The sequence below is a fragment of the Cololabis saira genome, chromosome 13 (assembly GCF_033807715.1).
Source record: "Cololabis saira isolate AMF1-May2022 chromosome 13, fColSai1.1, whole genome shotgun sequence".
In the NCBI taxonomy this organism is placed as follows: domain Eukaryota; kingdom Metazoa; phylum Chordata; class Actinopteri; order Beloniformes; family Belonidae; genus Cololabis; species Cololabis saira.
Genome location: NC_084599.1, coordinates 6,061,338 through 6,131,758, shown reverse-complemented (window position 1 = coordinate 6,131,758; position 70,421 = coordinate 6,061,338). Strand labels below are relative to the sequence as shown.

The window sequence follows — 70,421 nt, the reverse complement described above, 5'->3', positions numbered from 1 at the left end:
AAAAAAAATTCTTGCCATTGTAAGAATGAGATGTACCTGCTGTACTCTACTGCCCTTACTTTAACAACTTGTGCTTTTTATTATTTTACCTCTTTTCTTATCATTTTATTTCATTCATTTGTTATTTACTGTTTAATTGTGTCTTGCTGCTTTTAATGTTGATGTAACGCACTTTGAATTGCCTTGTGTTGAATTGTGCTGTACACATAAACTTGCCTTGCCTAAAAGTGTAAAAGCCCGCCCTCCAAATGTAGATTTGGAGGGCGGGCGTTCTGCTATCAGGCACCACTACTATGGAACCAACTTCCAATCTGGGTTAAGGAGGCTGACACCACCTCCACCTTTAAAACTAAACTTAAAACCTTTCTGTTTAGTAAAGCCTATAGTTAGTGTTTAGTAAACCTCTAGCTGGTGTTGGTAAATCTCTAGGTAGTGTAAACTTTAGTGTGTCAGAGTCGCTCCTGTAGTTTCTTGTGCTGGCCCCCCCTTCTCCTCCCTTTTCTCTCTTTTGTCCATGTTGCAGCATCCTTTGCCGGACACCGGAACCTGCAGTGTGGGAGTGAGGGGGGCAGGGTAGCAGCCCGGGCAGGCGGGGGAGAAGGTTTGTCCGTCAAGACTCCTCTCCTTGGCCCTGCCCCTTTTCAACCCTTCCCCGACCCTGCACCCCAACCTGGGACTTGATGATTGGGCCGGAGCTTCGGGAGCTGCGTGCTGGCCTGCGGTCCCCACCCCTGGTCATCCCGTTGCTGCTTCCACCTGCCTGCTGTGCTGTTGCCGTCCCTGACCCACCAGTCTGGCCCTCGGCAGGAGGGTCCCCCCCTACGAGCCTGGTCCTGCTCAAGGTTTCTTCCTCCTAAAGGAGTTTTTCTTGCCACTGTTTGGCTTAAGGTTTTTCTCCCACTAGGGGAGTTTTTACCTGCCATTGTTTATGTAATAACTGCTCGGGGGTCATGTTCTGGGTATGGGTCTCTGGAAAGCGTCTAGAGACAACTCTGTTGTATTAGACGCTATATAAATAAAATTGAATTGAATTGAATTGAAAGGTCATGAGGCTTTGACAATCCCTGACTTCCTAATTGTTCAGGTAAACAAACTATCTGGTATCAGACTCAAGTTAGGAGTAACTTCCGAAAACCCAGATCATACGATCCCTCAAACGCTCCCGAAACTGTGGTTTTACAGAAACACCACAAACTCACCCCAAAAACTTGTTTAACCTGGCAGTCCTGGAGCCCTGCTGCATCATGGGTAATCAACCATCACCTGCTCGGGTTGTGAAGCCCGGCCTCAGTGGGCTGTACCCAGTACTCGAGTTGTAAAAATAAATCAGGGGGGTGGTGGATTTTATCATATGGGGACAGATAATTTGTGCCGATTACAAATAATATAATATATTACAAATAATAGCAGTGACCAAAACACCTGCAGAAATACTGCAGGAATGACATAGCAGCAGTTAAATGCAGCCTTCTGTAAGCTTTAAATATCCACTGGGCTTACATCAAATACATCAAAACACAACAATAAAAAACACTTTTCTGAACTTATCAATATGACTCTGTCCTTCACAGGATAAGTACAATGGATCACTGCAAAAACTCTAAATCTAAACAAGAATATTTGTCTTATTTCTAGTTCAAATTTCTTATTTTAGTAAAAAACCATGGGAATCGAGAATCGCTTCTTGTTCAGAACCGGTTCCCAGTGTTTCAATTCCTTGGAATCGTTTGGAAATTTTGTAAACGATTCCCTTTTCGATTCCCGTGGGAACGAACGACGTCATCGCGCACGTTGCATGAGTCAGCAGTCAATAGTAAACACGGCGCCCAAGTGATCAAACGCTCGACAGTCCGGTAACATTTCAGTAAAAAAGACGACAACAAGACAACTTGCAATACTTGCCAAGTGAATATTTTGTCAAAGGGAGGAAATACTATCAACATGCAAAAACATTTGCACACACAGCATGGAATAACAATCAATGAATGTCGTGTTTTCGATCCGCTCCGGACTAATGTCAGTAGTTCTCAACCCAGCAGCAGCAGCAGCAACTGCAGGTAACTAATTAACTAACGGACGCTGCCTATCATATTAGCACCATTTGCATCATTGTTGTCCTTTTTTCCCCAAATCAGAATCGATAAAGAACTGAATTGTTAAGTAGAATCGAAAATGGAATAGGAATCGTAAAAATCGTATCATTTCCATCTCTACTTATTTTAGTAAAAAATCTCTTTACACTTAAAACAAGACTCATCACTGGAAAAAACAACAATTTTCACCTGTTTCAAGTAGATTTTCACTTGAAATAAGTAGAAAAATCTGCCAGTGGAACAAGATTATTTTCCTTGTAATGAGAAGATAAATCTTGTCCCACTGGCAGATTTTCCTACTTATTTTAAGTGAAAATTTACTTGAAACAGGTGAAAATTGTCAAATAAGTTAGTGTTATTTTTCTGGTGATGACTCTAAATGTTGAAATAGCAGTAAAACCACATTCATTGATGAAATGACATAAGGGATGGAAAGGAGGGATGACAGTTTTACAGGGGGGATGATTTTGACCGTTTTTATTTCAGGAGGGATGCCATCCCCCCTCAACTCCAGTACTGCCTGTGACCCGTTCACCAGCCGGCCCGGGGGAGCCCTCACCTGTCTCCGGTTTCCAGGTGATGTCCAGCAGTCTTCTCTGTCGGTCGATCTCTTCTTCGTACTGGACGATGGTTTTTTCAAACTCTGTGAATATTTCTTCAGCAGCAGCAGTTAGTCGCTGACTGATGAACTCTCTCAGAGACCCAGACGAACTCATTTTAACCACAGACTTCAACAAACACATCAAAGTTTCCAAACAAACGAAGCTAACGCCGTCAGCTCCTCGTCTGTATTGTTCAGGTAAATCTGAAGGGACTTCTTCTTCGTTGGTTGTTAAAGCGGCTCACCAACCAAAGCCGGCGGCGGCTGCTGCCACCTACCGGTCAGGACTGGTCAGAGCACAGCAGCCCCAGAACCATGGAGGTTTAGTTTTTTATTGAAACATAGATACAAACAATTAAACAAGGCACATAATAGTCATATCACCATTACAAACTTTTCCCTTGGGTTGAGCAACCAAATATACACTGAGAATCTAATTATTGTACAATATAAAATTTTAAAAATTAAAAATTAAATAAAAGATAACTCACAAGGGCCATCTCATATTTACGGAACAGTATCAGGGCCATGCAGGAGAAAAAATATTTGAGAGGGGAATATTCTTTTTTTTTTATATTCTGCACTTCGAGAAAAAAGTCGAAATGTCGAGAAAAAAGTCGAAATTTTTGTGAATAAAGTCGACATTTCGAGAATAAAGTTGAAATACATTTCGACCTTTTTCTCGAAATTGTACTTCAACATTAATCTCGACTTTTCAACTTTTTTCTCGACATTTTGACTTTTTTCTTGAAATAGTACTTCAACAATAATCTCGACATTTCTACTTTTTTTCTCGACATTTCCACTTTTTTCTCAACATTTTGACTTTTTTCTCGAAGTGCATAATGAAAAAAAATGTTCCTCCTCTAAAATTTTCTTTTTATTTTTCTCCTGCCTGGCCCTAATACTCTTCTGTACATATTAAATCATATCTTTCAAGTAAAGAAAACAGTTTAAGGGCTTTCTTTTCTTTAACAAGACTCAAGGACTTACCCAAGAGCTTTAGCTCATTTCTCGCACTGAATCACAATCAAAGAAAATATGTTGCAAAGTTTCAATTTCCCTTTCACAAAAAACACAATTATTCAATTCAAAATTGAATTTTAATCTAAAAAATTCGTTTGTTGGGTAAATTTTATATAAAAGAGTTAAGAAAGGCCAAAAAGTGAAAGAAACAAAATAATGAACATTTGTTTGTTTGTTTATTTTGGTAATTTCCAAATTACGAAAAGAAAACCACAAATAAACAGGAAGTTAATGCTAACATTGCATTACACCAGAATATATACGGTAAACAAAACAAGACCAAAAAGGTATACGGTAGGCTGAAGCTTAGTTTATTATGCCTTATTACCCTTTTATAATCAATCTCTGTCAGCTCCTACATAAACCGATACAGAGCAGTAAATCAATTAAAAGAAAAACATTTCATGTACTTTTTGTATATTGAAAATATTCAATATACTGTATAAACCTATTATCTATTTAAGTTTTACGCTGCGACCAAAGACTGTACGAGTTTTGGAGATGGAGAGTTTAATGAAATGACTGGAGCTCAGATTGAGGGCAGAGTGTGACGGGTGTAGAAGAGAAGAGAGGTAGAGAGATGTTAAAAAAAATCCATTTTCCGATTCTAAATTGATTCTCATATTAATTCCTAAAAATCGATTCACACATCTAAAAATCCATTGTTTTTCATCATTACTTTTTTTTTTTTTTTTTTTTTTTTTATGCCCAAAAAAGGGATGTTTTGTTGTACATGAGAATAACTGGTGCCATGTTTTTGCCTTTAAATATGTTTAAAGGTATGAAAACATTAAAGTTTTCAGTTATAATTTGCATAAATTGTCTATATTTCATTACTTTATATACTGTCTTGGGGTTACATTTGCATAAAATGCCAAAAACCAAATTCTCAAAAATTTAAAACCGAAATAGACCGGAAATGGAAAAAATAAAAACGATTTCATCTGTCTCTGTTTCCTCCCTGGATATGTTTGGTAATTAATTCTGACCCACACGATGTTTCTGAAAGCAGTTCTATCAGCATTCTGGGAGCTGATTGGTCCTTACAGCATCATTAGCTGCAAAACTTGCTGTTGAATCTCAATATAATACTAGTATTAATATGTTGCAGAACTACACAGTCATATAATTCATGCAACAGCTGAAAAAACAGTTTTAATAACACTAACCCAAATCAATATCGGGATCGAATCAAACCAAATCTTGATAATCGATTCTGAATCTCAAGAATCGGAATCGAATCAATTCTTGACATTTGAATGGATCCCCAGCCCTTTTTTGTACATGTGACAAAGACAAACAACAAGTTTATCTCTGCCATAGATTCACTCTTTTGCTTTTGTTTAGTCCAAACACACAACATCACTGAACCCATGAAATGTTCAGACACGTGTATATAAAAAGCTGTTTATTGTTTTATATTAATAAGTGACTTACAACATGTAAACTTTTCAAGGCTGAAAAACATTAAGACAAAGTTTCCATGTGCAAACATTAAAGTCATTTTATGACAATAATCAATATCATGCTGCTTCATGATCAATAATTTAGCAAATGTTTTTTTCAGAACAACACATACATAGTAAAGGTTAAAACAAACAAACCCACTTAAACACCGATTTGAGCCTTCATTAATAAGGGCTAGTACAAATTACTTTTAATGACATTGTCACACGTTCACAGCAAAAATCCAAAGTGCTTCATTTAAAGTTCGACCCCGCAGACATGAATGGAAATTAGATTTCTGTAACTTAAACATATTCAACACCTGCAACGTGAAATTACTGTTTTACTTTACACAGTTGTACATGTTTGAGGCATATTTGTTAGACTCCTGCTCAAAAATGACGTTACTAATTGAAAACAGGTTCAACTCAGCAACTACAAAGCATATTTGAATAAATCTGGTATCAAACTAAAAGGTGACACACGTGGACCAAGACTGATGCTCCCGTTACGGACCAGAGTTACGATTAGATGGACTTGATAGCTTTAGTCGTACCTGTGTCATTGAGGTTTTTAAGGAGTCCAACTAGAAAACTGCTTTTATTTCATATGGATGTGATCAAATGTTTGAATTGGGTGTTTGTACAAGGACATGTCAGAAACGGCTGGGTGGATTTGGATGAGTGACGCCTCCGTGGAGTCGCCAACGCCAACACAATCAACAGTTCACAAGTCCCTGTCACTGATGTTGTCCAGTCACATTGCTCTAAAGATGAATGTTCAGTAGTTCAGCTTTTGTACGCTCCTGTCGCTAAAGACAACAATCAGAGAGAGCTAAAGTAATTAAAGGGGAACTATTATGGCATTTAATGTCTATTTTAAACAGGCCTTGAATGTCTTAAAAACAAGCTTTTGATTGTTTTTTCTAAATAAATTAGAAATTCGGCCTCTAAACCATGTCTTTATCTTCCCATTCTCTAACCTCATTATCTATGCAGGATTCTGAGTGGGCGGGGCTATGATAATGAGGCTCTGTGCTGATTGGCTGCCTGAATGCATGATACACCGCTACGAAAAAATGGTGGAAGCTCCGGCCGGCGGGGTTAAGCCTGAATTATGGTTCTGCGTTACACCAACGCAGAGCCTACGGCGTAGGGTACGCAGCGACGCGCACCGTAGGCTCTGTGTTGATTTAACGCGGAACCATAATTCAGGCTTAATGCGATGCGAGCGTCAGCGACAAAATCAATTCCATTGTTTTATTTTCTATTGGACTGTCCTAACTGGCCGTTTTGAGCTGAACATTTGTCGGACGCCCTGCTTCTATTTTCTTCCTGTCACTCGCGTTGAAAGCCGGTTGAAAGCGCTGTAGGAAACAGTCATGATGAGGAACGGCTGATCCAGTTAGTTGAAATGAGAAGTTATCTCTATGATTCCTCCTCATTTCACTACAAAAACCTCAATAAAGTGGCAGCTGCTGGAGGGAGATGGACAGAGAGCGTCCGATGTCACGCAGTGCTATGATAGTCGGACGCTCATGCAGTTACACGCTTTTATAGTTGTGGGTGTGGTTTGCTTTTTGGTTACGTAACAAAAATGCGCAGAATCTGAACGGCATGACACTCTCACGGCTCACCTACGACCTCAGGGTTTTCCACCTGTGTGAGTGCTCATGTGAAGATTCAAGGTGCTTCTGTGTCTGAAGCGTTTGCAGCACATCTCGCAGGAGTACGGCTTCTCGCCGGTGTGGGTTCTGATGTGCACGGTCAAGACGCTCCTCTGGGTGAAACACTTGCCGCACATTTCGCAGGAATACGGCTTTTCCCCCGTGTGAGTTCGTATGTGGGCGGTCAGGTTGCCTTTGTGCGTGAAGCGTTTCCCGCACGTGTCGCACGAGTACGACTTCTCGCCCGTGTGGGTTCGTTTGTGAGCGGTCAGAGTGCTGCTGTGCCTGAAACCTTTCCCGCACGTCTGACAGGAGTGCAGCTTCTCTCCGGCGTGGGTGGCCGTGTGCTGGGCCAGGCCGCTGATGTCGGGGAAGCCCGCTCCACACAGGTTGCAGGGATACGGCTTCCCGTCCGCGTGACTCCTCATGTGGATGCTCAGCTTTCTGAAGTGGGAGAAACTTACGCCGCATGTTTTGCAGGAATACGGTTTTTCGCCCGTGTGGATTCTCGAGTGAACGTTCAAGGCCGACGTGTGACTAAAGCTTCTCCCGCACGTGTTGCAGGTGTACGGCTTCTCACCCGTGTGCACTCTGGAGTGTCTCTTCATCTTGGATCGATACTGAAAGGTTTTCCCACAAAAGTCACACTTGACAGGCTTTTTAGCGGGATCAGCGTGGCGCTGACTCTCAGACGGGGGAAACCTTTCTACGTTGTTTCCGTGGTGCAGCTCTGCATGTCTGGCTGCTCCTGGGTCGTCACACTTGCTTCTCTTCTGATCCTGTGTCTCAGCTTCCAGAAAGTTCTGAGCGATTATCTGGTGGGTTTTGGGTTTGTGTTGGCTGTGCTCACTTTCCACACGAGTAGGAGTCACCATGAAGGTATCGGCCTCCTGCTTCAGGGTGAGAAGTTCGACTGAATTGGTGCAGAGTTCCTCGTGTTCCTCTTTAACCGGAGGAGGTTGTGGTTTCTCCTGGTCCAGACTGGAGTCCCCATCCTGGCTGCAGAGCTGCGCCGCAATATCCTCTTCCTTACAGAGATCTGGAAGGTTCAAGGAAAAATAAGGCATTAATGTAAACGAAACCTGGCACTGCGTCATTGGTCTCATCTAAGAGGGGTAGATAGCGCTGAGTACACTATTCCCTCGGGATAAAAATCATCTGGGGACCCGCAGTACTTTGTGGTAATTACAGAGTTTACAGTGTGATGTGCAGCAGGAATCTTTGAAAATGTCCTCTCGTCGTCTTTCAGTCGTGTAATTGTGGCAGTACGGCAGACAGTGTGATATTACATCACAACTCTAGCCTCCTTGATGTCAGATTTCCAGCTAATAAATATACAGAAATTAATCAACATTAAGTTTCACGTGGAGATGTGTAAAACAAGTTCAGATCAGCAGAAGTGAGATGACAAGTAGCTGCATAATGCAGAAAGAAACCTATTTTTCCTCAGGCTCAAAGTTTAAGACAACACAAAAACGTTAAACATCAACAAAAACTCTGGGTACATTTACTGTTACCATGGTAACCTAATACATAGGCCGATATGCCATTTATAGATTTGATGCTTGTCAAAATGTGACATTTATTCACTGAAATCTAACTTCTGATCGGATGTTTTCACCTCGATATTTAAAGTCAATTTTTAATAAAACGCAAGGATTCAATGAATATGGAGCACATTCATTCACAATTAAATACATAATTGATATTACTAAATAAATAACAATAATAATAATTCAATAAATACAATCAATGTTTCATGAAATAAATTAATAGGACAAAGAAATCAATAAAATAAATTCATACTATCTTTACTTTTAAGATAACCTATTCCACGAAAAAATATTTAATGAACCATATGTAGATTTATTTTATGACATTTATTTCATAATGGTATATTTTTTTATTAGTGAGACTTATTTTGTAATGCCATATTTACTTAATTCATGACACTTATTGTGCATTGTCACTTTTAAGGGTCTTTCTATATTAATTCCTTATACCTGGCCTTTTATCGTGAAATAACACTCCAAGTTGATTAAATTTAATAAATCATATCGGAGCTCATTCATCCCTAAGATCAGAGTTGAATTGATGATTTTCATCGCAAGGTTTCTTGGTCTATTCATTCAGACATTTCAGTTTGTTCAAATGTGAGACATGACATTTCAAATCCTCACTTTCCGTCTCTGTCCTGGTAAATCTGGACGTGAACGGAGTCTGGTCTGATAAAACCTGTACCAGTACCTGTTCTGTGTAGTTTAATGTGTGGTTTCCTACCTGTTCTGTGTAGTTTAATGTGTGGTTTCCTACCTGTTCTGTGTAGTTTAATGTGTGGTTTCCTACCTGTTCTGTGTAGTTTAATCTGTGGTTTCCTACCTGTTCTGTGTAGTTTAATCTGCGGTTTCCTACCTGTTCTGTGTAGTTTAATGTGTGGTTTCCTACCTGTTCTGTGTAGTTTAATCTGTGGTTTCCTACCTGTTCTGTGTAGTTTAATCTGTGGTTTCCTACCTGTTCTGTGTAGTTTAATCTGCGGTTTCCTACCTGTTCTGTGTAGTTTAATCTGTGGTTTCCTACCTGTTCTGTGTAGTTTAATCTGTGGTTTCCTACCTGTTCTGTGTAGTTTAATGTGTGGTTTCCTACCTGTTCTGTGTAGTTTAATCTCCGGTTTCCAGGTGATGTCCAGCAGTCTTCTCTGTCGGTCGATCTCTTCTTCGTACTGGACGATGGTTTTTTCAAACTCTGTGAATATTTCTTCAGCAGCAGCAGTTAGTCGCTGACTGATGAACTCTCTCAGAGACCCAGACGAACTCATTTTTACCTACAGACACTAAAACGGTCCATTCAGACTACAGAAAAAAAAAACACAACAAACGTTTTCAACTCACTTCCGCCGGGTGTTACACGATAGAAAAGTCCGACGGGAAACACTGGCTACTATCCCACCGGTATCATTCCACCTCCTTGTACTATGGTTGTAATCTGTATATCAGGAATATGTTTAAATCAGTTTAATTTACGTGAATAATATTTTGTCATTACCAGAGACACGGTTTCAGTGAAAACAGTGACTTGACAATATTGGAAAGTAGAACACGTAAAACAAACCCCCAGAGATGAGACTGAAGTCAAGATGATTCCGGTCCAGCCAGCTGTCATTCGTATTTACGTGGTAAAATCAGCCGCTCCTACATTTCATGTACGCTCCTATTTCAGTATTTACAGCAAATGAATGAAAGCGGCTCAGAAACAGAACGATATGAAGTTCTGAGTTTGAGATAATGCAGATGTGTTTTTTCATATATTTATTTCATTACCTTGCTTACACCCATATCTCCACCGTGATATTTACACGCTCTTACTGTAAAAGAAAAGGATGAAACACGTTTATTTTCTTTACTTCAGGTTCTGTTTTGCAGAGACTATAAAAATGAATTCTCCCATAATTACACCCAATACTTCATATAGCCCTCTTCACAACTACAATGACTACAAGCATGCTTAATTTCAAACAATTGCACGGTTCAAATATTGAAATATTAAGATATAAACTTCAAACACTTGACTTTTCTAAAAAAGTAAATTGCCTTTTTTGCTTCAGGTTCTGTTTTGCAGAGACTATAAAAATGAATGATCCCATAATTTCATCCAATACTTCATATAGCCCTCTTCACAACTATAAGTACTACATGCACAGTGAATTTCAAACAATTTTACTGTATAAATATGGAAATATTAACATCTAAACTTCAAACACTTGACTTTTCTAAAAAAGGCAATCGACTTTTTTGCTTCAGGTTCTATTTTGCAGAGACTATAAAAATGATATCTCCCATAATTTCACCCAATGCCTCATATAGCCCTCTTCAAAACTACAATTACTACAGGCACAGTGAATTTCAAACAATTTTACTGCACAAATATTGAAATATTAAGGTGTAAACTTCAAACACCTTACTTTTCTAAAAAAGTCAATCGCCTTTTTTGCTTCAGGTTCTGTTCTGCAGAGACTGAAATTAAGCATGTTTGTAGTGGTTGCAGTTTTCAAGAGGGCTATATAAAGTTTTGGGTGAAATTATGGGAGAATTCATTTTTATAGTCTCTGCAAAACAGAACCTGAAGCGAAAAAGGTGACTGACTTTGATAGAAAAGTAAAGTGTGTGAAGTTTACACCTTTAATATTACATTTTTTTTTTTTACAGTAAAATTGTTTGAAATTCACTGTGCCTGTAGTCATTGTACTTGTGAAGAGGGCTATGTGAGGTATTGGGTGAAATTATGGGAGAATTCATTTTTATAGTCTCTGCAAAACAGAACCTGAAGCAAAAAAGGCAACTGACCTTTTTAGAAAAGTAAAGTGTTTGAAGTTTAGATCTTAAACAAAATGTTTCATCCTTTTCTTTTACAATAAGAGCGTGTAAATATTACGGTGGAAGTATGGGTAAATGAAAAAAACATATCTGCATTATCTCAAACTCAGTACTTCATATCTTTCCGTTTCAAGAATGTAAACAATTCAGTGACTTTAAACTAACAAGGTTTATGATCAAGTCATTCATTATTTGTAATACCATGTTTGTTGTCTACAGATTGTCTTGTACCTGTGGTTGTTTTTATATCGGCCGCACTAAGTGTCGTTTGAAAGACAGAGTTCTATTTCGTCCCTACTGACCGCCAGGCGGTGCTGTAAGCACTGGATATCTCCCCTCGCGCATGCGCATGTCGAGTACAATACCAACAATGTCACGTCACCCGTGACCCCTGCATGACCCCCGGAAGGGGTATATCTTCCGGGGTCAAGCATGGGATCGGCTCCTCATTCTTCTCGCATCGCGCTGAAGTACAGGACGGAAATAGAAGGCTGGTTAAAAGCTTCTTCCTTTCCTCCCTACAACCGCCGGCCTCTGTGCAGCTTCGTGCCGTAAGGTAGGAGTAACGATCTCTGTCGTCCTCCAAGAGGCTGTGGCCACGCGGTATTTATTGGTGTTCGTTGCGGCGGCGGCGTCTCCCCGCCCCGCCCCCCTGGGCCAGCTGGCAGAAGGTAAGCTGTAGGCTGCGCCCGACACCTGAATATTGTTCTGTGCAGTTATTTTTTCTGCAAAAAAAAAAAAAAAAAAAGAAGACAGAAAAGGATTATTATTTATTTATTTTTTTTTTTTCTGAAAAAAGAAAAAAAAAAACAACACCTTTTTTTGTCCTTCTTACAGCCGTGGTGAAGGCCACGCCCCTCTCCCACCGGCACACTTGTGGTGACGGCAGCGTTTCGCTCCCTCTCCCACTTTATTAAAGTGACATTATTTTTTTCCTTGCAGATTATTTTTTCTTTAAAAAAAATAATAATATAAGAAAGGAAAAGAACAGCGCCTTTTTGCCTGTTTTGCGGCCGTGGTGACGGCAGCGTTCCGCTCCCTCTCCCACCGGCTCGTTCAGGGTGACGGCAGCATTTGCTCCCTCTCCCACTTACTGATGTGATATTGTTATTTTTCCTTGCAGTTATTTTTTATTTTTTTCTTGAAAAAAAAAAAAAAAAAAAGGGAAAAGAAACAAGAGAGGATTGTTCTCTTCTTTTTTGAGTAAAGACGCCTTTTTTGCCTTTTCTCATAGCCGTATTGACGGTAGCGTGGCTGCTCCCCTCTCCCACCTGCATATCGGTGGTGACGGCAGCGTGCTCGCTGTGGTGACGGCAGCGTTTCCGCTCCCCTCTCCCACTGACACACCCGTATTGACGGTAGCGTGGCTGCTCCCCTCTCCCACCTGCATATCGGTGGTGACGGCAGCGTGCTCGCTGTGGTGACGGCAGCGTTTCCGCTCCCCTCTCCCACTGACACATCCGTGCTGACGGTAGCGTGGCCCTCCCCTCTCCCGCCTTCATATTGGTGGTGACGGCAGCGTGCTCGCTGTGGTGACGGCAGCGTTTCCGCTCCCCTCTCCCACCGACACCTACGTGGTGACTGCAGCGCGTCCGCTCCCCTCTCCCACCGGCACATCCGTGGTGACGGCAGCGTGACCGCTCCCACCGACACATTCGTGTGGACGGCAGCGTGTCCGCTCCTCTCTCCTGCCAGCACATCCGTGGTGACGGCAGCGTGTCCGCTCCCTCTCCCACCGGTCCCTGTGATGGAGCGTTCATGCCCAGGGTGCATGGCCTCCCTGGATCCTGCGGTTGACCAGGACCTCTGCGTGTCATGCCTGGGCCCTGAGCAGCCGGGGCCGTCGGCCAGCCTCCCCTCATCCCAGCCGGGGTCTTCGCTGAAGCGATCGGCGAAGAGAGTGGTGGGGGCCCCCAAACGACGGCGGATGACGAGCCAGCTCTCCTCGAAGGTAGATCGCTTGGCTGCCGACATGGAGCAGATGAAGGCGCTCCTCCTCAATCTGCAACCTGGTACTGGCCAGGTGGAACCTGCCGTGCCAGAGTTTGCTCTGGGGTCGCCACCGCCGCTGCCAGAGGACGCAATCTCCATTGCAGCCTCGGCGAGCCAGTTCAACGTGTCATCAGGGGACCCGGCCTCACAGCGCTCGGGGTTCTCCTCGCACTCATCTGCCCAGAGCTCTCGGGAGGGGACGGTTTGTTCCTCCGTGCAGAGCATTATCCGCACTGCCCTGGCACACTTGCAGCTGGATGCACCGCGTGCGGAGGTGGCCTCTAGCGCCTTCCACAGGCGCAATCCTTCTCCGGTGGAATTCACCATTCCGCCTTCGTCGGATTTTTTGAGGGAGCTGCACTCATGCTGGAGAGATGTCACAGCCCTCTCCAGGCTAACAGCTGATGACCGTGCTCTGACGGCGATGGAGGACGCTGCAGTGGCTGGTCTCCACCACATGCCCCCCATCGAGCCCTCCATTGCAGCACTGATAGTGGCTCCTGATGAGGCTCTGAAGCCAGATCCCAAGTGCCCCTCTACCCAGTGTAGGGTTACTGATGGGCATATTTGTAGGGCTTATGAAACAGCGGCGCGCATCGGCCGGCTGGGGAACACCCTTTCTCATCTGCTACTGGCCCTCTCCACCTCCCTGCAGGATGCACAGGTGGATGATTCCACACGGGACTTGTGTGATGTGTCCCTACAGGCTTTTGCCTCCCAGACGAGGGAACTGGGGCGGCTGATGTCCACCCTGGTGCACACACGCCGTCATGTCTGGCTGGCGCAGTCACCCCTGACAGAGACTGCTCGTAGGGTTCTTCGTCAGGCACCGGCAGAACCGGGGGAGCTGTTTGGGGCAACTGCCCTGGAAGCTCTGAACCGCACCGCCCTGGCCGATGAGACCAGGCAGCGACTGGTGCACCTTCACAGGAGGGCGCCCGCTTCCAGTACACCGAGGGGCCCTTCGTCCGCCCCTGGACGTCGCCCCCAGCCTCCTGCCCGCAGGAGCCAGCGCAGCTCCCAACGGCCCGTTGGACAGCCTGCCGGGGGGTTTCGCCCCCCTGTGCGCGGACCGCCCCAGCAGCGTCGGGGTGTTGGCCTCGACCATCGCCCCCCCGGCACGTCCAGAGGCCGGGGGAGACGGCGCTAGGGCCACGGGGCCGGTCGTCGGCTGCTTTTCCCGGCAGCAGCTCAGTCACTGGGCTGCCTGCTCGTCGGACCCCTGGGTAATTTCCACCTTAACCCACGGGTACGTACTGCAGTTCCGACACCGGCCCCCTACCTCCGGCCGGGTCATGATGACCGTCATCAGAGACCCGGCGAACATTCTGGCTCTGACTCAGGAGTTGTCCGTCCTGCTGGCCAAGGGCGCCATTGTGCCGGTAGACCCCCTGCTGCAGCCCCGGGGGTTCTACTCAACCTACTTTCTCGTCAGCAAGAAAGACGGCGGCCTTCGTCCCATCTTGGACCTGAGAGGCCTCAACGGGTACATGAAGGCCCTGCCCTTCCGGATGCTGACCACAGCAGATGTTCTGCGTGCGGTCGGTCAGGGGGAGTGGTTTACGACGGTAGATCTACAGGACGCTTACTTTCACGTGCCGATTGCGGCACGGCACCAGCGGTTCCTGAGGTTCGCCTATCAGGACCGCCATTACCAGTTCAGGGTGCTCCCGTTCGGGCTCTCCCTGTCCCCAAGAGTTTTCACCAGGTGCGTGGCGGCAGCCCTCGCTCCCCTGCAGGCACAGGGTATGAAGGTTCTGCCGTACCTGGACGACTGGCTGATATGCGCGCCGTCCCGAGAACACGTGGTGGCAGACACGGCCCTCCTTTTGTCGCATGTGGCCAAACTAGGGCTCACAGTGAACAGAGGGAAGAGCTGTCTGGCTCCCTCCCAGCGAGTCGCCTACTTAGGATTGGTACTCGACTCGGTGACCATGAGGGCCTGTCTCTCACCGCGGCGTGTGAGCGACATCCTGCGGCTCCTCCCCCGATTCAGGAGGGGCAGACGGCTGCCTTACCTCCAGTTCCTGCAGCTTTTGGGCAGATTAACAGCCGCCTCGGCTGTTGTGCCTTTGGGCCTGCTGAGGCTACGCCCCCTGCAGATGTGGCTGAACAGCCTTCGCCTGGATGCCGAAAGGCACAGGCACAGGCTAGTCAGGGTGTCGCGGGTGTGTGTCCATGCCCTGGCACCCTGGAAAGACGGGGCATTCCTGCTGGGGGGTGTGCCCTTGGGCACTATCACCTCCTTCCGGGAGACTGTCACCGCAGATGCCTCCCTCTCGGGGTGGGGTGCTGTTTGGCGCGGCAGGCCTGCCCAAGGGCAGTGGTCTGCGCGGGACCGCACACGCCACATCAATGTGCTGGAGCTCCGTGCTGTACACCGAGCACTCGAGCACTTTTTACCTCACCTATGGGGGAGGCACGTACTGGTTCGGTCGGACAATGTGTCCACTGTCTCCCAGATCAACCACCAGGGGGGCACCGGGTCTGCACAGCTGCTGCAGGTGTCCCGGGGCCTTCTGACGTGGGCCGCTCCTCGCCTCCTCAGCCTGCGGGCGATATACCTGCCAGGGGTCAGGAATCAGGTGGCAGACTTCCTGTCCCGACACAAGCCTCCCCCAGGAGAGTGGCGGCTTCATCCGGAGGTAGTGGGAATGATTTGGGTCCTCTTCGGCAGAGCGGTGGTGGACCTCTTCGCCTCGGGCGTCTCGGCTCACTGCCCCCTCTGGTTCTCCTGGACAGAGGAGACCAGTCCTCTGGGTCAGGATGCCCTAGGGCACGAGTGGCCCGACGGGCTCCTGTACGCGTTCCCCCCACTACCTTTAATCCTTCCGACGTTGCAGAGGGTCCTCCAGAGAGGTCACAGGCTCCTCTTGGTGGCCCCCTTCTGGCCGGGGAGACCGTGGTTCCCACTACTCCGGAGGCTCTGCTGCGGCACGCCATGGCGCCTACCCGACCGGAGGGACCTTCTGTCCCAGCTGGGGGGTCGGATTTGGCATCCCGACCCCCGTCGCCTTCAACTCTGGGTCTGGCCACTGCAGGGCCCGACCCGTTAGTGTCAAGCTGTACTGAGCCCGTCAGGGCTACCATCTTGAACGCTCGTGCGCCCTCCACCCGCCTCCAGTATGAGTGCAAGTGGAGGAGATTCTCTGCCTGGTGTGCGGACAGGGCGGAGGACCCTATGCTTTGCCCTGTGGCCACGATCCTGGAGTTCCTTCAGTCCCTCCTGGATGATGGCCGTGCTCAGTCCACCTTACGGGTGTACGTGGCGGCCATTTCATCACGACATGCCCTGGTCGAGAATGCCACCGTGGGGTGCCACCGGCTGGTTTCTCTCTTTCTTAGGGGGGCTCTGAGGCTGCGCCCCCCGAGGACCCCAAGGGCCCCGGTGTGGGACCTGTCTATGGTACTAGGTGCCCTCTCTTCTCCACCTTTTGAGCCCTTGGCCCAGGTGGACCTGAAGTGTCTTTCTATGAAGACGGCTTTTCTCCTCGCTATGACGTCAGCAAAGCGAGTCAGTGAGTTACATGCCCTGTCAGTCAGCGGGTACTGCCTGAGGTGGAACCCGGATGGCTCAGGGGTTACGTTGTGGCCGAACGTGGCGTTCCTGCCCAAGGTCCTGCCACGCGATCATGCTAATCGGCCTATCCAGCTTGCCCGGTTCGACCCCGAGCCTGCGGAGGGTGGGCCAAGCCCTTTGTGCCCCGTACGGGCCCTTACTGCTTATGTTGCTGCCACCGCGCCTGTGCGACGGTCGGAGCAGCTTTTTATCTGTCATGGTGGCCCTAACAGGGGGCGCGCTATTTCTAGACAGCGCCTGTCCCACTGGGTGGTGGACACCATCGAGCACGCCTACAGGGCCAGTGGCCGCCCCTTACCAGTGGGGGTGAGGTGCCACTCGACCAGAAGCGTCGCAGCTTCTTGGGCTGCCCTGAAGGGGGTGCCTCTGGAGGACATCTGCGCAGCAGCTTCGTGGACGTCGCCGGACACGTTCTCCAGGTTTTACCGGATCAATGTCGCCACTCCCCAACCATTGGGCGTGGTTCTACTCCCGGGTCCTTCTGCCCCTGATCAGTGAGGTATGTGACCGGGATTCTATGTGACATTGTTGGTATTCGTCATCCAGTGCTTACAGCACCGCCTGGCGGTCAGTAGGGACGAAATAGAACGAAAGTTACGCCTGTAACTACGGTTCTATGAGTCCCGGATGACCGCCAGGCCTGCCGGTCACTCCGAATCCTCGTGCTCTCGCGAGAAGATTCTAGGAGCCGATCCCATGCTTGACCCCGGAAGATATACCCCTTCCGGGGGTCATGCAGGGGTCACGGGTGACGTGACATTGTTGGTATTGTACTCGACATGCGCATGCGCGAGGGGAGATATCCAGTGCTTACAGCACCGCCTGGCGGTCATCCGGGACTCATAGAACCGTAGTTACAGGCGTAACTTTCGTTTCTGAGCATAAGTTATTATTAGAGCTTTTTTAGCTATTAGAAAAGCACATTTTGATGACCCAGTGGCTAAGCACTTTTTTGAAGCACATGACAGCAACCCAGGTTCACTTATGGTTGAAGGCCTAGAAAGTATTCAAAAAAACATTAGAGGTGGTGACAAACTCAAATTACTTCTGCAGAGAGAGACCTTTTATATTTACCAAATGAAAGCCACTATCTATCCAGGTTTAAATGAACACATTGATTTCAGTCCTTTTTTGTAACTTTTTTTCATTACAGATAGTGTTCTTTCTTATCCTATTTCCAGTATATAATTGTTTAACAGTTGGTGGAGCCATTTATTGGTCATTATCTGTTATTTCTCTTGTTTCCATTTGTCCTCCCACCTACCCAGGTGATTTCAATCATCCCATTTAAGGAGAATCAATGTGTTGAGTGTTCCACCCTGAGGAAGCTGAGGCCCAAACGCGTGGGCTGTAGCCCAATCTTTTAATCTTCTACATGAAATAGCCATTTCAAATAAAGGCTTTTTATATTTGAAGGAGAGTGCCTTGGATTTTTCTTCTTTTTTTTGACATCCTTTTTCCCACCAAAGAGCACCTTCATCACATGATTTAGATGAACCTTCTGAGCACTCTGGACTTTCTTTTTGTCCGTGAAATGTTTATTGTTCTAACAATAAACATTTCACATTATAACGTGATGAATATTATATTGTTCTAACAATAAATTACCACGTTATAACGTGATAAGTTTGTATATTGTAATAACCTGAAATGTTTATTGTTCTAACAATAAACTTTTCATGTTATAACGTGATAAATAGTATATTGTTCTAACAATAAATTATGTTATAACGTGAAGTTTGTATATTGTAATAGAGTGAAAAATATCACGTTTTAACTTGAAATGTTTATTGTTCTAACAATTAACTTTTCACGTTATAACATGATAATTTATTATTCTAACAATAAACGTTTCACGTTATAACATGATAATTTATTATTCTAACAACAAACGTTTCACGTTATAACGTGATACTGGTATTTTTTTCTTTTTCTGGGGTGGCAGCACTACGCTTCCGTAGGTTTCTTTAGCATATCCGTAATTATCATTCTTATTTTATTCGCTTTGTATTAATTGGACTAATTTGGAACAAGTTGAACTGTATTGTGTCATAAATTGATATTTGCGCTATAGAAATAAATATGAATTGATGAATGAAAAATTGATGAATTGAACTGAATTGGAAAATAATATATATATATTTATAATAATATATAGATATTTGGGTTTTCACTTATTGAATCCCAACTGAATGCACTCTAAAAGAGGAGTGTTATATTGTCCCATCTTTACTCTGGTGAGACAATATGTCTAGTTTATTTTCCAGAGCCTGACTGACTCCTCCCAGCCCTGGATACGAGCAGAGGAAGAGGACAGTGAGATCTGCAGCAGGAATGCAGACTGCAGGCCCACACATGTCGTCCTGCAGTCATCCCAGCACATGACTCCCCTCAGAACATCTGACAGAACACCAGGGCTGCTGAGAGGACATGAGGGGCTACCGGGGCATCAAATATACTTTATTCATCTTCTGCTACTTCTTCTGGGTGAGTTTGAACAGCCACAAATAAGCAACCTCTTTATTTAGTTTGTGTTTACTAAAGTTGTTGCACAACAGAGCGGAGTGCGTGGTTTTGGATCATTAGGAGTGAGAAAACAAATGAGTTTACAGCAGTACCTGTAGACTGAGCCCTGTCTCCAGACTTCTGTTTAAACGGATGTTTTATGAGTTTACTGGCCAGGAGGATTGGGGAAGAGAGAAAGACATCAGCACTCGTCTCAGAGAAGCAACTATTGTTGAATATCAAATGGGCTATATAACCATTTACAAATGACTTGGATTTAACTGTATTAAAGTAATAAATATGAAATATTATAAGAGGAAAATACTCAAGACAATGGTCACTCTTGCAAGAAATGTATTTTCCCTCAAAAAAAGGATTTGTAGAAATCATTTTTCTTCAACAAAATCTTCAGCTAAAACCTGCTGAATAAAATCAAACTCTCTGCCACAAACCTAGCTAGCGTTTGAAAGTTTGCTAAAAGTTCACAGCTGGTAATATTTATTTTCCAAGCTCTATTAGTCGACCTTCATGGATTCAGATTTGAATTTGATTTGAATTTGAGATACAACGAGACGTGATCAATCCAGCATCTTTGATTGGGTAACTGCAGACACAGCAATTGGAAGTTCTTGTATTTAGCTTGTTTTTGTTGTTGGTGGGGTACTCCGGTTTCCTCCCACAGTCCAAAAACATGCCTACTAGGATAACTGATGATTCTAAATTCCCCGTAGGTGTGAGTGTGAGTATGTCTGGTTGTTTATATAAGTGATGGACTGGTGACCTGTCCAGGGTGTAACCCCTGCCTCTCGCTTGTAATGAGCTGGGATAAACTCCAGCAGACCCCCGTGACCCTGCAAAGGATAAAAGCGGGTGTAGACCAGGGATTTTCAACTGGTGGTCCGCGGCCCTCTGGTGGTCCGTGGCGGTATTGCAGGTGGTCAGTGAAATTGTAAATGGAAAACAATAATAATTTTTAAAAAATATATTTATTCTTTGGACTCAATTTATTTTCCATTTACTATTCATTTTTGTCAATAATTTACCCATCCAAATGATGTCAAGTGAGTGAGAGTGAACTTTGTAATATAAGCCCTCTTGGCTTCCTATTGTTCATTTTTCATTGACTGTTTTTTGTTTTGTTGTTTTTTTTTATAGCAAAAGGTGCAAATAAAAATAAACACTGATGCAAATAAATAGCTTATATAGGCCCATAGTCGTATTTAAAAGCAAGGTGCAAAATAAAGATCCCCAAAAGCAGTTGGTCCCCGCGTTGCTTCTTGGTTATAATGGTGGGACTGGGACAAAACCAGTGGAAAACCTCTGGTATAGACGATGGATGTATGGATGGATGGATGGTGGGTGGATGGATGGATGGATGGATGGATGTTGGTGAGTTATTGGTGTCTGGGGTGATGTCGCTCACATGTGTAAGGCTCCATCTGACGATGGGGCAAGAATAACTCTCCAACAAACAGGAGATCATGGTGGAGAAATTAAATACTAAAGACCAGTCAAAAGTCTGAGATCACAAATCAGAATCAAGTCTAAAGACTTTTGATGGATGAGTTCCAAGTCACCTGTGTTACAGATTCTATTCCCCTGATCTGGGTTGTTCGAATAAAAGTGGCATCTCCTTCATAGTTCTGATAAATATGTATCTAAAAGGCTCTTCACAAACCTGCCAGCGATGTCACAGAGAGTTTATCCAGTTCCTCTTTGACTTTCTACGGTCTCATATGTCTTGTAAATATTATCTTTCCATTACATAATTACTGTCAACAACCGACAGGGCTGCTGTTTGTTAGTTGTGCTTGTGTGAACTGAACTGGGCGAACACGACTTTGGATTCTTATTGTTTCCTACTGCAGGTGGTGAGTGCCATTCTGATCGCGGTGGGGATCTATGCAAAGATCGCTAAAGAGAAAGGTGAGTCTTAAAGGGATTGTGACATGAAAAACAAAATTTTCTTGATTTTTTGTGTTTTGTTAATTAGCATTAATTAGACTTTAGACCATGAAAACGCCTCTGCAGGTATAACAACAGGAAGGTGTGTATGAGGTTATAAAAACAAAGCTCACATTCTTGAAGAGGAGCCATCAAATGTTTCTCCAACATGTTTCAACTTTTGCAGTTGATGACAGTTCAAAGTAAACTCTGTGTTTAAATATTTTCCTTAATGTGGAAATCTGCAAGTGTCCTTACTTGTTAGGACATTTTTGGAAACTGAAGGGATTCAGTCTGACATCACTCAGACGGGCTTTCAACCAGCTATCTGAAGGTTCAGATTTGGTTTTAGGTTCATGTCACAAACATTACAATGCTCAGGGACTTGAGAAAAATCCAGCGGCTCCATATCAGACTTTATAGACCCCACTGAGCATATTAAATGTTATAGTCCATGTCATCAGATTTAGGAGAAGACTCACCAAGTAAAGTTTGTTCTAAAAATATCATGGAACAACGCATGGAACCACACCTGCAACAAATCTATATAGGAATGATTGAAAACATTGATGTGGTGGTACCTTTATGGCGCTTTCCCATAGGGGTCTAACGTGTCGAGTAGATACTTTTCTGTAACTATTCTGCTGAGGTTCTAAGCTGCTGAGTCGGCTGTATCTGACATCATCACACTACAGGCCACCGATTGGTCGGGGGGTTGGAGTCATACGTCTGAGTCAGGAGGAGGAAATCAGAGAAAGAGACTCTGACGGATTCTTGTTCATTTTATTCAACCAGCAATGGCAGCACAAAAGTCTGTTTCATGATCCAACTCTGAGGGTCAGATGTTCATAAACCTGGTGCTGAGGAGAGAATTAAAAAGGGATCTAGACGGAGATAAGGAACGACCAGATCTACCAGGAGCTCTGTCTCTTCATAGCTGCTCACGACTCCAGCTGACTTTTCAGCAGCACCGAGACAAACTAAAAAAAAAAAACCGTAGCCGCTTGAAGCTTCTCTCTCTCTCATTTTTAACTTGATATCAAACACAAGCCACAGACCCAGCAGCACATCTATCATCTCCTCCACGTTCTACATCTTTAGTGTTATTGTCTTCTTCGTTTAAGTCACACAATCAAATACGTCACAGCAGCTTCTCCAACCTCTTACTTCTGCTTCAGGTGCTGATTGTTATGGAAAAGAAACCAGGCTGAGCTGAGTCGAGCTGAGTTGAGATGAGTTGAGATGAGTAGTGGAAAAGTGCCATTAGAGTGCTGTGTACAAGTGAATGTCCAAAAACTTCAATGAACTCAAGCAACGCTGGAAGGAAGACTGGACTCCACAATCATGAGAGACACTGATGAAGTTGGACAGGAAACCTGTGGTTACTGCTGTTAAGGATGGATGTGGTACGCTCTGGTTCAGCCAGCACGTACTGAACAGTGGATAAATGTCAATGAAAAAATGAAAAGTCCTACTAAAAATAGCTTTATGACTCTTTTTTTTGTCTGTAGATGTAGTTGACACAGTGACATTTGACCCAGCTCTACTGTTGATGGTCATCGGTTCGGTGATGTTCCTCATCACATTCCTGGGCTGCTTTGGAGCGCTGCGTAACGCCACCTGCCTGCTGAAAGCGGTATGATGTCTGTTACGTTTATTTGTTTACTACTCTCCACTCTTCCCTGGTACTGGGGACAGGCACATTCAAGATATTTGTAATCACAAAAAAGAATAATGCAATATACACATGCAGCGTATAAACAGACAGGGACAAATCTCAGCTTTATTCATATAAAGACCATTTCCACATAAAACACAATTCCATCACCAAGTGGCAACATGAGCAACTAGCTTGTTACCATTATTAACGTTAAGACTACAGTTTGTAGCTGCATGTGGAGACAAAGACGTTAATTTCTGGAGACGTGACGATGGTCTAATGAGACTAAGAGTGAACCCTTTGATTATGATCGTCGTCGTCATGACTCCAGAGATTGTAACGGTGCAAGGATGACCACTCTGATGCAAAAACTCACTGAACTACCAGTCTACAACAACAAACAACGTCACCTTCTACATTTTATCCCTGAATTAGGTCTTATCTTTATTTTGCCATCAAAGTGAAAAACACTTGATTTATATAATCCCAAGCTTCTGCATCAAGTTAAAATCATTTTTGATCCATCTGATTGTTTTCTATTAGTGTCTGCAGTGTACATAGGCTGGACTACCAAGAATCGTCTTGACCATACATACATTTACTTTATTCTCATTTAATAATACCTAAAGTTTAACTGCCTGTCAATTACATTGACTGTGAAAATTCCATAGAGGTGACAAACATCCAACTCCATTAGGCTGATTCTGAGATGTCCCCATGAGGAAAAACTCACAGTTCAGCATCCTTTCCACATGGGGGTGCAAGAACATACTGAAGAGGTCAATGGTACGAACTAACCCTAAACAGCTCTTTCTTCTCACTTGCTGATCCTCGGGCTATCAGGGTAGTTAAATTCTCAGAGCTGTTGGTTGCTCCTGCAGTTCCTGGGGATCCTGGCTGCCATCTTCCTCCTGCAGATCGCAGCTGGAGTTGTGGGATACATCTTCACTGACATGGTAACAGCATGAACAGAAAAAAAACCCAGACTTACGGAACGAACAAAAGCCCAACACGATGCTGCTGTTACGCAGGTGATGGAGAGAACAGAAAAGCTGATGATGAAGGCCATCATCCGCTACAGGGAGGATCGGGACCTGGAGAACGCCATCGACTTTGTCCAGAAGAAGGTGAGGAAGAGGGTTGGAAGATCCACAGACTCTCAGACAAACACAGCGGTAACTCTGATGTGGTGACTGGCTTTGTTTGTTGGTTGCAGTTCCAGTGCTGTGGCATAGAAAGCTACCAGGACTGGTCACACAACGTCTACTTTGATTGTTCTGATACCAATCCCAGTCTGGAGGCCTGCGGCGTTCCTTTCTCCTGCTGCATCCACCTACAAAACCAGGTGAGAGGGTTTATTATGCCATGAACATTAACACATTCAGTTTATGCGACACACTACACAACCCGGGATTGGTAGACAGACGGAATAAGTTATAGTGGAGACAGTGATTCACTTGCCTTAAAAAAAACTAAACAAAGCATTGCAAAAACCAACATTTGCAGGGCTGTACGTCCTTTCCCCTGAGCAGCTGTGTTCAGAGTGCTGCCATGTTTACCACTTCACAGACACACGGCAAAGCGTTTCAGCCCCTGAAACCAGATCAGAATACCAGTATGTGCTTCCCAGCTCATCCAAAAACAAACGGAACTGACCAGGATTCAAACCTTTTGCCATTATTTTATTGACAATCTGAATGACAACATTCATTACTGTGAAGTCGCTGGACAGAAAGGAATCAGCTTTCTGTCCAGCGACACAAACCCCGTCTGCGCTCCTGTCATACGTCATACTTGGTGACCCATCAGTAGCCACTGAAATCAGGTGGGTGGTGTTTCTTCTTTTGGCTCTTAAACAATTCAAGACAGCCTCTCAGATTTCCTCCCCATGTGTTTGGCCTTTTTTTTCGTGGTATCAACTCAATCATTCCTTCCTGTGGCCCAGCAGAGTTTACATACCGGCAGAACAACACTATTTGTTCAAGATCCCCCTTGTCTTTAGATTCATCACAGGCAACTGAGCTGAATTGATGTATTCAATTTGCCGTCTGATAACGTTTTCTGCCTTTTTTTAATGGTTCTGTCTTTGACAGTCTTTGTAGAGAGAGTAGTTTCTCATTACATATTAAGCATCCTGAAAAACCAGTCTTATCAGCAGTGACAGCAAATGAATCTGTCCACGAAGCATTGAACATTCTGTTCTCGTCAGACACTTTTTTTCTTACACTGTCCATTGGTGCTGTCTGAGGTTCAAAAAGTGAAAGAACATTGGCCGTTGTTATATAATATATATTAAGAGTGACAAAATTCTTTAAACACATTTGATTTCGAGATCACCATAATCTTGGAAAAAAAAAAAGAATGTACTAAAATAAAATGCATTTTAATTAAATACTCAAGTGTTTTCAAAAGCCCGAGGGAAATCAGAGGAATGAAAGAGCCACAGGTTTCTGACCCCTGGCCCAGACCATCACCAAACCAGTCATGCTGGACCATGTTACAGGCAGCAGAACATTCTCCACGGCTTCTTCAGACCCACTAACGTCTGTCTGTGAGCTCTTCTGTGACTAATGCTAAACAAGCTCCGCAGTGACGTTACTCTAGGAGACACAGGTCTCCTAGAGTAACTGCCTCCTGTAATCTCCTCCATGCTCTTGAGACTGTGATGGGAGACAGAGCAAACCTTATGCAAATGATACGTATTGATCCCGGTGTTGGACTTCCTGCTGAACCTCTAAAGTATCTCCTCATGCTACCGGTATGAGCATAACTCTAGGGATGAAAAGCAAGACAATGTCGGTGACCTCCACCTTTAAAACCATATCTGTTCTGGAGGTTGTCTTATTGTTGCTCCTCTAATTCACCTGTTGTTATTTTCATTAAGACCAAACAGCTGAAACGGATTAACAGCCCCCTTGGTGACTGAACTATGTGGGTTCCTCATGTCCTAACGGCTCATAAACATGATAAAGTTGTGTATGCCAGGTTCTACACGCATTTCAGGATACAATAAAATCAACTTTGCATGGGTTTGTGTGTACCACACAAATGTTCAACCTGCTGTGAGAATGTGCATAGCACCACCTAAAAAACATTGCTAGAATGAAGGGGATTCTGTCTAAACAAGACATGGAAAAACTTATTCATGCATTCATTTTCAGTTGGTTTGATTATTGCAATGGCATCTTTACAGGCCTGAACAAGAAATCAATCAGGCAAATGCAGCTGATCCAGAACGCTGTACAGAGTCCTTACAAACACCAGGAAACTGGACCACATTACACCGGTCATGAAATCACTACACTGGCTTCCAGTTAGTCAAAGGATAGAGTTTAAAATCTTCCTGCTGGTCTACAAAATACATGGTTGATCTGTTAGTTCCTATGAAGCTCCCAGACCCCTGAGCTTCATCTGGATCTGTTAGTTCCTATGAAGCTCCCAGACCCCTGAGGTTCATCTGGATCTGTTAGTTCCTATGAAGCTCCCAGACCCCTGAGCTTCATCTGGATCTGTTAGTTCCTATGAAGCTCCCAGACCCCTGAGGTTCATCTGGATCTGTTAGTTCCTATGAAGCTCCCAGACCCCTGAGCTTCATCTGGATCTGGTTTGTTGTGGTTCCAGAACCAGAACCAACAAGGTTCAGCAGCGTTCAGTTATTCTGCTCCTCACCGGTGGAACAAACTTCCTGTAGACCTGAGGTCTGCTGCAACTGTAGATCCTTTAAATCAGGATAAAAACATTACTGTCAGGGGTTGACATTTCCCCCAGTTTGTTTCTGTTTTGCCCCGCCTGTGTCCCATCTGCCCTGAGTGTCTGCACCTGTGTCTCTCGTTATCCCCTGTGTATATCTGGTCTTGTCATTCCCTTGCTCCTTGTGGTTCCGCACTGTGCTTCCCTCCATGTGTCCTGCCAAGTTTTGCTCTAGTTTTTTTTATCCCTGTTCCTGTCTGTGTTTTTGATCCTGCTAAGCAGTGCTTTGGTTTTTGGTTTCTTTAAAATAAACCCTGTTTTTTGGCTCTCCTGCATCTGGGTCCTCACCACATCAGTCGTGACAGAACGGAACCACCAGTATGGACCCAGCGGGAGAGAGTTCCGCCTTCTGGGACATCGTGTACCGGGAGGCGGAACTCACTATTCCTGGTTGGTGGCACCCGGAGGAGCTGGACGGCGTCGACGCCAGCCCCAGCTAGCCGCGGTTTTCGGCGGTTGTCTTGGGCGCGTCGTCGGTGGTGGTCCCGGACGCATCAGCGCCACGGACCCGGGTACCCCCTCAGCCAGCCCCACGGACCCGGGTACCCCCGCAGCCAGCGCCACGGACCCGGGTTCCCCCTCAGCCAGCACCACGGACCCGGGTTCCCCCTCAGCCAGCGCCCCGGACCTGGGCTCCCCCTCAGCCGGCTCCTCGTATCCTAAGTTCCCCGCCAAGTCAAGGTTCCCCGCCAAGTCAAGGTTCCCTGGCCCGAGCCCCACGCCAAGCCTTCCAAGCCTTCCAAGCCCCCCGGCAAGTCTTCCGGGCCCCCTGCCAAGTCTTCCGGGTCCCCCCGCCAAGTCGTCTAGGCCCCACGACAAGTCGTCCAGGCCCCACGCCAAGGCCCAGGCCTATGCCTCAAGGACGACCCCCCGAGCTGTCTCGCCAGTCTGCCCGGTCCCGAGGACGGCCCCCGGAACTTTTGCCGTGTGTGGGCCTTTTTATTATTTTACCTCTTATCTTATCATTTTATTTAATCTAAATTGTGTCTTGCCGAAATTGTGTCTTTCCGCTTTTAATGTTGATATAAAGCACTTTGAATTACCTTGTGTTGAATTGTGCTATACAAATAAACTTGCCTTGCCACTGCACAAATTCCGTCATCTGACAGAGCCCAACTATACAGAACTGAAACTCACCTTTATACACCAAAATATATCCCTTTCCTGAGGTCAAGAATGATTTTAAAAAAACCTGATGAATATCTCTGAAGTTTAAATGACTTGGTGCTTCACTCTGAATAAAATGTGTTCCTTCCTTCCTCCTTTTTCTGAGCAGTGTACTGTCTGTGCGGATGTTCTGGTGAATAATGTGTGTCTCTTTAGACGGTCCTCAACACCATGTGTGGCTTCGGGATGCACGTGATGGACAAGACATCGGCCAGTCTTCACATCTTCACCACTGGATGCCTGGAGAAGATCGTGTGGTGGGCCAAGAACAACCTGCTGCTCGTGGCCGGTCTCACCGCTGGACTGCTCCTGCTGGAGGTAACAGCGCTCCACATTTTACTGGGTACAAATGTGAAGCCGCCCAGTGATGGGTTCTAACCTGTGTTTCTTGTGGCAGGTGTGTATGATGTCTCTAGCTGCTGCACAAATCTCCAGGATAAAGAAAGTTGAACGACAAAAGACAACCGCTGGAAGACACTTGGAGAGGAAGGACAGCCTCTGGTATCCCGCCTTTGCAGACTTTGATGGGGAATAAAATCCACCACTGTGAAATGTGAATGTGAAATCAACAATTAAAAAAAGAAAAATCTGACAGATGTTGAAAAGGTGCAGGAAGATGCATACTTCCTGCATGCATGCTACTGTGAATGTGAAGATTTTGGTGAGATTTGAGGTTCCTCTGAGGTTCATGAACTACTTACTACCTCAGATGTGACGCTGGGGCTAATGAGCCCCCTCTCTACCAAGCTCTTGCGTTACTGAAATACATCAGTGCAAAACTCTGAGATGGTCTGTTTGTACAGTTAACGGCACAAAAGGCCATGCAATCTTCATATTAACAATGATTATGGTCTGTTAACTTTATAAAAGCAATGACATGTAGATGTTTGAAGCTATAAACTCTAATCAAGCTATCGCCTACAAAACCCTAATTATGCATCTTATGGTTGTATATAATGTTGTCTAATAAAATGATAAAAGTTTATCTTGGTACAGTCATGGATGTAAATCTAACTGTCCAAAATGTTTTTTTTTTGTTGAACCAGAGTGTAAATATGTTTATTTCTGCTGTAAAGTTGGACATGGAGATTAACTCACTGTTGGATCCAGACCCTGGTGGTCAGTAGAGGAACTGCAGGTCTGGATCAGACCCTGGTGGTCAGTAGAGGAACTGCAGGTCTGATCCAGACCCTGGTGGTCAGTAGAGGAACTGCAGGTCTGGATCAGACCCTGGTGGTCAGTAGAGGAACTGCAGGTCTGATCCAGACCCTGGTGGTCAGTAGAGGAACTGCAGGTCTGGATCAGACCCTGGTGGTCAGTAGAGGAACTGCAGGTCTGGATCAGACCCTGGTGGTCAGTAGAGGAACTGCAGGTCTGGATCAGACCCTGGTGGTCAGTAGAGGAACTGCAGGTCTGGATCAGACCCTGGTGGTCTGTAGAGGAACTGCAGGTCTGGATTAGACCCTGGTGGTCTATGAAGGAAATGCAAGTTCTTTCACTTCCACGTTGGTTTCAACCCAGAAGCTGGAACAATGTCCAGTTTCATTAGAATAATAAAAAATAAACATCTGGAAGAAACTGAAGAGCAACAAAAGACAGCCAAACAAACAAACATGAAATCAGCCATAACTGACCCTGCAAACGGGAAAAGCCTGTCATGGACTGGGACAATGCCAAAATCACCGGTGCTGAAAACAATAAACAGCATCGCTGGATCAAGGAAGCCATCGAGATCAATACAATTTCAAACCTAAAAGAAAAAAGCAGTTTTCGTAACATCCATGAGGTGCATCAAGGCCAAATAAAAGTGACATGTTAGAGTAAATAAAAACTGTTTTACAACCAACTGTATTTGAGAGAGATTACTGCATTTGGAAAAGAAGCTGTAGTAGTTCTGGATTTGATGGATCAGCAACATCTACCAGAAAGCAATAGTTCAAATAAATGGTGACCTGGTGAAGGCGATGTTTAATGACACTCTGGAGAGACTGTGACTGTTTGCAATCTCTTACAGGGAAGGAAGAGAACAACCAATTCATTTCTGGGATTCCCTGAAGGTTTTTTTTGCCTGCTACTGAACATCCTGTGTACAAAGCTGTAATACAGTAAGACAATCGGCTCTTGATGGTTGCTCTGTAGGACACCAGCAGCGTTTGCCTCAGTATCATCAGAAAACGTTCTCAGCTGCCTTTCCTAAAGTCTACAATATGTTTTTAAAGTCTAGTGTTATTCAGTATCGAGTTGTTTAAAGAACAATTTTTGCACCTCCTGCCTGTAGACAGACTCATCTCCACCTCAGACCCAGTTGTTGTTCAAGTTCAATTCAGTTTAGTTCAATTAAAGGGGACATATTATGGCATTTAATGTATATTTTAAAAAGGCCTTGAATGTCTTAAAAACAATCTAAAGCTTGTTTTTTCTACATAAATCAGAAATTCGGCCTGTGGGCCATGTCTCTAGTTTTACCGCTTCTAAAGCCTTTTTCTGTGCTTCATTTTAGGGGAGGGAGGGCTATGATAATGAGGCTCTGTGCTGATTGGCTGCTTGAATGACGTGTAGCAGGGGAGGAGACAAAGCGTGGCTCCGGGGAGAAGAGCAGCGGCTGCGTAGCAAAGCGTGTCCACGGTTCTGCGTTAAATTGACGCGTACCCTACGCCGTAGGCTCTGCGTTGGTGTAATGCGGAACCATAAATCAGCCTTTAGTCACCTCGTCTTCACACAGGAAGATTGAATTTAATTCTAAACAGGTACACCACAGTTATTTACTCCAATTCCTCATTTCATTTATGTTACAAGACAAATGAATCATGTTAACTGTAAAGAAATCACAACACTGAATTTTCACAAATGGCAACTTTATTGTTAAAATATATAAATAACATTGCTGGCTCAAGGAAGGACCGTGCGTCTTTTGAAGGTGTCGTTGAACAGCTTCAGGTGCATTGCTTGGAAAATCTGAAACCATAAAGAGAAGAAAAATGTATTACGGTACTAATAGAGCCGCCGGCGCCCGGAGCCCCGGGTTCGGAGCTCCGGGCTCGGGGTTACGTAACGACGGGAGCAGATTCAGAACAGCTCAAAAAAGTCACATGACACTGGGGGATTCTGCCGGGCGGGGGTACAGACCTTGCAGAAATTCATGGGATTTCATCTTCTCTGTGTTGGCAGGCTGAGGGGAGACTCCTTTATATATATGTTAAAACAAGAAAAAACGTGTTTTTCATAATAGGTCCCCTTTAAGTCAGACAACCACTATTTTGGAGACGTCTGAATGATGACGTCACATTTGTGTCAGGAAAGTATATTGAGAATCCAAATAGATTTTAATGCGGTCAAATCAGCCATGATTTATACTTGTGACACCCTGAGCACTGTGTTGGATCTTTTCGTTTTTTGTCTTTTTCACAGTCATCCTATATGATCTTATCCTTCTGTGTATCACAAATATCACGTATGTTCATTCTTCACACAAAATACCTTGGGTTATTAATTTCATGGGCTGTCATTTATCTGCAAGTGTCAGTGTTCCTAATAACGATGTGGATACTGAAAATACATTAAAAATTGAATGATGCAGAACTGTGAGAAAAAGTGAAACTTCTTTACAATTTAGTCAAGTTAATTTGTTATTTTACATGGTGAAACTTTCTGAAAGTGCCCACCAGGTAACAGCAGAACAGCAGAAGCACCTGCGGCTGCATGTTGTCGAAAAGGTTTGGTCTTGTGCACCCTCACTCGTCTTATTGGATCAGTGACTAGCCGGTGGAGGATAAAAATATCAGCAATATTAGCTCATTTATTTTCAATTAAATATCTAGTCACAGTAACATCCTGTATCTATGAACTAAATGTGTTTCTTTCACTTTTTGTGGTATTTTCTTTATTATTTTTAATACCCTTAACAGTTTTTTTGATGTTTACAAGTTGTAAACATCAAACTGTAATAACAATTCTAAAGCATAGTTTACTTGTTTGTTATTGGCCTACATAATTCCAAACTTCAAATAGGCAACTAAAGTTATATTTGGAGTATTATACATAGAGTTATTGGGCTAGATAGCTCTAAGGGAAATTGCATAAAAAACAACAAAAGTCACTCTTTAATAAATGCATTGTTAAATAATAATAAGTGCATTTTATAATAATCTTCCCAAAATGCAATAACAAAATGTATTACAAAATGGGGCAGTTTATTAAAAAATGCAGCTTTATTACAAAACGAAATGCCAAAGTTATTATATTTGGACGTTTATTACAAAATGCGGCTCAAGGGTTGTTATGAAACCGAGAGATGGCGACAGGGAACCAGTGGACTTGTATAGATATCCGTGAATCCCCTGCAGAAGAAGCCTGCAGACCTCCACTCTCCCCCCGGCCGCGGCAGCTCTCTCTCCCCGCAGACCTCCACTCTCCTCCCGGCCCCGGCTGCTCTCTCTCCCCGCAGACCTGCACTCTCCCCCCGGCCCCGGCAGCCCTCTCTCCCCGCTCCCTGCATCCATGCCGCCCGCCACAGACCTCGGCCGGCTCCTGTGCATCATCACCGGGGCGTCTCGGGGCTTCGGCCGGGCTCTGGCCACGGAGATGTCGGCGCTGGTGCAGCCGGGCTCCGTGCTGGTGCTGGCGGCCCGCAGCGGAGACGAGCTGCGGGCCCTGCAGGCGGAGCTGGCCGGCTCCGAGGCCGGCAGAGCCGGGCTGCGGGTGGAGGCGGTGCCTGCGGACGTCGGCCAGACGGCCGGGCTGGAGAACATCATCGAGGCGGCCCAAGAGGCCTTTTCTGCAGATATCGATCACGTCATGCTGGTCAACAACGCTGGTAAGAGACCGCTCCGGGTCAATTATTAGATAACATACACTGGAGTAAAAGTAAAGCTTGGTTGTGTCCCTTTACATTTTTATCTCTAATTTTAGTTAATTAATCTTTATTTCGGTAAATTATAAGCATGAAAATCAATAAGGACTATAATAAACATGTACAGGTTTTTCTTTGGTCAATATTGTGATTATTTTGACCGAAAAGGTCTGGGCTTGAAGCATAAAGCTTATTCTGTAATACTACTACTACTACGACTACTACTACTACTACTACTACTACTACTACTACTACTACTACTACTACTACTACTACGACTACTACTACTACTACTACTACTACTTAATAATAATAATAATAATAATAATAATAATAATAATAATAACTGTAATAATAATGGCCCGGTTTCCCAGATCAGTTAAGTAGCTCTTAACAGCGAAAGACTTCTTTCACAGGCTCCTTAAGATGGTTTGAAAGAAGTCTTTCGCTGTTAAGAACTACTTAACTGATCTGGGAAACCGGGCCAATAATAATAATAGTAATGATAATAATGATAGCTCTGAAAACAGAAAGTGAAAAGATGCTAAAGAAACCGACAAGTGTTTGTAATGATCTTTTATTTATAATACCTTTCATTTTATATAATATTGCTATTGTTTTATATAATTTTCTTTTTAAGGTATTAATGTATGGCTCCCATGTGAGTTTTTCATCAATAATTATTCCTAAGAATTTAGTGATGTTTGTTCTAATTTTATGTTATTAATGATTAGGTTTATTGGAGCCACTATCATTTTATTGCCAAAAACAATGAATTTGGTTTTACTGATACTTAATGATAACTTGTTTATTTTAAAGCATTTATTCAGTATGTTGAGGTCCTTCTGTACTGCTTGCAGCAGCTGCTCCGGATCTGTACCAGATGAGTACAGGCTTGTGTCGTCTGCAAATAGAACACACTGCATGTTTTGTAGGGCTTTACATATATCTTTAATGTATAAGATAAATAATTTTGGCCCTAGTACAGAGCCTTGAGGAACTCCAAAAGTTATTTGTAATAAGATCAGAGAAATTAATTTTTTTAAATTTTACACAATAGCTCTCCTTGTAATTTAATATCCAAATTTGTTGATGTTGATGTTGATTTTGATTGCACCTTTTGTAAGACTGAGCCTGAAACTCCCATACATTTGTCTTATCACTTCTCACTCTCATCTGCGTTTTGGACTGATTTTGATAATTTTATACATAGTAAAACTAACTTTTCTATAACAATTATAGCTAAAGATGTTATCACTCAGTTTGAATCTGACAATAATCCATTAAGTTACATAGTAAATCTTATGATTGCAATTGGTACATTTCATATACACAAAGCAAAATTCTCAAAATCACTCCCAAATTTCAATGCTTTCCTTGGAGATTTTAGTTTATATATAGACTCCCTTAAACTTATGTCAAACCAAAAGAGAGAACACACATTGTCATATTATAGTGACCCTTTTTCTGTCTTGCTTGATTAAAGGGGACCTATTATGGGATTTAATGTCTATTTTAAACAGGCCTTGAATGTCTTAAAAATAAGCTTTTGATTGTTTTTGCTAAATAAATTAGAAATTCAGCCTCTGAGCCATGTCTTTATCTTCCCATTCTCTAACCTCCTTATCTATGAGGGATTCTGAGTGGGCGGGGCTATGATAATGAGGCTCTGTGCTGATTGGCTGCCTGAATGACGCAATGACGCGAATGACGCGATACACCGCTAGGGAAAAATGGCGGAAGCTCCGGCCGGCGGAGTTATGCGATGCGAATGAGCATCAGCGACAATATCAATTCCATTGCTTTATTTTCTATTGGACTGTCCTAACTGCGCTGTTTTGAGCTGAACATTTGTCGGACGCCCTGCTTCTATTTTCTTCCTGTTACTCCCATTGAAAGCCGGTTGAAAGCGCTGTAGGAAACAGTCATGATGAGGAACGGCTGATCCAGTTAGTTGAAATGAGAAGTTATCTCTATGATTCCTCCTCATTTCACTACAAAAACCTCAATAAAGTGGCAGCTGCTGGAGGGAGATGGACAGATTACGTTCTAATACTGTATTTGACCCGGTCTTTGTACGTTTTGACCGTATAGAAACGTCATTCTCGTCAGTTGTGTGAAATAAAACCTGGAAACAGGCATTGTGGCATAGAATTGTCAAATTGGTTTAATTCACCGTTAAAATTGTTACAGATTACTTTTGTAATCCTGTATTTGACCTGGTCTTTATACGTTTTGACCGTATAGAAACGTAATTCTTGCCATTGTAAGAATGAGATGAACCTGCTGTACTCTACTGCCCTTACTTTTTAACAACTGGTGCTTTCTATTATTTGACCTCTTTTCTTATCATTTTATTTAATTTTATTAGTTGTTTATGTTTTAATTGTGTCTTGCCGATTTTAATGTTGATGTAAAGCACTTTGAATGACCTTGTGTTGAATTGTGCTATATAAATAAACGTGCCTTGTCTTGCAGCCTCCCTGGGCGACGTGTCGCGCTTCACCAAGAGCTTCACCGACATGGCTGAGGTGGACTCGTACCTGTCTCTGAACGTCAGCTCGTCCCTGTGCCTCACGTCCAGAGCGCTGCAGGCTTTCCCGCAGCGTCCCGGTCTGCGGCGCACCGTCGTCAACATCAGCTCTCTGTGTGCGCTGCAGCCGTTCCGCTCCTGGGTGCTGTACTGCACCGGCAAAGCGGCCCGGGACATGACGTTCAGGGTGCTGGCCGAGGAGGAGCCGGACCTGCGGGTGCTCAACTACTCCCCAGGTGGGAAGAGGCTCCAATCCACTTCTAGGGCTGCAGCTATCCAATATTTTAGTAATCGAGTATTCTACTGAAAATTACATCGATTAATCGAGTAATCAGATAAAACATATTTTTGTTTAGTTAAAGAGCAATTATAAATACACATTAAAGCTGCAAGCAGCGATGAACGGGCCCTCGCACCCTTGTGCACGTTCAGGCTGCAGTGGAAGCTTGTATGACTTGCATGTAGATTCTTCAGGCCTGGACATTTAGTGGATGAAACACCCACGACTCTCTATATCAAACCGTTCAAAAGTTATGGCAGAAAGTAGGAACTACCAAATATCGACCAATCAGATGAAAGGGGGGGGCGCGCTTTTTGGAGTCTTATCGTCGCCACGGTAACGCTTTTGACTGAGAAAAAGTAATGCGCATCGTCGCAGGATCAAGACGCACATTTTGATGTATAACACACCTGAGTGCACGTTAGGGTTCGGGCGAAGAAGCGGCCGAAGAAGTGGCATAAATTGCGCCAAAATTACACGATTAATTCAAAATGGCCGACTTCCTGTTGTGTTTCGGCCATGGCGCCAAGAGACTTTTCTTTAAGTTGTGACATGATACAGGTGTGTAGTAATTTTCATGCATGTACGTCAAACCGTATTGTGGGGCTTAAGGCATGAAGTTTTCTAGGGGGCGCTGTTGAGCCATTAGGCCACGCCCATTAATGCAAACCATTAAATATACAATTTTTCACCAGGCCTGGCTTGCGTGCAAAATTTGGTGACTTTTGGGGCATGTTTAGGGGGAAAAAAGGCCCTCCTTTTATCGGAAGAAGGAAAAAAAGAAAAAAAAACTCCTACAGATACAATAGGGCCTTCATAAGTGCTTGGGCCCTAATAAGATGTTAGATGTTAATGGAAATTACTAAGAGTAAATGATATAATCCAGTAGGTTCATGGCTGTGCATTTAAAAACCCTGAACTTACACCAGTTGACCAAATTCACTGCCTTCACTCAAAAAACTAAGGATCTTACCAAGAAATGTTCTTATTTCTAACCTAAAAATGCCATTACACTGCTTTGAGCTGGCAAAATTAGACAATTCCTCGAGGCAGAGAAAATTCCTCCATAATTTTTTGTAATTGAATTACTCGAATTATTCCAGGAAACGTTTCAGCCCTACTCGCCTTCCTCCACTTATTCATCATTTATCTGCTGGGACTAATTTTCCCCTCTCTGTCCCCCCCAGGCCCGCTGGACACAGCCATGCAGGTGGAGGCCCGGTCCCGGACGGCCGACCCGGCGCTCAGGGAGTCCTTCTCAGACATGTTCTCTCAGGGTCAGCTGCTCAGCTGCCAGGCGTCCTGCGGGAAGCTGCTGAAGCTGCTGCTGGACGACAGCTACGCATCGGGGGCCCACATCGACGTCTTCGACGTGTGAAGCCCGGCCGTGTTCCTTCCCTGATCCTAATTGAAGTATACAGTTAATTGATGGATTTTAATGGAGACGCTCGCAGAGTAGAAAAAAACGCACCAGTCGTCTTTCAGGAAGTCGTCTTCAGCGTCTCTACGCTGCGTTGGATCTAACCCTGGATTCACACTGAAAGCGTCACGGGCGTCATAGGCCGCTGCGGTACTTGCCTTCGCGTGACACCCATCCTCCCGGGTCACAACCATCCTCCCGGGTCAGGCTGTTTTTCCATCTGCTCTGTTTTTCTGAATTAACAAGTTAATTATCTCAGAATTCCGAGAAAAGTTTTAATGAAAAAAAAAATTGCTCTGTTTTTCTGAATTAACAAGATAATTATCTCAGAATTCAGAGAAAAGTTTTAATGAAAAAGAATAATTCTGCTCTGTTTTTCTGAATTAACGGGATAATTATCTCAGAATTCCACCTCCCCAGGTCACGCCTGTTTGAAGCTCTTCTTCGTGTTGATTGTGATGTTTCTGCGGTCGTGCTCCAACATTAGCTCAGCTTTATTGTCTGAAACGTGGATGTTGTACACTTGTAAAGTGCCTTAATGACCTGTGATGTCTGTTGAAGAGCTTACAGTTCTACTGGCTTTAATGAGTAGTTAGGACATAATCAGTGCTGCTGTATCAGTATGACAGAATGTACACTTGTGTTTTCCACACATTCCTCAATATAAATGTGGATATTTTTATAAACATGTCGGATTAGAGAGCCAATGACCTAAAATCATTTTTGTAATCTTGATATCGTTTGTCTATATTACAGGAATAAATCAAAATGAAAGCACTACTGAGGACATTTCTTATGTGTTGCTAAATGTTTCCATGTCCAACATTTTTCATGTTAAATCGAGGTAACTGTTCCCTCTCCGTGCACCAAAAGCCTTTGTGATTAAAAAATGTATCCTTGGCCACCGTTTGGCCACAGTTTTGGATTAAACCAAAACTGCAAAGAGCAGCAAAATACAGGCTTGCGTACAGACAGGTGGTCTGCCCCAAGATTAACACTGACCTTAAAGATGTTTTTGTCTAGTCGAATTGTAAGAATGAATCATCCTTTGTGCCTTAAAATCTATGGAGGTAGATTTGTTTCTTAATTATTCAACCAAAAAAAAGATTGCTTCAATCAAAAAATATATTTTCAATTTTAAAATATTTCACTTCAATCAAAAAAATGTATGTAATACATTTTTTTGATTGGAGTGACATTTTTATTTTTTTCTAAATTGTATTTCAACAATATTCTCGACATTTCGACTTTTTTCTCGACATTTTGACTTTATTCTCTACGACAGAGTATTAGGGCCAAACTAAGACAAAAAAAAATTGGAAATTACGAGAATAAAGTCGTAATATTACGAGAATAAAGTAATATTATGAGAATAAAGTCGTAATAATATGAGAATAAAGTCGTAACATTACGAGAATAAAGTCGTAACATTACGAGAATAAAGTCGTAACATTATGAGAATATAATTTATGAGAACTCTAACAGGAAGAGCATCTTCTCCCTGTGTTAAAATGAGGAATATTGAGCATCTTGTGAAGTTATATTTATATTTTTATAATATATTTAATATTACGACTGTTAGTTTGGCCCTAATACTCCGTCGTAGAGAAAAAAGTTGAAATGTCGAGATTAATGTTAAAATACAATTTTGAGAAAAAAGTTGAAATTTCACCTTTTTTCTCAACATTTCAACTTTATTCACAAACTTTTGACTTTTTTCTCGACATTTCGACTTTTTTCTCGAAGTGCATAATAAAAAAAATATTCCTCCTCTCCAATATTATTTTTATTTTTCTTCTGCCTGGCCCTAATATTCTTCCGTAATTCTCGAAGTGCAGATTAAAAAAGAATCTTCCCCTCTCAACTATTTTTTCTCCTGCCTGGCCCTGATACTCTTCCGTAGCTGATCGGTTGGGGATCAGTTTGGGGATTTTCCTCTCCTCAGCAGGAAGGCAGTGCAGTGCTCCACTCTGCCTCCCGGGGGCGTTGTTACCTGACAGACTTTGACTTTGAACTCAACAGACATTATTACTTTATTGTTTGTTTTTTGCCCATATTGTAAATATGAACATTTATTAATATATGTAGATATATAGATGTATATTATGGATATCCACCTTATTCCTGGAGGCTCTACTTGTAATATATTGTGTTGTTACTGTAACTTTATTCTGAAAGGTAACCGGATGGGGGGCGGAACAAGACCTCCGGTTAGAGTTATTGTATGAGGTTCGGATGCTAAGTAAAGTTCTAGCTGTGGCAGGAAAACCTGGTCGTCCTGTCAAGTCATTTTATAAGACTAAACATTACATGGTGTCAGAGTAAATACCTGGAAAGAGAGACAATGGCACACTTCAAACCACCGCCGGGCTTGAGCCTACAGGGGAATCTCGCGGAGAATTGGAGGACGTGGCTGCAGCGCTACGAGCTTTTTGCAGTTGCGAGCGGTGTAACAGAAAAGTCAGAAGAAGTGCAATGCGCAACTTTCCTGCATGTTGCGGGGGAAGAAGCCATTAAAGTGAGTAACACATTTGTCTTCGACGATGATGAGGAGGACAAAATAGCTGAATTGAAGCAGAAGTTCCGAGACTACTGCGAGCCCAGGAAAAACCTGCCATATATAAGGCACATGTTTTTCACTCGTGTCCAAGGCCCATCAGAGACAATAGACACCTACGTCACGGACTTAAAGAATAAAGCGAAAGACTGTGAGTTTGGATACCTGTGTGACTCACTAATACGTGACAGGATTGTCTGTGGAATACGTGATGATCAAGTAAGAGCGAGATTGCTCAGAGAAGCAGATCTCACGCTCATTAAAGCCCTCGATGTGTGCCGTGCCAGTGAACTGACGTCCACCCAAATGAAAGTGTTGCATGAAGAAGTTGATGTGCAAAAAATAAGCACAATGAGAGTAAACAAAAAATATGGCAACATGAAAGAAAGCCCCATGAACACCAGAGAAAGAAAAATCAACTGTGACAGATGTGGCTATAAACATGAGCTACGAAAATGCCCAGCATATGGACAAACATGCAATAAATGTGAAAAGAAAAATCATTTTGCAAAGATGTGTCGTGCAGGCAGCCAGAAAAAGTCACACAAGATGCATGCAGTTGAATGCAGTCGGGAGAGTGCTAACAATGATGAAGACATGTTCATTGGGACTATTGGAATAAAAAATATTGGAGCTGTTGATGAAGCACAGAGTGAAAATGACAGATGGACTGAAGAACTGATAATAAATGAAAAGAGAGTAACATTTCGGATTGACACTGGAGCTGACTGTAATGTTATTTCAGATAAAACATTGCAGGCTATAAAAAATGACAATAAGCTTCGTGCATCTCACTGCAGGTTGGTGGCATACTCAGGTCACAAAATGAAGCCACTGGGCAGAGCATCACTCACCTGCAAGTACAAGGGTCAAAAACACCAGATTGACTTTGAAATAATAGAGAAAGATGCTCCAGCGATACTTGGAAGAGAGATAAGTACAAAATTAAAAATGGTGAAAAGACTTTACAGCATGGAGAAAACAGATGACATACTGAAAGACTATGAGCATCTCTTCACAGGACTTGGATGTCTGCCAGGTGAACACACCATAAAGCTAGACCCGGATATAAAACCTGTGATACATGCACCTAGGAGGATCCCAGTTGCTCTGAGGGACAGAGTGATTGAGCAGCTTCACAAAATGGAGCAATCAGATGTCATCACGAAGCAGTCTGAGCCAACTCAGTGGGTGAACAGCATGGTGACGGTTGTCACTCCACAAAAGATCAGGATTTGTATGGATCCTAAAGATCTTAACACGGCAATAAGAAGAGAGCATTATCCACTTCTCACTGTGGAGGAAGTGGTATCACGCATGCCTAGTGCAAAATATTTCTCTGTGCTGGATGCAAACCAAGGGTTTTATCAAATAAAGCTGGATGAAGAGAGCTCCAAACTGTGTACTTTCAACACACCGATTGGTCGGTACCGGTTTAAGCGCCTTCCCTTTGGCATCTCATCAGCCAGCGAGGTGTTCAAGAGAGCTGTGGCCCAGATGGTCGAGGGGTTGGACGGTGTAGTCAACATTATTGATGATTTGCTGGTTTGGGGTGACTCCATTGAGCAACATGACAAGAGGCTGCTGAGTCTACTGCAGAGGGCAGATGAAAACGGACTGAGATTCAACAAAGGCAAGTGTAAGTTCAGAATGACAGAGGTGAAATACATTGGACATACACTCAGTGCAGATGGACTACGGCCTGATGAGGAGAAGATTCGTGCAATTATGCAAATGCCTCCACCAGAAGACAAACAAGCTTTAATGCGCTTTATGGGAATGGTACAATATCTGTCCAAATTCATTCCAAATCTGTCCGAGATCTCTGCACCAATACGGAGACTGCTGCAGGGAGAAACAGAATGGCACTGGGAGGAGTCACAGCAGCAAAGCTTTGATCTGTTAAAAAAGCTGATCACAGAAGCTCCCACCCTGAAATATTATGATGTAAACAAAGCAGTGACGCTGTCTGTGGATGCCAGCTCGGAGGGCATCGGAGCTGTGATACTGCAAGATGAACGACCTGTGGCATACGGATCAAGAGCACTCACAGACTGTCAAAAGAGGTATGCACAGATAGAAAAGGAGCTGTTAGCCATTGTATATGGATGTGAAAAATTCCACCAGTATGTATGTGGCAGAGAAATACAGGTTGAAAGTGATCACAAACCATTAGAAAGCATCTTCAAGAAGCCGCTGCATCAGGCTCCCATGAGGCTGCAAAGAATGCTGCTGCGTCTTCAGAAGTACAATGTGTCGGTCACTTACAAACCAGGAAAAGAGCTTCACATAGCAGACGCATTGAGCCGTGCTTACCTTCATGAACACAAAGAGGATCTCCTGGAAGAAGAACTGCAGGTAAACTGGATTACACCACAGTTGCCTATTTCAGACGAGAAACTCAAACTGTTCAGAGATGCAACATCACAGGATCCAGTTCTGCAGGAGCTGAAAAGCATGATTATGAAGGGATGGCCAAGAGATAAGTCTGCTGTGCCAGGCAGCATACAATCATTTTGGACTTTCAGAGAGGAGATCAGTTTTTCCTCTGGACTGCTTTTCAAGGCAGAAAAGCTCATCGTACCACTGCAGCTGAGACCACAGATGCTGGACAAGATACATGAGTCACATTTGGGTGTGGTCAAATGCAAAGAAAGGGCCAGAGATGTCCTATATTGGCCAGGTATGTCCACACAAATTGAACAGGTGGTAGCGCAGTGTGATGTATGCAATGAAAATATGAACAGTAATCAAAAAGAGCCTTTGATCTCACATCCCTTACCAACTCGACCTTGGGAGAAGGTCGGCACTGATCTGTTCCACAGTAACGGTTCAGAGTTTCTTCTATGTGTGGACTACTTCTCCAAGTACCCTGAGATTGTGAGGCTGAGCAACACGACCAGTAAGGGTGTAATAACTGCCATGAAGTCTATTTTCTCTAGACATGGGATCCCTGACATTGTTATCTCTGACAATGGACCTCAATATGCAAGCGAGGAATTCAGGAGCTTTGCAGAAAGATGGGAGTTCAGTCATTTTACATCGAGCTCTGGTCATGCACAATCCAATGGTCAGGCAGAAAGAGCAGTGCAAACAGTTAAAAGACTGCTCAAAAAGTCTCAGAAGGATGCTGGTGACCCATACATAGCACTTCTGGAATACAGAAATACGCCGCTGGAGAGTGTGGGACAGTCTCCTGCCCAGATGTTGATGGGGCGTCGGTTAAAGACGAGACTGCCAGCCTCCACCTCTCTTCTCACTCCTGACAGGGCGTTCAGTGTGCACAAAGGGCTGAAAGACAGGCAAGCGAACCAAAAGAGATACTTTGATCGTCATGCTAAAAGGCTGCCTGAGCTGCACGCTGGAGAAAATGTAAAGATGCAGTCGGGGGACAAATGGAAGCCAGCAGTGGTTCTGAAAGAGTATGATCAGCCACGTTCATATGTGGTGCGCACGCCCCAAGGAAGAAGCTTCAGGCGTAACAGAAGACATCTCAGACAGACGGCTGAGACAGTGTTTCCACCTGCTGCTGAGAGTAATGTGACTGTTCATATGGACTGTGACAACACTCTGCTGGCTGACAGGGTCAGTTCACAGGCTCAGACTTCAGAACCAACTCAGAGCAAGGACACTTGCGGCTCATCTACACTCACACAGCCTTACCAGACCAGATCAGGCAGAGTGGTCAAGACTCCACTGAGATTCAGGGAATGAAAATGTGGAAATGGACACTTTGAGTGTATGACTGATTTAATGTTTATTATGCCTTAGAGCTCACCAGGGGTAAGATTTAGTTTTGTTGTTTATTCCTGTGGACTGGCTTTATTTTCTTGAAGAGGCATATTTATTTCAGTGATAAGTTACTCATTTATAAAAATGTGTCTGATTTTATGTTCTATACGGTCTTTATAGTTTAGTAAAGAGAAACAGTAAAAGAGAAAAGAAAAAAGAAAAAAAAAATCTTGAGAAGGGGGATGTAATATATTGTGTTGTTACTGTAACTTTATTCTGAAAGGTAACCGGATGGGGGGCGGAACAAGACCTCCGGTTAGAGTTATTGTATGAGGTTCGGATGCTAAGTAAAGTTCTAGCTGTGGCACGAAAACCTGGTCGTCCTGTCAAGTCATTTTATAAGACTAAACATTACACTACTGTAGAAACGATTGTGGGTGCAACTTCCGGTTAGACGCCGGAAGTTGCATAACGCCATTGACTAACCATGGCAGCTGAGCGCGAACAGCAGTTTATTTTAAAGCAATTTGCTTTCAATCTAGCAGAGAAGTTACGGTTTAGTTTTCTGACATTTAATGTTGAACATGTTTATCAACCGTAGCATTTACTAAAATGTCCTTGCGGAGCTCGGGTACGTCGTTTTGTGGAGGAAAACCTGCATCATACTTTGTGGCTGAGATCCGACAAACCGCCGGAGGAGAGACGCCGAATCCTCAGAAGGATTGACAGGAATGTCATGAGAATGTCAGGTATGATTTCAGGTTAATGTCATGAGAATATCAGGTATGATTTCAGGTTAATGTCATGAGAATATCAGGTGTGATTTCAGGTTAATGTCATGAGAATATCAGGTGTGATTTCAGGTTAATGTCATGAGAATATCAGGTGTGATTTCAGGTTAATGTCATGAGAATATCAGGTGTGATTTCAGGTTAATGTCATGAGAACATCAGGTATGATTTCAGGTTAATGTCATGAGAATATCAGGTGTGATTTCAGGTTAATGTCATGAGAACATCAGGTATGATTTCAGGTTAATGTCATGAGAATATCAGGTATGATTTCAGGTTAATGTCATGAGAACATCAGGTATGATTTCAGGTTAATGTCATGAGAACATCAGGTATGATTTCAGGTGTATGGAGGACACAGCATTGTAGTATTTGTCCGGTAATGACAACCTTTAGTATTATTTATTATTATTTTCTGTGCAGTTAAAATACAAAGTGTGTTTATGGCACGGACTGCAGGGCAGCATTAGAATAAAAATACAATAGTTTCACTACAGACGTGTTGATAAGAAAAATGTTTTTTGTTAATTCAATTTTGAATCTTAGCTGTGATCAGTACTCGAGTTGTAAAAAAGAAATCAGGGGGGATGGTGGATTTTATCATATGGGGACAGATCATTTGTGCTGATTACAAATAGTATAATATATTACAAATATAAGGGGTCTTTCTGTGTGGAGTTTGCATGTTCTCCCCGTGCTTGCGTGGGTTTTCTCCGGGTACTCCGGCTTCCTCCCACAGTCCAAAAACATGCATATTAGGTTAATTGATGACTCTAAAATTGCCCGTAGGTGTGAGCGTGAGTGTGGTTGTGTGCATGGTTTGTGTGTTTATATGTAGCCCTGTGATGGACTGGTGACCTGTCCAGGGTGTAACCCCTGCCTCTCACCTAAAATGAGCTGGGGTAGGCTCCAGCAGACCCCCGTGACCCCGCAAGGGATAAAGCGGGTAAGATAATGAATGAATGAATGAATATTACAAATAATAGCAGTGACCAAAACACCTGCAGAAATACTGCAGGAATGACATAGCAGCAGTTAAATGCAGCCTTCTGTAAGCTTTAAATATCCACTGGGCTTACATCAAATACATCAAAACACAACAATAAAAAACACTTTTCTGAACTTATCCATATGACTCTGTCCTTCACAAGATAAGTAAAATGAATCACTGCAAAAACTCAAAATCTTAACAAGAATATTTGTCTTATTTCTAGTTAAAATGTCTCATTTTAGTAAAAAAAATCTCATTACACTTAAAACAAGACTCATCACTGGAAAACACAACAATTTTCACCTGTTTCAAGTAGATTTTCACTTAAAATAAGTAGAAAAATCTGCCAGTGGAACAAGATGTTATTGCTTGTAATGAGAAGATAAATCTTGTCCCACTGGCAGATTTTCCTACTTATTTCAAGTGAAAATGTACTTGAAACAGGTGAAAATTGTCAAATAAGTTATTTTTCTGGTGATGACTCTAAATGTTGAAATAGCAGTAAAACCACACTCATTGATGAAATGACATAAGGGATGGAAAGGGGGATGATTTGGACCGTTTTTATTTCAGGGGGGATGCCATCCCCCCTCATCTCGAGTACTGATAAGTAACAATATTTACCCACCTGGAGGAGTATCCACTTTGCCCATTGGGAAGAATGAGATACTTCTCATCTTCTAAGCATTTCTTCACTTCTTCAGGTCGTCCTCCCATCCCTCAACAGCAGGAGGCAGAGGTGAGATGATATTGTCCCGTTTGAGCTGTGACAGGTGGTGTTTCCACATGTTTTATATCCCCAACGCTCGGAGAAAGAGGGTTAACGCGTTCACTCAGCATGTAAACAAACGCTGGTTCCAGCAGCACCGGAAGTAGCTCCCATAATTCGCGCAAAGCCTCATGGGGCGTAGGAATAAGGTGGTTCTATTTCGTCCCTACTGACCGCCAGGCGGTGCTGTAAGCACTGGATATCTCCCCTCGCGCATGCGCATGTCGAGTACAATACCAACAATGTCACGTCACCCGTGACCCCTGCATGACCCCCGGAAGGGTATATCTTCCGGCGTCAAGCATGGGATCGACTCCTTATTCTTCTCGCATCGCGCGTCTGAAGTACAGGACGGAAATAGGAGCTTTGTGAAGCTTCTTCCTTTCCTCCCTAAGAAACCCGCCGGCCTCGGTGCAGCTTCGTGCCATTCAGGTAGGAGTAACGATTTTTTTCGTCCTCCGAGAGGCTGTGGCCGGCGCGGTATTGATGGTGTCGGGTTGCGGCGGCGTCTCCCCGCCCCGCCCCCCAGCGCGGCTGACAGAAGGTAAGCTGTCAGCTGCGCCTGACACCTGATCACAATCTGCGCAGGGAGACAGCGTTTCGCTTCCTCTCCCACTTTATTAATGTGACAACATTATTTTTTCCTTGCAGATTATTTTTTTCTTTGACAAAAAAAGAAAGAAAAAAAAAAAAGACAAGAAAGGATTATTTTTTTCTTTGGAAAAAAACACAAACACCCTTTTTTGGTCTTTCTTACAGCCGTGGTGAAGGCAGCGTGTTCGCTCCCTCTCCCACCGGCACATTGGCGGTGACGGCAGCGTGCTCGCTGTGGTGACGGCAGCGTTTCCGCTCCCCTCTCCCACTGACACCTACGTGGTGATGGCGGCGCGTCCGCTCCCTCTCCCACTGACACATCCGTATTGGCGGTAGCGTGGCCCTCCCCTCTCCCGCCTGCATATTGGCGGTGACGGCAGCGTGCTCGCTGTGGTGACGGCTGCGTTTCCGTTCCCCTCTCCCACTGACACCTACGTGGTGATGGCGGCGCGTCCGCTCCCTCTCCCACCGGCACATCCGTGGTGACGGCAGCGTGACCGCTCCCCTCTCCCACCGACACATTCGTGTGGACGGCAGCGTGACCGCTCCCACCGACACATTCGTGTGGACGGCAGCGTGTCCGCTCGTCTCTCCTACCAGCACATCCGTGGTGACGGCAGCGTGTCCGCTCCCTCTCCCACTGACACATCCGTGCTGACGGTAGCGTGGCCGCTCCCCTCTCCCACCGGCATATTGGTGGTGACGGCAGCATGCTCGCTGTGGTGACGGCAGCGCTTCCGCTCCCCTCTCCCACTGACACATCCGTATTGGCGGTAGCGTGGCCCTCCCCTCTCCCGCCGGCACATTGGCGGTGACGGCAGCGTGCTCGCTGTGGTGACGGCAGCGTTTCCGCTCCCCTCTCCCACTGACACCTACGTGGTGATGGCGGCGCGTCCGCTCCCTCTCCCACTGACACATCCGTTTTGGCGGTAGCGTGGCCCTCCCCTCTCCCGCCTGCATATTGGCGGTGACGGCAGCGTGCTCGCTGTGGTGACGGCTGCGTTTCCGTTCCCCTCTCCCACTGACACCTACGTGGTGATGGCGGCGCGTCCGCTCCCTCTCCCACCGGCACATCCGTGGTGACGGCAGCGTGACCGCTCCCCTCTCCCACCGACACATTCGTGTGGACGGCAGCGTGACCGCTCCCACCGACACATTCGTGTGGACGGCAGCGTGTCCGCTCGTCTCTCCTACCAGCACATCCGTGGTGACGGCAGCGTGTCCGCTCCCTCTCCCACTGACACATCCGTGCTGACGGTAGCGTGGCCGCTCCCCTCTCCCACCGGCATATTGGTGGTGACGGCAGCATGCTCGCTGTGGTGACGGCAGCGCTTCCGCTCCCCTCTCCCACTGACACATCCGTATTGGCGGTAGCGTGGCCCTCCCCTCTCCCGCCGGCACATTGGCGGTGACGGCAGCGTGCTCGCTGTGGTGACGGCAGCGTTTCCGCTCCCCTCTCCCACTGACACCTACGTGGTGACGGCAGCGTGACCGCTCCCCTCTCCCACCGACACATTCGTGTGGACGGCAGCGTGACCGCTCCCACCGACACATCCGTGTGGACGGCAGCGTGTCCGCTCGTCTCTCCTACCAGCACATCCGTGGTGACGGCAGCGTGTCCGCTCCCTCTCCCACTGACACATCCGTGCTGACGGTAGCGTGGCCGCTCCCCTCTCCCACCGGCATATTGGTGGTGACGGCAGCGTGCTCGCTGTGGTGACGGCAGCGTTTTCGCTCCCCTCTCCCACCGACACCTACGTGGTGACGGCAGCTCGTCCGCTCCCTCTCCCACCGGCACATCCGTGGCGGCGGCAGCGTGTCCGCTCCCTCTCGCACCGGTTGCTGTGATGGAGCGTTTATGCCCAGGGTGCATGGCCGCCCTGGATCCTGTGGATGACCAGGACCTCTGCGTGTCGTGCCTGGGCCCTGAGCAGCCGGAGCCGTCGGCCTGCCTCCCCTCATCCCAGCCGGGGTCTTCTCTGAAGCGATCGGCAAAGAGAGTGGGGGTGCCCCCAAACGACGGCGGATGACGAGCCAGCTCTCCTCGAAGGTAGATCGCTTGGCTGCCGACATGGAGCAGATGAAGGCGCTCCTCCTCAATCTGCAACCTGGTACTGGCCAGGTGGAACCTGCCATGCCAGAGTTTGCTCTGGGGTCGCCACCGCCGCTGCCGGAGGACGCCATCTCCATTGCAGCCTCGGTGAGCCACTTCAACGTGTCATCAGGGGACCCGGCCTCACAGCGCTCGGGGTTCTCCTCGCACTCATCTGCCCAGAGCTCTCGGGAGGGGACGGTTTGTTCCTCCGTGCAGAGCATTATCCGCACTGCCCTGGCACGCTTGCAGCCGGATGCACCGCGTGCGGAGGTGGCCTCTAGCGCCTTCCACAGGCGCAATCCTTCTCCGGTGGAATTCACCATTCCGTCTTCGTCGGATTTTTTGAGGGAGCTGCATTCATGCTGGAGAGATGTCACAGCCGGCTGATGACCGTGCTCTGACGGCGATGGAGGACGCTGCTGTGGCTGGTCTCCACCACATGCCCCCCCCATCGAGCCCTCCATTGCAAGCACTGATAGTGGCTCCTGATGAGGCTGTGAAGCCAGATCCCAAGTGCCCCTCTACCCAGAGTAGGGTTACTGATGGGCATATTTGTAAGGCTTATGAAACAGCGGCACGCATCGGCCGGCTGGGGAACACCCTTTCTCATCTGCTACTGGCTCTCTCCACCTCCCTGCAGGATGCACAGGTGGATGATTCCACACGGGACTTGTGTGATGTGTCCCTACAGGGTTTTGCCTCCCAAACGAGGGAACTGGGGCGGCTGATGTCCACCCTGGTGCGCACGCGCCGTCATGTCTGACTGGCGCAGTCGCCCCTGACGGAGACTGCTCGTAGGGTTCTTCGTCAGGCACCGGCAGAACCGGGGGAGCTGTTTGGGGCAACTGCCCTGGAAGCTCTGAACCGCACCGCCCTGGCCGATGAGACCAGGCAGCGGCTGGTGTACCTTCACAGGGGTGCGGCCGCTTCCTGTACACCGGGAGGCCCTTCACCGGCCTTCACCTTCGCCCCCGGCCGCCTGCCCCCGGCCGCCTGCCCACGGCGGCCGGCGCGGCTTTCAGCGGTCTGTGGGTCAGCCTGCTGGTGACTTTCGCCCCCCTGTGTGCGGACCGTCCCACCAGCGTCGGGGCGTTGATCCCGACTGTCGCCCCCCCGGGACGTCCAGAGCCCGGGGGAGACGGCGCTAAGGCCACGGAGCCGGTCGTCAGCTACTTTTCCGGCAGCAGCTCGGTTACTGGGCTGCCTGCTCATTGGGGCCCGGGTGGTTTCCACCCTAGCCCAGGGGTACGTATTGCAGTTCCGACACCGGCCTCCTACCTCCGGCCGGGTTGAGATGACCATCGTCAGAGACCCGGCAAACATTCTGGCTCGGGCTCAGGTGTTGCCCGCCCTACTGGCCAAGAGCGCCATCATGCCGGTGGACCCCCGCCGCGGCCTGGGGGTTCTACTTGAGCTACTTTCTCGTCAGCAAGAAGGACGACGGACGTCGTCCCATCTTGGACCTGAGGGACCTCGACGAATACATGAAGGTCCTGCCCTTCCGGAAGCTTGACCACAGCAGATGCTCTGCGTTGGTCAGGAGGAAGTGGTTTGCAACTGTGGACCTACAGGGCGCTTGTTTCACGTGCCGGTCGCGGCACGTCACCGGTGGTTCCGGGGGCTCGCCTACCGGGGCCACCGTTGTCGGTTCAGGGTGCTCCTGTGCGGGCTCTCCCTGTCACCGAGGATTTTTTTCACCAGGTGCGTGATGGCAACCCTTGCCCCTCTTATACCTTTGGGCCTGCTGTCGCTACGCCCCCTGCAATGTGGCTGGACAGCCTCGCCTGGATGCCAAGAGGCACGGGCGCAGGCTGGTCAGGGTTTCGCGGGTGTGTGTCTATACCCTTGCACCCTGGAGAGGCGGGACATTCCGGCTGAGGGGTGTGCCCTTAGGCGCTTTCCCCTCCCTGCCGGGAGGCTGTCATCAGTAGTCCTCCCGGGTCCGCACGCGCCACGTCAACGTGCTGGAGCTCTGGGCTCTGCACTTCACACTCTAACATTTTTTGCAACTCCTGTGGGGGAGGCACGTGCCGGTTCGGTCGGACAGTGTGTCCACTGTCCCTTGATCGGCCACCAGAGGGGGCACCGACTCTGCACAGCTGCTGCAGGTGTCCCGGGGCCTCCTAGCGTGGACAGCTCCTCGCCTGCCCGGCCTTCGGGCGATGTTCCTGCCTGGAGACAGGAACCGGGTGACGGACTTCCTCTCCCGGCGCAAGCCGCCTTTGCAGAGGGTCCTCCAGAGGGCTCACGGGCTCCTCTTGGTGACCCCCTTCCGACCGGGGAAACATAGTTTCCACTGCTGCGGAGGCTCTGCTGCGACACAACATGACGCCCCCCAGAGGGACCGTCTTTCCCAGCCGGGGATTCAGGTTTTGCACCCCGACCCCGTCGTTTCAGCTCTGGGTCTGGCCACTGCGGCGCCCGACCCATTGTTGTCAAGCTGTCCTGAACACGTCAGGGCTGGCATCTCGGATGCCCATGTGCCTCCCACCCGCCTCTGGTATGAGTGCGAGTGGGGGAGATTCTCTGCCTGGTGTGCAGACAGGGCAGAGGACCCTGTTCTTTGCCCCGTGGCCACGATCCTGGGGTTCCTTTCGGTCCCTCCTGGATGATGGCCGTGCTCAGTCCACTTTAAGGGTGTATGTGGCGGTCATTTCGTCGCAACATGCCCTGGTTGAGAATGCCACCGTGGGGTGCCACCGGCTGGTTTCTCTTTCTCAGGGGGGCTCGGAGGAGCCCCCCGAGGAGCCCAAAGGCCCCAGTTTTCGATTCCATTCGATTTATTTATATAGCGTCTAATACAACAGATGTTGTCTCTAGACGCTTTCCAGTGGACCAGAACATGAACATGAACATGAACGTTAATATAAACCCCCGAGCAGTGTGGGACCTGCCCATGGTGCTAGGTGCCCTCTCTTCTCCACCCTTTGGGCCCTTGGCCCGGGTGGGCCTGAAGTGGCTCTCTATGGAGATAGCTTTTCTCCTCGCTATGACACCGGCGAAGCGAGTCGATGGGTTACATGCCCTGTCAGTCAGCGGGTACTGCCTGAGGTGGAACCCGGATGGCTCAGGGGCTACGTTGTGGCCGAACGTGGCGTTCCTGCCCAAGGTCCTGCCACGCACTCGTACTAATCGGCCTATCCAGCTTGGTCGGTTCGACCCCGAGCCTGCAGAGAGTGGGCCGAGCCCTTTGTGCCCCGTACGGGCCCTTGCTGCTTATGCTACCGCGCCTGTGCGACGGTCGGAGCAGCTTGTTCTCTGCCATGGTGGCCCCAACAGGGGGCGTGCTGTTTCTGGACAGTGCCGTCCCACTGGGTGGTGGACACCGTCGAGCGCACCCACAGGGCCAGTGGCCGCCCCTTACCAGTGGGGGTGAGGCAGTGAGGCCACACGACCAGAAGCGTTGCAGCTTCTTGGCTGCCCTGAAGGGGGTGCCTCTGGAGGACATCTGCACAGCGGCTTCGTGGACGTCGCCGGACACGTTCTCCAGATTTTACCGGATCAATGTCGCCACTCCCCAACCATTGGGCGTGGTTCTACTCCCGGGTCCTTCTGCCCCTGGTCAGTGAGGTAAGTGACCGGGATCCTACGTGACATTGTTGGTATTCGTCATCCAGTGCTTACAGCACCGCCTGGCGGTCAGCAGGGACGAAATAGAACGAAAGTTACGCCTGTAACTACGGTTCTATGAGTCCCGGATGACCGCCAGGCCTGCCGGTCACTCCGAATCCTCGTGCTCTCGCGAGAAGATTCTAGGAGTCGATCCCATGCTTGACGCCGGAAGATATACCCTTCCGGGGGTCATGCAGGGGTCACGGGTGACGTGACATTGTTGGTATTGTACTCGACATGCACATGCGCGAGGGAAGATATCCAGTGCTTACAGCACCGCCTGGCGGTCATCCGGGACTCATAGAACCGTAGTTACAGGCGTAACTTTCGATATGAACGATATAAGTCGTGCAACGTGTGTGTCTGTTTGTGTGTCTCTGGTTTGGATATACAAAAAAAATAAAACTTTGATTTGACTTCACTACCAGGATAGTTTCTGCTGTCCAAAGGAAGATAACAGTAAAGGAAATTTCCATCCCCTTTCAAAGATGCAGTTACGCTGCAACCCAGAAGTGAGAGAATAATCTTAAGTGTCAGAAAGTATCAATATTTAAGTAATTAGTATTAAGTTAGACAAAACATGGAGAAACTGAACAAACCCTTCCATACAGTGTGTGATATGAATAATGAATGTCACCAATAGTAAGTAAAGATATAAAGGTGATACAGGAACAAGTAGAAACTGAATTATCATACTGAATGCTCTTAATTTATCACATTCATGGTAATACATTCCAGTTGGTCTCCTGCGAAAAGGCCCCATCATTCAACAGGACACCAAAAACAGGCAGATAAGTTTCACCTTCTTCAGTATCTCGTAATATAAATTACTAACTGAGTCATTATATGATATCGTATCTTCATTACGTCTCCGGAAATAAAAATAAAGTTCAAATGGGAAGTAGAAAAAATAGATATCAAATGTTGCATGCTCTGGCTGTATGGCAACGAACATGGTGCCCTCTTATGGTCCATGATGGTTTGTGCACCTGAGAACCAGCGGGTCCTCCTCTGCAGTCAGTCTGACAGCGTAACAGTAGCTCATGGGAAGGTAGACCTGGCGACAGTGACACCATAAGGTAGATGGGTGGGTCGGCATCCAGGAGGGAAACAGCCTGAAACAAATGACAAAAAAAACCAGTCACCCTGAATTTGTGTAGAGCAGATTCCATGTAGCCCTGTGACATAAGACTGCCCCCCCCCCCCCCCCACCCCCCCCTGTTCTGGGTGAAAAGCATGTTGACATCTTGTAGTTTTCATAAAACAAACATGGATAAGTCTGAGTATGCAAATTAGCCTGCAGGAATAAGAGAGTTTTTGCAGAGTTTAATCCGCTGTTATAACTGGCTGACCAACAGGAAATGTGCAAGACAGCTGTTTAGTGGAAAGTGTCATGAGCAAGTGAGTCATTAAACATTAACTATACTGCAAATGCACACATCCACATTCATATTTCAAACTCTTTTCTTATTCAGTCAAAATTCAGTTTAATGTCCTTTATCAGGATGATAAAGAGCGGAGCAGGAGTGTTTAAAAAAGATAACTAAATGGCATGACCTGCAAAGCAGTCAGAATCTCAATCTGACTGAATTTTATGTGGTGGAAATTGTGAAAACAGTCCGTGACGAGTCCGTGACCACAAACCTTATAAGTCACCTGATATGCCAGTTGCTACTCAAGCAAGTTGAATCCTGTTGAAAAACAGTCCATTACAACAATTGTATTGCATTTTTAAAGTTTGTCTTTCAAAACTAAAATGTTCAGTCATTCAATAGAGTCCAAACTAAATGAGTTGAATTAACTTCTTTTAACCGTGCCGACTAAATGACCCACTTTGCAGGTCTGTGATTTAGTCTTCCCATCTATCCTGAAGTGCATTTCACTTTTACTCTCCTGTGTAAAAACAGACATCCTGACAAACAAGCCATTGAAAGAGGAGTTCAGTTGTTGATTGACAAGCAGCTGCCCAGTGGAGACTGGCCACAGGTAACCCTGCAAATATACTCGGATAATATACAATATCTCTCACTCTGCCATGAATGCAGATAATTACATAATGGATTAATTCTATAAGAAGTATACTATATGAGCATGAACTGTGTTTTTTCTTTTTTCCCCCAGGAGAACATTGCTGGTGTGTTCAACAAGAGCTGTGCCATCAGTTACACCTCCTACAGAAATGTCTTCCCAATCTGGACCCTCGGCCGGTTCTCACGGCTTTACCCCACTAGTCCGCTGGCTGGGAAAGTGAAGCTATGACGGAACAGTATCAGTTTATACTCCAGGGTGGGAAAATGAAACACACAGGCAGCCACTCAGACAGTAAAGGGACAGAATTGTTTGGGTTTAAAAAAAAAAAAGAAACAATGTGAATCTTGAACACTTCAGATGTTTCCAAAGTTGAATCCATCAAACAATTTAAGAGATTTCCAAATGTCTTAAATACCCTTTTTAACGTTCCAGTATGACTTGATTCTGCTTTTGAATATTCTGTTTTATCAAGTGTGAAGCCACAATGATGCCCATACTTAGTATCCATATCATGTAAGTATTTGTTCTGTTGTGCTGATCTTAATGACTCTTCAGTAAATGTACTCCTGGCTTGCCTCATGTGGTTTTGTTCTATAAACATCAAATGCCTTGGATGTCACTGTGGCTATCTGACGTGATTCTAGTCAACAAGCATTGTTAACTGTATTGATCAGTTTCTAATTGTAAATACGACACAGAACGATGCTGCTGGAACAGGACAAATATTTCGAAACCCCTCTGGTCCACTGATGTCATGTTTTAGCTTGCACGTTTCTGAGGAAGTTCTTACACGTGCACACTGCAGCCCCCATTTGTGTTGACTCTCCTGTTTGCTTCAGCTGTCCTTCATGCAGCAATCTCCGAAGTAGTGGAAGTAGAAAGAATTCAAACCTGCAACCTTTAAACTACAAGTCAGCTTCTGTAATTTGAAGCAGAGTAACAGAAGTTACAGAAGATGAAGCCTATATCATCTCTGATTTGATGCAAAAAAGGCTTATTACAAAGACTTGGAATGAGATACTCAACATTGCAAAAACTTACTGCATGTTGAATTGTGTACAATATATATAAAAATGTTTTCTTGATTGAACTGACATTGTTTGTTTTGGTGTTTTTTCCCCTATGTAAAATGAAGCAAGCATCAAGTTTGTTTACCCTTTGACCACTAGCGTTGCTGGTGACACACCGAAATTTCCAAGATGAATTCAGGGTGCGGATAAGTTGAGATGGTGGTGATGAAATCCTAAATGCGTCAGTAGAAGAGGCTATTGGCCCATATCTTGACACATCTTGAACGTTCTTCCCGGCAACATACTTATGAGTCAATAATTAAATCATTCATTCAAAAGAAAAGATGTTCATACTTGTGGCATATTTGTGTAGCTGCAATTTTTGCATTGAACCGTAGAAACGCACCCAGAATCTTTTCAGTCACAACCGTGACGAAATCTTGCTATTAATGATGAATATCTGAGAGAACTGGTTAGGCCTGTCTTCTGACATGTACTCTTTGTTCAGAGGCTGATTAAAATGCTGATAAGAAACCTGGTTGTGGTTAACCTCAGCGTGATGGCTGATTGATTATCCTGTGCTTTAAAAAAACTATTCTTGGCTTGTATTCAGATGCACGGTGAAGTTTAGGCACAATGAGATGTCTGTTCATGTTTAAGCATTAATTAAGTAAAAATCAAATGTATTGATTTGCTTCAAGCCTTTCGCCATGTCTCTGGCTCTTTCTGTATGGCTGTATGTGCTGCCATGTTGCACAACTATTTTGGGACCATAATGAATCAGACTTTCCAGTGTCAACAACCTTTCTGCAGTGATCTGGGGCCTCATCTATAAAGCTTGCTTGCGCAGAAAAAGCGCCTGAAAGTTGCGGAAGCCACCTTCTACGCAAATCCTCGGATCTAAAAAGAAAAAACTAACCGAAAAATCGGCGTATCTTTACGGCAACCCTCACCCTCCCGTAAAGGCTGAATTATGGTTCTGCGTCAAAACGACGCCGTGTCTACGGCGTGTGGTTTTTGTACACGCAGAGGACACGCCGTCACATGCGCCGTCTCTGACGTGCACCTCCTGAAAATTGTAACTACGCGTCGAGGAGACGCAGACCACACGCAGACCGAGAGGGCTGTGATTGGTTCGTTTGAAAGCGAAGCATTTCCGGTTTCCGGTTTGAATCAGTAGTGAACTTCCAGGGCTTTTTTCTTCGTTTATATGTGATTTTTTTTTGTTTTTGTTTTTTGCACAATAGTTGTCCTTATTTCTTTGATTTACTGTGACCGGAAAAAGTCGGATAAACCATTCAGAAAAAGATTGCTAACTAGTGGCCGCGGGGGGTACTGCACCGCGACCAAATGGAGAGACGGAGAACTCTGAACGATTCGTGACGGCATCACGGGTGCGCCGTGTGCTCTGCGTGTGTGTGACGCAGAACCATACCCGCACCTTAAAGGCTGAATTATGGTTCTGCGTCAAAACGACGCCGTGCCTACGGCGTGTGGTTTTTGTACACGCAGAGGACACGCCGTCACCTGCGCCGTCAGTGACGTGCACCTCCCGAAAATTGTAACTACGCGTCGAGGAGACGCAGACCACACGCAGACCGAGAGGGCTGTGATTGGTTCGTTTGAAAGCAAAGCATTTCCGGTTTCCGGTTTGAATCAGTAGTGAACTTCCAGGGCTCTTTTCTTCGTTTATATGTGATTTTTTTTGTTTTTGTTTTTTGCACAATAGTTGTCCTTATCTCTTTGATTTACTGTGACCGGAAAAAGTCGGATAAACCATTCAGAAAAAGATCGCTAACTAGTGGCCGCGAGGGGTACTGCACCGCGACCAAATGGAGAGACGGAGAACTCTGAACAGTTCGTGACGGCGTCACGGGTGCGCCGTGTGCTCTGCGTGTGTGTGACGCAGAAGTATACTCAGCCCTTAATAAAGGCTGAATTATGGTTCTGCGTCAAAACGACGCCGTGCCTACGGCGTGTGGTTTTTGTACACGCAGAGGACACGCCGTCACATGCGCCGTCAGTGACGTGCACCTCCCGAAAATTGTAACTACGCGTCGAGGAGACGCCGACCACACGCAGACCGAGAGGGCTGTGATTGGTTCGTTTGAAAGCGAAGCATTTCCGGTTTCCGGTTTGAATCAGTAGTGAACTTCCAGGGCTTTTTTCTTCGTTTATATGTGATTTTTTTTGTTTTTGTTTTTTGCACAATAGTTGTCCTTATTTCTTTGATTTACTGTGACCGGAAAAAGTCGGATAAACCATTCAGAAAAAGATCGCTAACTAGTGGCCGCGGGGGGTACTGCACCGCGACCAAATGGAGAGACGGAGAACTCTGAACGATTCGTGACGGTGTCACGGGTGCGCCGTGTGCTCTGCGTGTGTGTGACGCAGAACCATACCCGCACCTTAAATGAGCACGCCGCGCTCGCTCGCTCTGGGCGCAGACCCAAGTAATCGATCCCCGATCCTGGCGGATCTAAACCTACTCTGTGCAAAATGAAGGATTTTCTCTTTAAATACACACCATTTCTCTTACTATTAAACCTAGAGCTAGCTGAGGGTCTTCTTCTCCTCATTTGGTTGGGAGTTGCTATGCAGTCCCGCGGCCCCCGCGGCCCACATGTACAAAACTGATTTTTTTTCGCGGCCCACTAGATGGCGCTCGCGGCCCAAGTGTGGGCCGCGGCCCTATGGTTAAGAATCACTGATCTACAACATCTAGGTCTCCGTGAAAGTCAGTGTCACGGTGGCTGTATACCTCTCATTAATTCTGACACCAAACCATGGATCTGCGCCAAACAGGCTGCAGGGAGCCACTGCGCATGCTCAGCAGGCTCATCCATATGCATTTCTGGGCGTGTAAAGGGGCGGATTCAGCTACGCAACCTTCCAGCTGGACTGCGTGGAAGTCTGCGTGCACATGGTTTTATTGATCCGGATTTTTTTTTGCGCCCGGCATTTTCGGCTTTTGAGCGTACGTGCACTTTTAGTATGACTCCTACGCAGTCCATTTTAAATGAGGCCCCTGCTCTGTAAACGTTAAACACTTGCAAACATTTATTCTCATCAAATATATGAGGACTGGAGTGTTACATCCGACTCTAAATCTGAGACTTAGCTAACCCTAACCCTTGACATGCCAATCCTTAGTCTTTTGCAGAAAATTCAGCTTTTAACTAACTAGATTTCTTGAGAGTCATGACGTGAGATTAAATAACTGCTTTCACTTGGCATAATTTATGTGGCACTTTTCAAACACGAGTGCAGCCCATGGATTTACAGAACAAAAGGGAAAAAAAGTGTGATGTGAAAGATTAATAACATAAAGCGGTAAGGAAATTGCAGTAACAGTAACAGATTGTAATAAAAGCAATTAGTATGAATATCAACAGTTAAAAAAAACTATAAAAAAGAAAAGGAATCATATTAAAACAAATGTTGAACAAAAATAATGTTTTTACAACGCTATTTCAAAATAGGTGTGTTTTATAGGTAGAGAGGTTGTCAACAATTCATGGCATCTGGTTCATCAAGAAAGAAGTCTGGAAACTTAAACTTCTGCTTCCGTTCTAGACCTGGAAAATCAGTAATCAAGACAATCCTAACAGGGGGGCTAACATGGCATTCTTGGAGGTGCCCGTCAGCTTTTTGGATCAAATAAAACAGAAATATAAGGCTTTTTTAAAATTAATTTAATACAATGTGGCTGCCCAGCTAAGATGCCACTGCCTTAGACCTTCCTATGTGTAACAGTTGCACTGACTTGTTTTTCAGTGTGGCTTCAGGACAGGAGGATGATGAATGTGATGCCACCAAAATAGGGAGCCGAGTGCTGCAGAGTAATCAAACAAGACCAAAACTCTTCATACAAACCTTTATTATGTAAATGAATAACTGGCTGTCCTAAGAACTTTAATGATAAAAAGAAGGATACATATGGTTAAAATACCTAGATCAAGAGTGTATCAGGATCAGTTGCAAGTAGTTGATCCGAGTATAGAAATATTGATGAGGGAACATCCTTAAGCAGCTTAATAGGGCAGTGTTCAACAGTCATCATTCATGGCTGAGAAGCCCTGGTCGCTGACAGCAACACAGACAGACTCAAGACAGATACAAAAAAAATAGTCCAAACAAGAGTCTAAATCAAGCCTCCACCATTAACGTTTTTTGACTCAACTTTAAACTTAAACTCTCTAAGACTCTATAAAGGCTCTGAAGATCTGATGTAGTACATGACTCCTGATAGTTGTACATACTTTAAACTCCTTACCCTGTGATCTGGGATACCAAAATGACTCCAACTTTAGAATACATAATACTAATGACTGGACATTTGCTAGTCTAAAAAGCCTTATTTCGCAAAGTACTCGGCTCTTTAAAGATGACTAAACATTTGAATTAGATTTTGCTCTTCCAAGTCTTGACTTGAGGCTGGATTTATGAACCGTCATGGCAGGTAAATCTAATAAATCAATGCTAAGTAGTGTTCTGGAAAGTAAATAAACCTGAACTTTGTTGTACAAAGCATGACTGCAAGCACGTTTCAGCCCAAAAAAACTTTCAAACAGGTTTGTGATATGATAGCATCACACGGGTGGACTGAAGGTGAGGAAATTGTGTCAACAAAGAGTCTTGTCAGACATGCCATGGAAAAGACAAAAAAAATGAACATTTACGCATTAAACGTCAAGCTTATTTGATGTATTAGTTTAAAACGTATATTAATTGAGTGATTCGTTTCAAAAGCAATATGAAACACAAGTTTACTAGATCTGTTAAAACTTTTTGTACAGTGTAAGTATCACACACACTCCCACTTAACGCTCTCCATGGAAGCAGGGGGACTGAGCACGTAAAGAGGACTGACGAAGGTTGAGGTGTGGCTTCACATAAAAAGAGCAGAGCTGAGTGTCAGATTTGTTGATCCTCTCACCTTAACAGTAAGTTCACATCCGCAGACCTCTGAAGACGATCTGCTCTCCTGCAACTTAGAAAAACCAGAGAGCATAATGGTCTATACGCGCTGTGATGTTGATAGCTGTCACAGTTTACTGTAATTTTAAGGTCTGTAGTTTAAATATATTGTTTTATTCTCCTTTGTGTGTGAACAGGTACTTTGGTAGTTCAAGGAGATCTACGCGTGGATTCTTCAGTTTGAAGATTTGAAGTTTTGAAATGGAAAGACACGGGCGCGGTAAATACCATCTTCTTATCCAAGTGCTCAGACAAGGTATGAAACACTTGTCATTTATATTTACTTTTTTGTATAATTCATTCCAGGAGGACACTGTCATCGAGGAGGGCATGGACATGGGCATGGACATGGACATGGGCATGGACATGGCCATGGACATGAACATGGGCATGGGCATGAACATGGGCATGGGCATGAACATGGGCATGGACATGGCCATGGACATGAACATGGGCATGGGCATGGACATGGGCATGGGCATGGACATGGACATGGACATGAACATGAACATGAACATGGGCATGGGCATGGACATGGACATGGACATGAACATGGGCATGGGCATGGGCATGGGCATGAACATGAACATGAACATGGGCATGGACATGGACATGGGCATGGACATGGACATGAACATGGGCATGGGCATGGACATGGACATGAACATGAACATGGGCATGAACATGAACATGGGCATGGACATGGGCATGGGCATGGTGGTTGCCAAGGACATGGGCAAGGTGGTTGCCAAGGACATGGGCAAGGTGGTTGCCAAGGACATGGGCAAGGTGGTTGCCATGGTCATGGTCATGGACATGGCCATGGACATGGGCAAGGTGGCTGCCATGGACATGAACAAGGGCCTAAATGTTGTCGCAGACGCAGGCACAAGCGTGGTCATAAGCATCGCAAATGTCACAAAAAGGGGAAGGAATGTCACGGGGTAAGTTTCAGTTTCAGCAGCCAGAACAAAGCAGATTCTTTCTTATGCAGGAGGATAATAGAATGCACTACACATTGTGTGTTAGTGCAGTCTCTAATTTTGGTTTGTAAGGCAGCTAAATGATTATGCTTTTTCAGCTATTTCAAATTCATAAACCAATGTATGCATATCATGACATTGGGAGCGTTAAATGCTACTAATTTTAACAGTGAATGTATATTTTTGCACACAAAAATATCTGTAAGTAAGAGTGATAACTAAAAAAAAAAAAAATCAGTTTGATATATGCATCCACGTGATATCTAAAACAACTGTCTCTGATTTCTGTTTTACTTGCAGTCTTCCAGCAGCTCCTGCAGCAGCAGCAGCAGCAGCAGCGACTCTGACTAAATGGACAATTTCTGGAAACTTTCCAACTTTCAATCGCTCTTTAATTTTGCAGCATTAAGTTTGGCTATACTCATAATTCATGATTACAATTGAACTGAAAGCAATTTACATTTTTGAAAGTTTAAACAAGCCTTTAACTGGACATACACACAACATATAATGAGCTTGCACTGATTGTGTGGATTCAATGTTTTCTCCATGTTTGTTTTAAGTTCTGATGTAATTAATTTCAAAGTATAAAATAAAGATAGATAATTTAAAACTTCATTATAATTCTTGTCTGTGTTCTTCTTAAGTCGGCCACTGATATAGTTTCAGGAGGTCCAAATGCATTTTTACTACCCCCAAATGAAATCATAGTAATACTTGATGTATTATGACTTGTTCATATTGTAAATATAGACCTACTGTTATCGACAGATTTTTGGGGACTTGATGTTGATGACTCCTTTCACTATAGTTCATTTTAGAGTTTAAACCTTATGATATGATGATTTGAGTTTGATGGAGCACTTCCTTGCTTATCTAGTGCGTTAAGCGTTTTTAGATTGGATCCCGCTAATATTGCTGGATGATGAACGCGAGTTGAACGTGTGTTGGTAATGTTTTTTGTTGGGTCATTTTTGTTTTTGGCAATTTATTGTTATTTGTGACCTTGGGCCTGAAGGTGAGTTGAAGGGAGGGAGTGTAGGGATGGTAATCGAAAGCCAGTTTTCAAAGAGAACCAGTTCCCAGTAGTTGGATTCGGTGGAATTGTGAACCCATGATTACGTTTATAGGTTCTGCCAACATCTGCCAACACACTTGCGTGATGATGTCGTGCACACACTTTGTATTTTGTCTCAAAATGTTTCCAACATGGCGTGGAGACAGAAACGCACTAAAGTTTGATTATATTTCACGAAAAATGACAATACTAGGGCCCGGTGCAACCATAGACTGTATATAACAATGGACAACGCGTTCGGTCACGTGACCCATTGGTTTTCTGAAAACCAGTTTTCCTTCATACAGAGCACAGCCATATTGTTTCATTCTGTTCCGTTTGTATTCACACTAAACTATACAGAATGGATGGTTAAAGCAATATCCATGCTTACTTATAACTTTATTTTATGAACCTTTCACAAACATATCGTCCTGACCAGCATCACTTTGTATACAGTGTCCCACTCAAATGTGTTCCCTGGCCACCTTAAACTAGGAACAACAATCCTATTGTTACCGTACATATATCACTCAGCTGATCATTGTAATAATAATAATAATACTACATTTTATTTGTAAAGCACGTTTCATGAATAATCTCAATGTGCTTACATAAACAAATGAAAAAAAAAATCCATCCATCCATCCATTATCTATACCCGCTTTATCCCTTGCGGGGTCACGGGGGTCTGCTGGAGCCTATCCCAGCACAGGTCACCAGTCCATCACAGGGCCACATATAAACACACAAACCATGCTCACAACCACACTCACACTCACACCTACGGGCAATTTAGAATCACCAATTAACCTAATATGCATGTTTTTGGACTGTAGGAGGAAACCAGAGTACCCGGAGAGAACCCACGCAAGCACGGGGAGAACATGCAAACTCCACACAGAAAGGCCCCTGCCGAGCCTGGGAGTCGAACCGGGAACCTTCTTGCTGTGAGGCAACAGTGCTAACCACTAAGCCACCGTGAAAAAAAAATCAAGACACATAAAAGACTAGAAGTAAAAAAGGATAAAAATAATAAAAAAATGCCAGGGAAAGCCTTTGTGATTGTGATTGTATTTATGTCACAATGTTCATTTGAAAAGGTTCCTGTTTTTCAGCTTAATCCAGCTTTGATTTAATTGAAGTTGAGTGCAAAATATTGGTGCATACTTAAAATTAAAGTGTTAATGTAACCAAAGTCATTTGTACTATATTTGTACTATATGTAACTGGATGAGAATCAAGAATCGATAAGGAACCGAATAAATTCTTAACAATTCCCATCCCTAGATTGAAGGCGAGTCGCAAGGCATTATTCTCGTAACATAACGTCACCTGTGTGGGCGTGTAGATTGACGTATGTTCCTACATCAGCAAGATGGTGCAGGTGTTGTTTTCAAACGGAGGATGGGCGTTTTTTGGCTGTGTTCTGGTTCTTGCAAACCCCCGGTTAGTCATTTCTTTTTCTTTTTTTTTTCCCCCTTGTCTGAATATATATACCATGCTAGGAAGAACCTAAAGCATGTATATGTATATATATATATATATATATATATATATATATATATATATATATATATATATATATATATATATATATATATATATATATATGTATATATATATATATATATATATATATATATATATATATATATATATATATATATATATGCATTTTTGATATAAAATATATAGGATATATTTTATATATATAATTATATATATATAATTATATATAATTCTCACAGGGGTACATACCCCTGTGTGTGACATCCACTGCTAGTCCAAGACGCGAAAAACACATGGAAACGCACAATGAGCACATGAGCCCTGGAAATCTGCAAGAGAAAAAACAAACAGACACGAGAACAGGCAGAGATACGAGCAGCAACTATCCCAGGTACCCGGGACCCAATCAAAGCTAGGCTAGATTACCGCGACTATCTGACTCCCAAAACTGCGGAGCGAGCATGCAGGTGAACGAGCAGATGTGTATTTCTGTGTAGCCATCCATCCATCCATCCATTTTCTATAATAATAATAATAATAATAATAATAATAATAATAATAATAATAATAATAATAATAATAATAATTAAAGCTGCAAGCAGCGATGAACGGGCCCTCGCGCGTGCAATTTTCCATAAAAGTCAAGGACTCAAAGCCGAGTCCGATGACACCACCCATGACTCTTTATGCTGAACCATTAAAAAGTTATGGCAGAAAATAGGAACTATCAAATATCGACCAATCAGAAGAAGGGGCGGGGCTAATTTGTACCAATTATGGTCAAGGACTCAAAACCGAGTCCGATGACACCACCCACAACTCTCTAAATCAAACCATTCAAAAGTTATGGCAGAAAATAGGAACTATAAAATATCGACCAATCAGAAGAAGAGGCGGGGCCAATTTGCACCAATTATGGTCAAGTACTCAAAACCGAGTCGGATGACACCACCCACATGTCTTTATCACAACCCGTTCAAAAGTTATGGCAGAGAATAGGGACTATCAAATATTGACCAATCAAAAGAAGGGGGGGGGGGGTAATTTGCACCAATTTTGGTCAAGGACTCAAAACCGAGTCAGATGACACCACCCACGAGTCTGTATGTCAAAACATTCAAAAGTTATGCCAGAAAATAGGATCTATCAAATATCGACCTATCAGCTACTAGTATCACTTCCTGTTTAACGTTGAAGTTTGACGCCACGACTACGCCATTTCACGAAAACTCACGATTTTGATAACTTTTCATATCCAATGTCTGAAGATGATTCTGAGCGAATTTGACGTTGGTGTGATAAAATCCCTAGGACTAGTTCGTTCAAATATGATGTGTGACAATGGCGAACAATCGGTCATTTGATTCAAATTGGCCGACTTCCTGTTGGTGTTAGGGTATTGGTCCAGAGAGACTTTTTGGTGCGTCTTGACATGTTGTACATGTGTAGTGAATTTCGTTTTTCTATGTCAATCTGGGGCGACGAGCTCGATTGTATTATTGTATACATTTTCAAGGGGGCAATACAGAGCCATTTTGCGACGCCCGTTAATGCAAACCATTAAATATCAAATTTTTCGCCAGGCCTGGCTTGTGTGCAAAATTTGATGAAGGGGCCCTTGCACCCTTGTGCACGTTCAGTCGTGCTGCAGTGGAAGCGCTTGTATGACTTGCATGTAGATGTCTTCAGGCCTGGACATTTCTCTATATCAAACCATTCAAAAGTTATGGCAGAAAGTAGGAACTATCAGATATCGACCAATCAGATGAAGGGGGGGCGCACTTTTTGGCGTCTATCGTCGCCACAGTAACGCTTTTGACTGAGAAAAGTGATGCGCATCTTCGCAGGATCGAAACGCACATTTTGATGTATAACACACCTGGGTGCCCGTTACGGTTCGGGCGAAGAAGTGGCCGAAGAAATGGCATAAATTGCGCCAAAATTACACGATTAATTCAAAATGGCCATGGCACCAACAGACTTTTCTTTAAGTTGCGACATGATACAGGTGTGTACCGATTTTCGTGCATGTACGTCAAACCGTATTGTGGGGCTTGAGGCACAAAGTTTTCTAGGGCGCGCTGTTGAGCCATTAGGCCACGCCCATTAATGCAAACCTTTAAATATCAAATTTTTTGCCAGGCCTGGCTTGCGTGCAAAATTTGGTGACTTTTGGGGCACGTTTAGGGGGGCAAAAAGGCCCTCATTTCGTCGGAAGAAAAACGAGGAAAATAAAAATAAAAACGACGAGAACTCCTACAGATACATTAGGGCCTTCGCACTGTAAGTGCTCGGCCCTAATAATAATAATAATAAATTAGTAATTTTTTTTGTCCTGCTGATGGAGGCCCAAAATTTTGTGCGTCTTCCATCGCAGGACCCTTACATACCCACACTCACCAACAAAGACATGGACACTCATTCACTCACCATTTCCCCCTCCCCGGGGGGGGTCCAGCACCGCCATGTAGCCCCCTGGGCAGCACGGCGAGCCCCGCCAGGACCCGGGCACCGCGACCACCCCGCCCCAGGCCGACGAGGGAACGCGGGCGATGTAGGCCCCACTCCCGCCCCTTGTGTTGAGTGCATGTGGCTAATGCAATAAAAACAGGGAGGGGGAGGTCAGGGTGTCATATTTGATAATGACCTCCCCTTCCAAATACGCTAAGTATCCTTGTTAAGTGTATCTCTATTAATTGTTGAGTGTGCGGTGTCTAAGATGTTAGCACCAGGGCACGTGGGACAGTGTCCCCCAATGCCCCGGACCCCCCGACCCCTCGGACCTACACGACTCACGTGGTGGGGGGGGGGGCGCATAAGGGGGAGCGGAGGCCGAAGCCAGGAGGCACCCACGCTCCCCAGCCGGCCATTCAGGTTGACGGGGGCCGGCCCACCGAGCCGGGCCAGGGCCCCACCGCACCTCCAGGAGCGCCCCCCGGACGCCGCCGGAGCCACCAGGCAATGTGTGCAGAGAATGCATATCGCATTTAAGTTTAAGAAGCTTGGTAGCCTTTTTTTAGTTGGTTAACGATGCATAGTGTTTGTACATGTTAATCTCTGTTGGAGATGTTTTTTACTTCAGATTTTTTGCCAGTGTTAGACAGTGTTAATGTTTGTCACATTATTATTAACCTCCGTTGTACAGAGGACTTGTTGACATAGGCTTCTAGGATTGGCCTGACATTTTTTTCATTTGAATAAGTGAGGACTTTGCGTTTCAGATGGAACTTCTAAGCCTCCTATAATTTCATGTGATTGTTTTGTTTTGCTGATATAATGCACAGATGTGTCATTAATAAAGGAGCTTATGGTTAATATTTTGGTTCCTTATTTATAACATCAAACTGGCTACTATGGACTGAAATGCTTGTGCTCAATGCTTAATATAATATTCAAATAAGGAAATCTTGGTGGAAAGTGGTGCTTTGTCATTATGGCATGTTTTATTAAAAGTAGGTCAATATCAACTTCATTAAGTTTGCACAATGCATGGTTTCAAAATGAACTTGCATTTAAAATAATATTTCTTTATCTGAATATTATATTTAACATTCACAATGACTAAATCTGGAGACAATTAATACATAATTCATATGTAAACTAGATATATTCAAATGTATACAAATGTATTATATATACATAAGTCTTCGTCTTTGAGTGCAAAATACATTTTGAAAACCCCCAAATTTTCAAATTGTGTGGCCCTCTCCATACAGTCCTTTTGCAGATGTGGCCCCCGGCCGAATATAGTTGAATACCACTGTCCTACGGGGTCACTTACTCTGCTTCTTTATAGCACTATATCTTTTTCAATATTTCTGTTTATAATTTTTTTCTTTAAGTTTATTGTAGGTGTATTTGTGTTGCCTTGGGCTGCTCTGCCCCTTTGGTTAAGATAAATGAATGAATACATAGAATAAGAAATAGGCCTAAAAATCCAGTTTTGCACCAACCTAGTTCAAAGGAACAAAGTTAGCTGCTATAGAACTCCAACTCCAGCCACACCTGACACGTTTGCCTGGGTCGGATACCAGTGATGACATGTTGGCGGTCGGTCTGCTCCTCGTTTTCATACCTGAGCAGCAAGCCAACAAAAGCAATCCTAGATGCAAACCAAGATTAGCCCTTAAAAACATAAATATAAAAGCTCTGGGCCTGAGGGTGAAATCCTCCCGTGAGTGACCCAAAAAAAGAAAAGAAAATAATATCAAGCTTTTTGTGACCCAGTCAGAAAGCACCGAAAGACTCATATAGTATATTTCTTACAGCATGAAAATGAAAAAATTATACAGAATATTTGCTTCAAATTTACATTATAATTAATATAATCCAGTTGTCATGGAACCTTTTCTAAACTGCTTAACTAAAATATCATGAGGACATAAAAAGATTATATCTGTCTTTTCAGCAATCTTCCAGTTGTCACAGGGACTGAATAAATGAAGATGTTTGGATGTGAAGAGAAATTAAACCAACTGCTTCCTGGAAACTCTCATCCACACATCTTCTGTTGTAACAGTGTGATTTATCACCTACATTTTCAAAGCATGTTTTCTTTTTTTTTTTTTTTTTTTATTTTTAAATGTCAGAAGCGACAAGTTCTTCAAAAAATCTGGAATTTTTTGGTCAGATATCATAATTATGTACGGAGCCCCTCTGGTGAAATTTGAAAAGAATAAAATAATGCGTGGCCACGCATTAATAACTCGTGGCCACGAGTTAATATCTCGTGGCCACGAGATAATTAATGCGTAGCCACGAGATAATTAATGCGTGGCCACGAGTTATTAATGCGTGGCCACGCATTATATTATCATATAATGTTATTACTACACTCGCCATGACAATACTCTTGCTCTTTAATATAAATAGACTATAATTACTGTTATTAATGATGAATAACCATCCCACCAAGGAAGTTGCATCCACGAAGTCCAGACAGTAGGTTATAATGCCATCCACGAGTAAAATAATGCGTGGGCACGAGATACTTAATGCGTGGCCACGCATTGATTATCTCGTGGCTACGAGTTATTAATGCGTGGCCACGAGTTATTAATGCGTGGCCACGCATTATTTTATTTTTTTCAAATGTCACCAGAGGGGCTCCGTACATATGCTTTGTGGCATAATACTTACAAATGATTTAAAACTCCTCAAGCAGAAAAGGCTTTACATACTGTATTGCATACCAGCATAAAATCTCCAGAGAATGGCTTTTCTCTAACCCAAGCGTAGGAAATATAACATTTATTTATCAAGGAATCAGTGTGTTTAGGGACTAATATGCATAAATATTTCAATTAAGCAATCAAATCGTTGATGATTATGACTGCATTAGATTATAATCATAATTCTTCCTGTAGAACCCATGTCTTTGAATGGAAAAGCAACCAATACAATGAAAGCTTTATTTCATTTGACATCGTATGATTTTTCCTACTCTGCTTGTCTTAAGGTGTGTTGTTGGTCTTACGTACCCGGGGAAGGTTGAATTGAAACCTTTGTGCAGCGATATTGTTTTTAGGTGCACACCCACACGTTCCTTGTAAAGTATAATGAATCACTTGACAACATTTTTCTTTCAACACTCCTGCACATCTTTCATTTATGATACATTAAGCTTTGGGATAATACTACTTAGTATTTGGACGACCTGCAATAGAAAATGCATTTTTGGGCCAAATGTCAGTGTTGTTTTTTATGTTTTTTCCTTTTTTACATTGTGTGCTTTTTTTTCACAGGGAGTGTTGTTTGGCTTGGGGCAGGGGGATATAAAACTGTTGGACAAAGTCGACTAGGGCATTGTCCACTGTGCAAGTTGACTGTTGACGTAGCAATGAACTTAAAGAGCAGGTTAGAATTTTTTCAAAAATTATACCTGACCTTATGTGAAAATGACTATGTGAGAGGTTAATGTAGGATTTAATATGTTTTACAAGACATAAGGGCACGTATTCAGAGGAAAAAGTGGCTGATTTTAGCCAAGCTCCTACAAACGCTTTTTTTTTCGAACACCGCGTCATATGACGCAGCAGGAGGGAGACGTCTCCACAGCTCTGCCCCATCTGACTGTGCAGACCCCGTCCACACGTAGCCGGTATCTGCAAAACCCAAGATATTTTCCTACGTTTGGACCTGTCATCTACATGAAAACGCAAATAAACGAATGTTTAAAAATCTCCGGGCAAAGTGAAGATTTTTGAAAACTCTGTTTATGTAGATGCGTGTAGACAGAGACAGAGAGCAGTTCTGCGTTTTCGAACGTCACATTATGCTCCAAAACAACAACAAATCTGCTCTGAGTCTGACGTCTAACGTGCAACCTTTGTTTACTGCAGAACTACTGATGATCCACCATCTGTTCTCCAAGCTATTTATTAAATAAATGGTCTCTGCTCTGGACAGCCGTTTACTGCGTTACACCGACGCAGAGCCTACGCCGTAGGGTACACGGCGACGCGCAGCCCTACGCCGTACCCTACGGCGTAGGGCTGCGTCGATTTAACGCGGCAGCTCCGTGGGGTGACACGGGGGAGCTCGAGCTCGTTACCGAGAAGGAGACGCGGATCCCGGGGAAACTGCGCTGCGGAGGCCCGAAGGCCGGAAGAACAGATGATCTACAGCAGGGCTATTCAATTGGCGACCCGCGGGCCACATGCGGCCCGCCAGGAGCTTTTATGTGGCCCCTGGTCATATTTCAAAAAAGGGGGTGTTTGTTGAAAAAAAAAAAAATAATATTTTTTTTATATTTTTTATATTTTTATAACTGGCTACTATGGACTAAAATGATTGTGCTCAATGCTTAATATAATGTTCAAATAA

General features: G+C 44.7%; 5 protein-coding genes across 10 annotated transcripts in view; 3 read left to right on the top strand and 2 right to left on the bottom strand.

The window, feature by feature from the left end:
- The window catches only part of LOC133458025 (zinc finger protein 239-like), a 5,913-nt gene extending 3,035 nt beyond the window's left edge, over window positions 1-2,878 (bottom strand). The window contains exon 1 of the mRNA XM_061737491.1: window positions 2,653-2,878. Within this exon, the coding sequence (XP_061593475.1) occupies window positions 2,653-2,836 (184 nt within the window). The 5' untranslated portion in view covers window positions 2,837-2,878. The remainder of the gene's footprint in view (window positions 1-2,652) is intronic.
- Window positions 2,879-5,129: 2,251 nt separating this feature from the next.
- Window positions 5,130-9,702, bottom strand: LOC133458022 (zinc finger protein 664-like). 2 transcript variants are annotated; one of them, XM_061737486.1, is made up of 3 exons: window positions 9,476-9,702; window positions 6,803-7,871; window positions 5,130-5,977 (listed from the first exon to the last, which is right to left on the bottom strand). In XM_061737486.1, the coding sequence occupies exons 1-2, from the start codon at window positions 9,645-9,647 to the stop codon at window positions 6,811-6,813; spliced, it is 1,233 nt and encodes a 410-aa protein (XP_061593470.1). In that variant the 5' UTR covers window positions 9,648-9,702; the 3' UTR covers window positions 5,130-5,977; window positions 6,803-6,810. The 2 variants fall into 2 exon arrangements, with proteins under 2 accessions (XP_061593470.1, XP_061593469.1); XM_061737485.1 differs by having other exon boundaries at window positions 5,130-7,871.
- Window positions 9,703-11,662: 1,960 nt separating this feature from the next.
- Window positions 11,663-28,827, top strand: zgc:113223 (uncharacterized protein LOC541424 homolog). Its single transcript, XM_061737494.1, has 9 exons — window positions 11,663-11,758; window positions 19,030-19,261; window positions 21,148-21,205; window positions 22,735-22,859; window positions 23,765-23,839; window positions 23,915-24,010; window positions 24,100-24,228; window positions 27,957-28,118; window positions 28,198-28,827. The coding sequence occupies exons 2-9, from the start codon at window positions 19,205-19,207 to the stop codon at window positions 28,333-28,335; spliced, it is 840 nt and encodes a 279-aa protein (XP_061593478.1). The 5' UTR covers window positions 11,663-11,758; window positions 19,030-19,204; the 3' UTR covers window positions 28,336-28,827.
- Window positions 28,828-32,112: 3,285 nt separating this feature from the next.
- On the top strand, window positions 32,113-37,660 carry LOC133458030 (sepiapterin reductase-like). The gene is made up of 3 exons (XM_061737498.1): window positions 32,113-32,613; window positions 35,128-35,418; window positions 36,650-37,660. Exons 1-3 carry the CDS (start codon window positions 32,298-32,300, stop codon window positions 36,838-36,840), a joined length of 798 nt encoding a protein of 265 aa, XP_061593482.1. The 5' UTR covers window positions 32,113-32,297; the 3' UTR covers window positions 36,841-37,660.
- A 22,291-nt stretch (window positions 37,661-59,951) lies between these two features.
- LOC133458031 (uncharacterized) lies at window positions 59,952-61,635 on the top strand. 5 transcript variants are annotated; one of them, XM_061737502.1, is made up of 4 exons: window positions 59,952-60,010; window positions 60,182-60,264; window positions 60,351-60,988; window positions 61,328-61,635. In XM_061737502.1, the coding sequence occupies exons 3-4, from the start codon at window positions 60,375-60,377 to the stop codon at window positions 61,434-61,436; spliced, it is 723 nt and encodes a 240-aa protein (XP_061593486.1). In that variant the 5' UTR covers window positions 59,952-60,010; window positions 60,182-60,264; window positions 60,351-60,374; the 3' UTR covers window positions 61,437-61,635. The 5 variants fall into 5 exon arrangements, with proteins under 5 accessions (XP_061593486.1, XP_061593483.1, XP_061593485.1 ...); XM_061737499.1 differs by lacking the exon at window positions 59,952-60,010 and adding an exon at window positions 60,016-60,095; XM_061737501.1 differs by lacking the exon at window positions 59,952-60,010 and adding an exon at window positions 60,057-60,100.
- Window positions 61,636-70,421: the final 8,786 nt, after the last annotated feature.

What these genes read in the sequence shown, in the direction of transcription:
- LOC133458022 (XM_061737485.1), bottom strand. Translation starts at nt 9,647, where the DNA reads ATGAGTTCGTCTGGGTCTCTGAGAGAGTTCATCAGTCAGCGACTAACT. An exon ending in GATTAAACTACACAGAACAG is followed by an intron (nt 7,872 to 9,475) that starts GTAGGAAACCAC and finishes TGAACCTTCCAG; the next exon opens with ATCTCTGTAAGGAAGAGGAT.
- zgc:113223 (XM_061737494.1), top strand. Translation starts at nt 19,205, where the DNA reads ATGAGGGGCTACCGGGGCATCAAATATACTTTATTCATCTTCTGCTAC. An exon ending in TCTTCTGCTACTTCTTCTGG is followed by an intron (nt 19,262 to 21,147) that starts GTGAGTTTGAAC and finishes TTCCTACTGCAG; the next exon opens with GTGGTGAGTGCCATTCTGAT. An exon ending in GATACATCTTCACTGACATG is followed by an intron (nt 23,840 to 23,914) that starts GTAACAGCATGA and finishes GCTGTTACGCAG; the next exon opens with GTGATGGAGAGAACAGAAAA.
- LOC133458030 (XM_061737498.1), top strand. Translation starts at nt 32,298, where the DNA reads ATGCCGCCCGCCACAGACCTCGGCCGGCTCCTGTGCATCATCACCGGG. An exon ending in CATGCTGGTCAACAACGCTG is followed by an intron (nt 32,614 to 35,127) that starts GTAAGAGACCGC and finishes CTTGTCTTGCAG; the next exon opens with CCTCCCTGGGCGACGTGTCG. An exon ending in GGTGCTCAACTACTCCCCAG is followed by an intron (nt 35,419 to 36,649) that starts GTGGGAAGAGGC and finishes TGTCCCCCCCAG; the next exon opens with GCCCGCTGGACACAGCCATG.
- LOC133458031 (XM_061737502.1), top strand. Translation starts at nt 60,375, where the DNA reads ATGGACATGGGCATGGACATGGACATGGGCATGGACATGGCCATGGAC. An exon ending in AGGGGAAGGAATGTCACGGG is followed by an intron (nt 60,989 to 61,327) that starts GTAAGTTTCAGT and finishes TTTTACTTGCAG; the next exon opens with TCTTCCAGCAGCTCCTGCAG.